General features: G+C 41.2%; 2 protein-coding genes across 2 annotated transcripts in view; one reads left to right on the plus strand and one right to left on the minus strand.

The window, feature by feature from the left end:
- Positions 1-13,608, minus strand: part of LOC124620117 — a 15,930-nt gene extending 2,322 nt beyond the window's left edge. Inside the window, exon 1 of the mRNA XM_047146788.1 lies at positions 13,431-13,608. Within this exon, the coding sequence (XP_047002744.1) occupies positions 13,431-13,608 (178 nt within the window). The remainder of the gene's footprint in view (positions 1-13,430) is intronic.
- A 13,142-nt stretch (positions 13,609-26,750) lies between these two features.
- LOC124619646 (39S ribosomal protein L43, mitochondrial) lies at positions 26,751-50,327 on the plus strand. The gene is made up of 4 exons (XM_047146175.1): positions 26,751-27,058; positions 27,134-27,240; positions 27,323-27,525; positions 49,894-50,327. Exons 1-4 carry the CDS (start codon positions 26,922-26,924, stop codon positions 50,017-50,019), a joined length of 573 nt encoding a protein of 190 aa, XP_047002131.1. The 5' UTR covers positions 26,751-26,921; the 3' UTR covers positions 50,020-50,327.
- Positions 50,328-72,089: the final 21,762 nt, after the last annotated feature.

A 72,089-nucleotide genomic window follows, 5' to 3' on the forward strand; every position in this document is an offset into this window, starting at 1 on the left:
ACAAGTATTATCCCACAGTAATAACCCACTCGAAGCATTTAACAGCGGAGCTGCATCGGATCCCAACAAACTTCTTATTTGATTATTCATTATTTCATAGGTAACTGCTTCATTGTGGGACTGTGCACCTAGCTTGTAATGTTGGTCAATTTCTTGCACAGATTGTACATTTTTTTGGACCTACCTCACTGTTTATTTTATATTTCTGCTGCTCTCATGGGCGAATGACGACACAATTAATCACAGTGTTAGCTGAAGCAATAACGAGGGAATAGTTATTGGTTCACCATTGTGGAACAACATTGGAATGGTGCAAAACAATTTTATTTGTAGAACGAGATTTTCCCTCTGCAGCGGAGTGTGCGCTGATATGAAACTTCCTTACATATTAAAACTGTGTGCCGGACTGAGACTCGAACTTGGGCCCTTTGCCTTTCTGGCAGAACTGAAGCTGTGAGGATGGGTAGTGAGTCGCGCTTGGCAGAGCACTTGCCCGTGAAAGGCAAAGGTCCCAAGTTCGAGTCTCGGTCTGGCACACAGTTTTAATCTGTCAGGAAGTTTCAATTTTATTTGAGTTTAGTGCGCTTTATACGTAGGCATAACAAGGATAATGGAATGTAGTCTAATTAAGTCGGGTGATGCTGAGGGAATTAGATTAGGAAATGAGGCACTTAAAGTAGTAAAGGAGTTTTGCTATTTGGGGAGCAAAATAACTGATGATGGTCGAAGTAGAGAGGATATAAAATGTAGGCTGGCAATGGCAAGGAAAGCGTTTCTGAAGAAGAGAAATTTGTTAACATCTAGTATTGATTTAAGTGTCAGGAAGTCATTTCTGAAAGTATTCGTATGGAGTGTAGCCACGTATGGAAGTGAAACATGGACGATAAATAGTTTGGACAAGAAGAGAATAGAAGCTTTCGAAATGTGGTGCTACAGAAGAATGCTGAAGATTAGATGGGTAGATCACATAACTAATGAGGAAGTATTGAATAGGATTGGGGAGAAGAGAAGTTTGTGGCACAACTTGACCAGAAGAAGGGATCGGTTGGTAGGACATGTTCTGAGGCATCAAGGGATCACCAATTTAGTATTGGAGGGCAGCGTGGAGGGTAAAAATCGTAGAGGGAGACCAAGAGATGAATACACTAAGCAGATTCAGAAGGATGTAGGTTGCAGTAGGTACTGGGAGATGAAAAAGCTTGCACAGGATAGAGTAGCATGGAGAGCTGCATCAAACCAGTCTCAGGACTGAAGACCACAACAACAACAACATACGTAGGCATGTCCACTCAAGAGTTAAAGTACAGCTTGTTGAACTATATCTACCAATTAATGACAATTGTTGATTATTTTTAATTTTGTGTTCTGTCTGAAGTAGTCACCCTTACTTATAACGTCATAATTATGTGTACTACTACATTTATTTACTTTGTTTTATTTTTCATAAAAAATATAATAAATTTATATAAATAAAAGGAATATACTATTAAATATTTATGCTGGATAAACGTGTCACAACAGGACTCTCTGGACCTTAGGCAATGCATTAACCTAATTGCTCTCTTCTGTAACACTAATATACTATTCAGATGGAAGTCTGCCACACAGTTCAATACCATTATTAAGAAATGGATCAATTGTGCCATTGTATACTACTTATAAGGTTTGGCTTCAAATTATTTTTCCCATTTGGCTAACATGTACAAGTGACTGCTGATTTTCTCACATACATTTTTGTCCAGGTGGACACCAAGAAATTTAATATTATGTTTTTACTGATGTAATACCACATATATTGTTTGTTCCAACCTCTTGTGCGACAGTTGTTTTAAATGTTAGTATCTGGGATCTGCTGATGTTATGTGTCTAGGCCTTTGTATAGAAAATATGTGGTTACTTCCATTACACCCTTAGTTGCAATTGACTGTAATGTCTCAAAGTCTCTCTCATAAAATAAGAGGGAAGTGTCACTGGCGTAGCTTATAAGATGTGAGCTGAAGGGTTGTACCATGTCACTGACATGAACCTAGAAGAGGAAGGGACCAAGGGCTGACCCCTGCAACACCCCCTGGATTGCTTTACCTCTGGTAGTCTGGAAATCTATTGACTGATTGATTAACTGAAAGGGGTTATGGGACCAAATGGCGAGGTCATCAGTCCCACAATTCAAAAGTTAGCCACAGAGGAAAGTGGGTCTGCTAATTTGTATGAAAGTTTAGTACACTGCTTGCAATTTGTCAAGTACGTAGACAATAAATGCTTTGATGAGTCTTTGATGTGTACGCCTTCAGTTTCTTTACAAAAGCCTACAGTCGACTGAGTGAAAGGCTTTGGAAAGATCTAAGGATATGCCCGTGCTCTCCATTCCTTCGTCTCGGAGGTTCACACTTTGTGGAGAAATACAGTAATCACAGTCGTTGCACAGTGATCTTTCCTGTGGTTTAACAATTTCTTTCATGCGTTTTTTAACTATGGCACTTGATGTACCATCCCATCCAACTGAGTGTTTGTTCCTTTATGTGCGAATTATTTATTTCATTTTCCTTGACCTTGTCAAATTCAAAATCCACTATTTGAGTAACGTGATTTGTGCATGTTTAGTGCATTGGATTTCCTGTTGGTGATATGAAACGTTTATTAAAAAGGTTACATAGTACTTTTGAGTCTTTTGTAATATTAACATCCTATACATTGCATAAGGGTTTGTTATCCCTAGTTGCAGAGATTTTTCACTACTTACTGATCAGTTTCCAGGAGGCTTTGCTAACATTAGTGGACCCTGGTATTTCATTACCATGGACCAGTTTTCTAAGGTTTGAAATTTCTACTTTAAAGGCTTTCTTATCCATGTTACATTTTTGATTAAAAATATGCTGTCCTATTGATTTGTGCAGGACATCTAGGTCAGGAATATACTGCCCAAGTTTAACATGGTTGGCAGGAAGTCTGAGTTTGTTATTGCTTCCATTCTGAGTGTTTGTTGGCCATCTCTGCATTTCTGTAATTTGGCAGAAAGACTCAAAGTGCCTCAGTAGAATAATGTAAAACTCACCCCATTTGCCATCTGGCCCTTACACATGGTAGATTGTATTCCATTTCTCCTCAGCTAGTTTAGTTTTAAGAGAGTTGGTGCTACTGTTATGCAAAGCTCAGTTCTTTATAAAAAATTTTCGTTGTTCTTTTAGAAGCTGATTTTCTGTATTCTATTTATTGTGAAAGGTAGTCTGAATAATTAAAGTCTATGTTGTTATACTTAATTGATAATTATTGTATAATATGTTCTGGTAGTACTAGAAGCTGGGACCCTGGTGTCCAAGGAAACCATATTTCTAATTTATTTTATGAAGTTAATATGTCAAAAAGTTTCATATTAGCTATGTTGCTCGACTTTGCATCAATAATAAGGTCTCCAAGTACAGAAAGGTCATTGGGACCAGTCTGCCTAATTATGTTACAGAAATTGTAAAGCGAATGGTAGTCTATATTCCTATTACTTTATGTTTTGCTTTTTAGCAATCTCTTCTAGTTGGATTGCAATACCACCCACTTCTAATGTTCACTCTTCGCTGGGTTGCTCAATATGAGCAAGACCCTTACACAGAAATTGTTCAGTGACAAAGATTTTCACACCACCAGTCTCATGCTGTTTTCTACAACAACTGTTTGTCAGTACATAACCATCTAGAGTATAGTAGCTAGCTTTAATGCATTTTAGACCTTTTCGGTTAATAATAACAAATATGACAAGTTCTCATTTACAAATACCTTTAGTATACTGAGTTTATTTCTGACACACTGCACATTCAGACGTATCATCCTAAAGTGGTGTAGGGGGTTTTGTCTCTTTTTATATGTTTGTGGAAGTTGCAGTACCCTGTGCAAGTGGAAGCAAATTATCTTCACTGTTGCACTTATCTTTTATACATGTGATTACATTAGATATCTAGGGTTCACACACACATCTGTACTAGAGTCAGCATAGGTTGATTCCTGACAGTTTCAGAGGGCAAGGTGCAGCAGCTTTTGTTTTTCCCCAGCTTCGAGTCCGGAAGACATACAAACTCCCAAGATGGCTTACGGGCCATTAAATTTATATCTTCATTCTACAGGGTATTCCCAGAGCATCTTCAAAAACATTGAGCCTCAGAGTTGGAATAAATCAGCTAACCAACATATTCTGGGTGTGGTTAAGAAAATTAGCTGCTGCCATAGGAAAGGCCAAATTATTAATCTTTTATGGGTACATTGTCATGTAAGCATAAAATACAATGAAAAAGTGAACATCTTAGCTGAACAAGCAATATCAGCAGGCAAATTCGCAACTACAAACCATTGTATACAGATTATATGCATGGCATCCAGCATCTTGCTCTACTCCAGTGGCAACAGAAGGGGAATGAAACCAAACAGCAGAAAGGTAGTTATTATGCAACGCAGAAACTTCAGATCATTTTCATACCCTGGTTCAAGAGGTCCCATTTGAACCATTTCATGATATCAACCATAATTTGTCTTTTATTCAACAATGCTTCCTTGACACTTCATTTACATAGAATTAACATTAGCAGCTGTGCTGCATGTGAATTTAGCTCCGAGACAATCGGTGATGTAGCTTCTCACCTATTACACTAAAACACAGTCATCTATGCAGAGTAATTGGCAATTTCTTTAAGAAAAGTTATTTCAGTCTGTAGGACATCTACAGATTGTAGTGAATCTACTTCATTATGGACATGATCATTCATCTATGGTATACAAGGAGTTCTCAAGGAGATATGATTTCAATTTATTTTTGAAGCTATTACTGCTGTCTGTCAGACAGCTTATTGCATCTGGTAATTTGTCAAAAAAATTTATAGCAGCATATTTTACCCCCTTCCGTGCCAAAGATAGGTTGAGCAAAGGATAGTGTAAGTCTTTCTTTTTTCTGGTATTATGATCATGAATGTCACTGTTGTTTTTAAACTGGTCCATGTTGTTGAGAAAAAAATTTCATTTGTGAGCAGATGTATTGTGAGGCTGTTGTAAGAATTCCCAATCTTTTAAAAATATGCCTACAAGATGTGCAACTATGAACCCCATATTTTATGCTGTACCAATATTGTTATATTCTTTCCAAAAAATGGATATCTGATGATTAAGTAGAGAAGATTATCTAAAAAGCGAGCTATTGTTTTTACCTGCAGCCATTTGTGCTTTGCAGCTGAAATCTGGCAACAGTGTTGCTAGCTGTCAGGGATCATCTTGCACTGGCTCTTCTATAGTTACCGTGGTTAATTACTGCTGTATTGTTTATTTTCTGTACTAAAGTTTCATGAATATAACCTAGCAGTATTGGTTCCTTCCTATTGCTGAATAGGGCAGAGAGACCTTTCATTCCATTCATTAACCTTAATTTTCCCTTCAGTAGATAGTAGCAAAGGAGTAAATCAAACAACGTCACACAGAGCTACACATCTGTACAACACATCATCTGAGGTGAAACATGGTATTTTGTATTCACACACTTGTGGTGGCCATAATACAAATTCATACATAATCAAAATGTAAATGACAATATTAAAGATTAGCAAAAATCTAGGAATTCTAGACCACAAGTTCCTAGTGCCAGGTCAGTCTCACATGAAATGTGCTCAGATAAATGAAAGTTGAATGTTCTATAATAAGGATACAATGAACCAAACTGCACTAATCAAGCTTATGACTTCTGCGAAGGTATCAACAGATCAACCCACTAAGACCACCTCTGACCTACAAATTTCCATTTCCCATTACAGAGGAGAATCAAAGACCAAGATAATTTGTTATAACTGACACACAACATGTTCCATTCTTTTCAGAAGAAGCTTCCAAATGAACCAGTGGCACCTTACTTCCCATAGACTGCTGGAAATGTCAAAGTCAATGAAGATGTGTAAGCAATCACCAAGTTACAAGTGCCCATTAAAGGAGCAATATGGAACACAATTAGCCCAAACTTCAGTACACTATATTCTCCCTGCTGCAGTTTCATAAGTTATATATAGCTTGTGACCCAGGACATTTGCTGAAATTCATTTTTTTTAGAGCGGGGTTGGGGGGGGGGGGGGTGTAAGACTTTTAAAATTACTGTTTCTTTATATCAATGAATTGGTTAGTTTTGAAATGTGTCATGTCATGCCACAGAAACTATTGGTGACACAAAAAACTTATTTCGGAGAGCAAGTGCTACCTGATGAGACCTTCCCTCAACCTGTCCTTTGCGCGTGCCTATGATTGTGTTATCTATGTAGACACTGTAAAGTGAAATGTATTCCAATTGCTACCAAAGTAATTTCTTGGTTTTGCTTGTTAGAAATTGTATTATATAATTCTGTAGACTAATGTGTTACTATTGCCTGCAAATAATTTTTATAATAAGAAAAAAATCAAGAAATGTTTCATTATTTGTTTAGCGTCCTTGTTTCCAAATGTCATGATATAGGATTTGTCGTACATGATCTTTATAGCTAACAAGACATGAAAGATTTACGATTATATGTTCCCTAACAAAATATTCTTATGTATAATATGAAACCACTCACATTAACAAGTCGTAATATACTAAAAGTCGTAATATACTAACTTAGAGAATTAAATGAATACAATTTTGTTGTGACTCGCCGATGATTCAAAGCACTGCCGCGCAATTACGTGCGTCCTCTATGTGCGGCACTGTCTGCCAGCCATGCAGCAGCTGCGCCACCTAAGTGGCCAGCCGAGCAGCGGCTGCTAGACTGGGACTCAGTGCTCATTCGAATGTTAACGTGTGCACATGTCCTGCTTGTCAACTTACTCTGTGACTTATATGTGTTGTGTTGTTCTGAATATATGTGTTCAACTTGACGTTATAACAATTGGCGATGAGGTAGTGGATTTTTCCTTTTCACCGTTGACCCACAGGTTTCCATGGCTACTGTCGAGCAACTATTGCAAAGTCTCCTTGAACTGCAAATGCTTCTAACGGCGGCGATTTGCGATTTCGTCGGGGCATCAAATGCGGGGCGTTTCTCATCATTGGCTATACCTCCTTTTCCTCCTTACGACGAGATGGCGGAAGACTGGTCTGATTATGAAAAATGTCTTCGACAGCACTTCTTGGCATTTCATGTCACGGATGAACAACCATGTAAGTCTCTGTTCCTTTCCTGGATTTCACCTCAAATGTATCTGTTGTTGTCACAATTGGCTCCTTTGAAGGATCCTGCGTCTTTGTCCTTTGCTGAAATGTGCTCACTTCTGTCTGTCTATTTTCTAAAGCAAACACATGTGGTAGCCTCTCGTGTTGCCTTTTATCGTTGTTGAAAACAGCCGCATCAATCCTATCGCGCTTGGGCTGCTGAACTTCACGGCCTCAGTCGAAAGTGTCAATTTGTTACTGACGTTCACAAAGAATCCTATGCCGATTCCATGCTACGGGATGCTATTATCCGGTCGGTGCCCGACAAAGAAGTTCAGCAACGTGCCCTTCAGTTGGCAAATCCGACTCTAGATGAAGTTCTCTCCATTGCGCAGTCTTTTGAAATTTCTCGCGCCGCTGGGGCGCAAATAGAGGCATAGGGTGATGTCGGGGAGATATAACCTCTGTGCGCTGTTGACGACGTGTGGGGTGCGTCCCCGCCGGCCGACGTGGCCGCAGTGCGCTCCCACGCACAGCCTCGGCCTAACCGTAAACAACCCGCTCAGAAACTGCAGCAAAACCCCCGGCAACTTCCTTCATGTCCGCGGTGTTTTACGAAACATTCACGCGAGGATTGTCCCCAACGTTGGGCTGTGTGTCACTATTGCAAAAAGAAAGGTCATGTGTCTTCTGTTTGCAATTCCAACCGCATACATGATGTTCATGAACATGACGCTGATTCTGTGTTGTCTGTCAATTGCACTTCTTCCCTTTCAGGGAAGTTATTCCTCAATGTCCAAATCCTTGGTCGAGATGTTCACATCCAGGTGGATACTGGTTTTGCTGCCACTATAATTAATTCTCAGACGTATCTTCAATTGGGTTCTCCACTCCTGTCACCTGTCACTCGGCAATTACGGACGTACAATAAGCAGAAGATTTCTCTCTTGGGGCAATTTAATGCTGAGGTATCTTACAAATCCGTCGTTCATACTGTTCCCATATTTGTGGTCGACCAGAGTAACGCAGAGAATCTTTTTGGTTTCGATGCCTTTCGTGTTTTTGGGTTCTCCATAGATGACTCTGTCAATATCGTCTCTAATGCTATTCCTTATGCTCAATTGGATTCCTTGTCGACGACATTTTCATCCCTTTTTTCTCCTGGATTAGGCTGTCCAAACGACTTTGAAGCTCATATCACGGTCAAACCCACTGCTCGGCCTAAGTTTTTTCCGGCTCGGCCCATTCCTGTGGCCCTTTGTGATCAGGTAAAATGGGAGCTGGATCGTCTCACTACTTCAGGGGTCTTGCTTCCTGTCACTTCCAGTGAGTGGTCCTCTCCTGTCGTTGTCGTTGCTAAGCCAAATGCTGATATTCGTCTCTGTGGTGATTTCAAAGCCACTGTAAATGCTCAATGCCTCATTGACGCTTACCCTATGCCCCCACCTGAAGAACTGTTCACTAAACTTGCTGGAGGCCAGTATTTTTCTAAAATTGACCTGTCGAAAGCTTATCATCAACTTCCTCTCGACGCTGCTTCCTGGCACTTTCTGGTCCTTAACACGCCTTTTGGCCTCTATCAATACCAACGCTTGCCTTTCGGGGTTGCTAGCGCCCCTGCTCTCTTTCAGTGATTCTTGGAACAATTATTGCTCCCTGTCCCTGGGAGTATCAATTATATGGATGACATTGTTGTCACTGGCTCCACCACTGAAGAACATCTTCAAAATCTCCGCACACTTTTTCATGTCTTACAGACTGCCGGTCTTAAGTGTAATCTTCAGAAATCACAATTTTTTCAGGTATCTATCACGTACTTGGGGTTTCAACTCTCTCGGGATGGTATTCGTCCGCTTCAGCAAACTGTCGCTGCGATCTATGCCCTTCCTCACCCTACATCTGTTAAGGAACTGCAGGCCTTCTTGGGGAAAATAGCATACTATCACAAGTTTTTACCATCTGCGGCTTCGGTGGCTCAGCCGTTGCATCACCTGTTGCATAAAAACGTGCCTTTTCATTGGTCCGCGTCATGCGATGCAGCTTTCCAGAAATTGAAGACTATGCTGAAACAGGCCCCGTGGCTGGCTACTTATCGATCTGGCCTGTTGTTCTTGCCACAGATGCCTCTCAATACGGGGTCGGTGCAGTCCTTGCGCACCGTTTTTCTGATGGTTCAGAACAACCCATTGCTTATGCCTCCAAAATGCTCACGGATGCCCTACAAAAGTATTCTCAAATTGAAAAAGAAGCTTTGGCCATTATTTATGCTCTTCATAAGTTTGGTGTTTTTCTCTATGGCTCAAAATTTCATCTTGTTACGGATCACAAACCACTTGTTTCCTTGTTTCATCCATCAACGTCACTTCCCGACAAGGCTGCACACCACCTCCAGCGTTGGGCTCTTTACTTGTCTCGTTTCAATTATGAGATTCATTTCCAGTTCAAAAATGGCTCTGAGCACTATGGGACTTAACATCTGTGGTCATCGGTCCCCTAGAACTCAGAACTACTTAAACCTAATTAACCTAAGGACATCACACACATCCATGCCCGAGGCAGGATTCGAACCTGCGACCGTAGCAGTTGCGCGGTTCCGGACTTAGCGCCTAGAACCGCTAGACCACCGCGGCCTTCATTTCCGGCCAACGGCTCAACATGCAAATGCTGATGCTCTGTCTCGCCTTCCCATGGGTCCTGATCTGGCATTCGATAGGGACGAACTTTTGTGTTTCCACCTGGATGTTGCCGAGCAGCGGGTTGTGGACGGGTTCCCCATCACTGGGGACAGGCTTGCCGCTGCTACGGGTTCTGACCCTACCCTCTCCCGGGTTTTATGCTGTATTCAGAAGGGTTGGCCAGATCACCCGTCTGCTAAGACTTCTGATCTGTTGTGGAACTACTACGCTTTGCGCTACCGCCTCATGGCTAGGGATGGTGTTATCCTCCTTTCCACTGACAATGCTTCGCCACGTGTTGTGGTACCTGCATCTTTGCGTGCTTCGGTCTTGCGCCTCCTTCACCAAGGGCACTGGGGTGTGTCTCGCACAAAATCTCTGCCGCGACGTCATGTGTACTGGCCTGGCATCGACTCTGAAATTGCACACATGGTCGCCGCCTGCAGCCCTTGTGCGTCACAGGCCGCTGCCCCGAAGTCATCTTTGTCACTGTGGCTTTCACCTGAGAAGCCCTGCGAGCACATTCATGCTGACTTTGCGGGACCCTTTTTAGGTACTTATTGGCTCCTTGTAATTGACGCCTACTCTAACTTTCCTTTCATTGTACATTGCACGTCACCTACCACCGCGGCAACCACAAGTACTCTCACCCGCATTTTTTCTTTGGAAGGCCTCCCCTCTACTCTTGTTACTGATAATGGTCCGCAATTTGCCTCTTCCGAATTTGCGGATTTTTGTGCTCGTCACGGCGTTATGCATGTCACGGCCCCGCCGTTACAGCCACAATCAAACGGTGAGGATGAACGACTGGTCCGCACATTTAAGGCTCAGATGCGGAAACTTCTGACTTCTTCTGCTGCTGATGAGGCACTTCTCCAGTTCCTGGCGTCTTACCATTTCGCCCCAATGGGTGACCACAGCCCGGCTGAGCTCTTACATGGCCGACAGCCCCGCACGCTACTTCATCTTCTGCGGCCTTCCACCTCATGGCCGCGGGTGCCTTCACTTTGCCGGTTCACCGCCGACGACCCGTCTGGGTACGGGGATATGGCAGGCGGCCAAAATGAAGCCCAGGCCGCATCTTACAACACCGTGGCCGATGCCTGTATGAAATCCAGATGGACATGGGTGTTGCAGTGCATCATTCGGACCAGCTTCGGCCTCGTGTGCCGGCAACGCCTGTTCCGAATGCCGCTACACCACCTTTGGCTCTACCTGATGCTCGGGATCTTGGCATCTCTCAATACTCACAACGCAGCCCTCTCACCATCATCGCGATGCCAGCACAAGAACGGACGCCACCAGGAGACGTGCCCATGCAGGAACCAGATGACCATCCTCTATCAGAGCCAATCTACTCGCCTCCTCCTCCAACGGATGCAGACACATCGCCCATGTCTCCTGTTATATCAACTGGACTTGCTGCAACAGGCAGATTGGTGCATGGGGCCCCAGCAGATTCGACTCCTATGTCTCCTGTCATCTCAACCCATTAGCATCGGGACTTTTCCGTCCGTACGGGAAGCCTCCTCCTCGAGACTTTACGGCGAGTCAAACAACGCCTATGGATGTTAGCCATCTCCAGGACACCTCCATCAGGAGCAGTGCAACAATTTCAAAGGGGGGAAAAGTGTTGTGACTCGCCGATGATTCAAAGCGCCGCCGCGCAATTACACGCGTCCTCTACATGCGGTGCTGTCTGCCAGCCATGCAGCAGCTGCGCCACCTAAGCGGTCAGCCGAGCAGCGGCCGCTAGACTGGGACTCAGTGCTCATTCGAATGCTAACGTGTGCACATGTCTTGCTTGTCAACTTACTCTGTGACTTATATGTGTTGTGTCGTTCTGAATATATGCGTTCAACTTGATGTTATAACAAATTTAGTTTTCAGTTTAGCACTTTGGATACTGCATGACAAAGGAAATACACTGCTCTATTTTGAAAGCTGATAATTTAAGTATTTCTTGACACCATAAAACTTTTTCTAATTAGCACTTCTGAGTTCTTTTCGAATATATGGAATTTTGATATTCTTTTAATTTCCTTTGGTAGTTCACTAAACAGGATTTTAGGCAGATAAAGAAAACCTTTATGATACATGGTTGTTATATAAATTTCTCTATGAAAATTGTTTGTTTCTTGTTTTGTAATTGTAGAGTTGACAGTGCCTTCAGAAAAAATATACTTTTATAAATATAGGTACATGGTAGGGTCATGATTTTTAATTGCCTTTGCAATTAATTTTTGGCTATGGAATTTATGATCAGTTTTAAAAATTTCTAGATTGATACCTATTTTTCCCAAAACTGTTTTATCCATTAATTAATTGATTTAAATTATTTATTAACTTTCATGCATTACCCTTTCAATTGCTTTTGAGAATCCAGATAATGGCAATTGGTAACATTAGATTAGTCACCCTTCTTGTAAATTGGCTAGACAATCAAATATTTTAGTTTTTCTGGGAAGACTCCTGTGCTAAATGACACATTAGTGATGTCAGCGGGTTGGGAATCTATGCATCTTGCACTGTGCTTCATCGCCTTGTCTGAAGTCCCAACACAGCCACAAGACATTTTATTTTTTAAATGTTTACAGCATTATGTACTGCAAATGCAGTAACAGTGTACAGAACATTGGGAGTTGTTTTATTTGAGCATTTTTTTATTGAAGTGGTTTTAAACATACTTCTCGTCTACCTTACATTATTGGTCCAAGTCACAAGCATTTTGGTTAATGGGGTAAAAGTGGAGACACTTTTGGTATAATTTGTATATATTCAACACTGAGTAGTTAGCAGCTTCATATTATATTTTCGTTCGTGAGGAATATTGCGAAGGAAACATTGAAAACAGTTTTTGTGGATTTTTTTATTCGCCCGGCTCTCGAGTGTACATTTTCTAAGAACACATGTAACAAGATTATTCCACAATGGAAAGTCAGAACTCGATAACGGTCAACCTAAGTCCTTCAGTTTGAACTTTCATTATTCCTCCACTCTGCTTGCAAATAGTTGCTGATTTAACTCTGTTTATTTTTAACTTATTTTTACTCTATGTTCTCGTAAGCAGCGTAACTGCATGATCTTCCTTGCATTAAGCCTGCCCACACAACTGACAATATACTTCTAAAAGGTCCTCACTATAAAAGCATGAGTGCAATGAAACTTGGGAAATGAAACAATGGTTTTTGTGTGTGGCATTCCTGAGCAACAGCATTCATCACTTAGTCAACATTTTAGACAGTGTACTCGCATTGGAAGAAATACACGGAATCCCAAGCTTCTCGCCCAACAGTACTTCGGTAGAACATTAAAAGTCCACTGTTGCTTTATGCAATCGAGGCAATGAAAATAGTAATGGCTACCGGTTCTGCTTGACAAAGCACTCCCAGATTCAGAGTTTTGAGCAATATGTCTCATTAATTTTGAATTAAGGTTATTCATTTAAGTATGTAAATGTGATTTACTGTGGAATGGATGTTTGTGAATGCTACCAAATAAATTTTAAATTTGTTCCCCATGTTAATTGTTGGGAAGTTTTCTTTTTAGCCTGGAAAAGAGCAGGCATTTTGATTGGAAATTGGCGTTTTTATTAAACGTAATTCAAATGGTATTACCTGTTATTGCTTTTTGTTCAGTTGTAAGATTATTCCATGCAGGAAACAATGTTTCGTAGACCTCCTCCCATAACACCCTTTTTATAATTGGATCGGTGGATTCCTTGAGCCCAATATTGTATAAAGGAGGCCATTTCTCAATCTCCTTTATACGACGTATGTTGTCAAAAAGTACCATACCCTCTAATTGCGCGTTACATTCAATATCCAAATGAGTGAATGAGCAACTGAACTGTAGCTCAACTGATCGAGATGTTGCCAGACTAGAGAATTGAAAAGTTGCCCAACTATCGCATCACCACTTCACGCAATTCTGTGCAGTTACAGGCGTGGCGTAAGTAAGCGTCCCCCTTCCCGCCCTCCACTTGTCGGAACCTTCTCAATGGCCAATAATGGTGACGTTTTTAGGCTGCGACAGATGAAATGTTTACATTAACGAGGCCGCGCATATTTCGTCCATCAAACTCAAAATGACGCATTATCACGTCTGTAAGTTAGCGTACACAAACAACACGCGCTGTCTATGCTGCGTCGCACATAATTATATACGGCAATTACGTGACATTTTCTGACGCATTATTAAGCTATCTGCAAACACACTCTCAATTTCTGTAGTTTCTAATTTTATTGCATTTCACTGCGATGAATAACTCAAACTCTTTTACCTTTCGGATACCAAGTTCTTATCATAAAATAGGCAAAAATACTGCATTAAGGGTTTCAATATTAGAACAGTAAACCCTCCCTTGTCAAGTATTCTTAGAAGTTCATAATTTTTGTTATTTCCTATCACACAGTGTTTTACATAGTACTAGAATTTGTTTCCCAGGACATAGTCACATTGTTATAAAGTACCTCAGCATAATTACTGATGTCATATTTGGTTTACTGGAATATTTTGTTAGATGTAGAGAGTGTAAGGAAGGTAATGTAAGAGTTCAATGCTGCAAATTACATGGTTTGGCAAACAAAACAGCAATTGCAGAATATATGCATCTTGGAAAATCCAGATCCAAAACCACGGAGAAATATGCCAGTAGAAACTGTCCACACCATTTGGTCACTTTATGAAGCTGGTGACATCAGGAGGGCCATGCCTGGAATAAAGGATTCTATTTCAATGAACGACAGCAATGGTCAGAAAATTAAAGTTTCACAGGGATGTGTTTTTGTAATTTAAAGCAGGCATACAGAAACTGTGTTCTACCAGGCCCTAGTGGTACACACAAGGTGTGTGTATGTGCCATTCACCAAAATTTGAAACTTTTGATTGAAAATGCAAGGTTGAACTCAATAACAAGTGGAGAAATACAGACATACAAACATTGTCTTGCAAAGGTTCTTTGCAATCCACCATCAATAGATTGTCACTTTTGAGACTTTAATTCTTGTCCTGGAAATCAAGAAGTCGAGGTCATACTTCAGAAGGCATTTGAAGAAAAGCTGATAGACAGTGTCATTGTCTGAGTGAGGATTTCTGTGGACAGGTGTAAATTAGAAACGAAGCAAAATCAACAACAGAATTCAACAAAATTAGGAAAAGGTTAGACTGTTACTCAGAATAAAGATGACTCATTGAGCTACAAAAAGGCACAACACAAATACTGTTACACATTATAGCTTCTTCAGAAAAGAAAACCACACATTTTCACACAAGCAAGCACTCCTCATGCACACATGGCCACAACCACTGGCAGCTCATCAATTTATTTTGCAAAACAACTAAGTTCACTTATGGAACATGTTAGAGGAAGCCTACAAGATTTACAGTTTTCTGTGTAAGAAGTAACCATTTTTGATACAGAATGAGTTCCAGAGCTATCATCGGTCTAATGAGCAAGTCACTGTCCATCTAATTGTTGTGTACTATAAAGAAGAAACAGAGCATCTCAGTTATGTCGTTATTTCAGACTGTCTTGAACACAACACTATGAGTGCCCACTGCTTTCAGAAAAAGATCAGGGGCTTCTTGAGAAAGAACTTTGAAGATGAATATGCTGGTGCATTGCAGATGTAAAAGTTGTAGTAGTTGTTGTTGTTGCTGCTGCGAACAACAGAGTGGCTTCCTGGCACAACTAAGCATGTGTTTTGATGTTACAGGTACTTTGAGAGCCGTTATGTTACTGTGTATGAGATGATAGCCTTGGGAGTGGAGCAAAGGTTGTCAGATGGTGAAATTCGTACAAGATTTGATTGCTGATTCCTAAAACCTGGGGTTAGACACTGGACTCGCATTCGGGAGGACGACGGTTCAATCCCGCGTCCGGCCATCCTGATTTAGGTTTTCCGTGATTTCCCTAAATCACTCCAGGCAAATGCCGGGATGGTTCCTCTGAAAGGGCACGGCCGACTTCCTTCCCCATCCTTCCCTAATCCGATGATACCAATGACCACGCTGTCTGGTCTCCTTCCCCAAAACAACCAACCAACCTAAAACCTGGACCTATTGATAAGGCAGTTCAACAGTCAGTGAACAAGTTTAACACAGTGGACAAGGCTGTTCAGCAACCTCTGCTGCCTGAATTAGAGATATTAGAACACCCACTGAACACAGTCCAAAATCGAAGCGGTGATTGTCGGTGGAACTTGACCAATCTTGATTGTACATAATGTGTTTCAACACACTGTTGGGAGGAGAGAGGGGGGGGGGGGGGGGGGGAAGCTGTACAATCTGTGGGTTCTCCGCCAATTACATGACAAGGATTTGGTAGAACACATGATCATGTGCCAGGATTTCCATCAAGCAGGTGCAAATTGCAACATCCTCAGCCAGATCCAATTTAGTAACAAGACACCTTCCAAACTTGTGGATGGGTTAACCAACATAACTCTCATCTGGGCTCACACACCCCCACTGGAGCACCTGGAATTCGCAAAGAAATGTGAGGGTAAAAATATCCACTGACAAAATCTAGGGCCTGTTCTGCTTTACCGAAAACCCCATCAACGTGGCAGTGTACCTGGATATGCTGCAACAGTTTCTTTTACCACAGTTTGTGCAGGATTAATGTATTGTTTATTTCCACCAGGATGGGGTACCGTGCCATTACATTACAGATAAGCGTACAGTTTTGACTGATGTGTTTCCTGGACAACGAATTGGGTGTGCAGGACTCATGATCCCATTGGGATGTTCTCCTTACCTGACACCCATGGACTACTTCGTCTGGGGATTTATCAGGGTACATGAGTTTTGCTGACACCATATCAACTCATTAGCATAACTTTGAGACCAAATTAGAGAACCTGCTGCAGCTATGACACCATAAATGCTCCAGAATGTATTTCATGCCACAGTTGGCAGATGGGAGTTATGTCGTGGTGTGAATGATGTTCACATTGAGTGTAACACGTGATAAACATGAGCCATTATAAATAATAAGAATACAATAATTATTTTTACAAAACTGATATATAATTTCTGGACACAATGTATACTACTTTCCTGATAGTGCTGCTACTCAGTACAGTAATTAAGAAAAACTTTTAAAATCTAGGTTTTCATCAAGCTGATTTTGGCATAGGGGCTGAATGATTTTTTTCAACAACAGCTCATGGCAAAGGGCCTCGTGATGTTGGTAGATAATTTACAACTTGGCATATTTCCAACGGGCAGAGGAAAACATCTCTGGAGCAAATTTTACACTTGTAACTCAGGACAGCTACACAGAGAGAGCCACATTTCTACAACCGCCTCAGCGAAGCATTAACAATTCCAGGAACTCAAACATTTCTTGCATTCACCCCTATTGTTTCAGATAACACAAAAATCTTTCTCAAGATATTTTCGCATGCTCCAAGTTTAATACAACAGTTGAACACCAAACCCCCAAGAAACATTGCCATTACCAGTTGTCGGTGGATACATAACAAAATGTGGCTTGCATACATTTTGGGGAAAGATTAAGAGGAAGATGAACTAAAAGTGACATTTCTTCATCCATGTGGACCAGCTACTTCTTTTCAATTCCCAGAAAAGCCAGCTCTTATATGGACTGGTGCAGTGGATTTCCTATGTAAGATGAACCCTGTGACACCAACAGGCCGAAAACATGCTTTGCCTGAGAAGGACACTGTCAAAATGAACAGAGCCACCACTGTCAATTCCAGTATAATATATTGTGATAGACAAAGTTGTTCATAAATGCCATGTTGTAGATATTAGGTAAATAATTTATAAGAAATTTTATTTAGTGATTTCTTAATGTAAAATGTCTATTAAAATACTTTCTAACACAACATCAGGAACTTGAAAATTTTGCAAAATCTGGTCCCAAAATGAAACTTCTGAATGGAAATTTTGTTTTCAGTATTTTAAAAATGACATTTTTAGAAATTTAAAATTTATTTATAATTATTACAACGTTTAACATTTTAAGTGCCATCATATTGCATATCAAATGGCATAAATAATAAATGACATCATTAAATTTTTAAAGAACGAGAAAATTATGTTTTTCATTCAGAACTATGTAGAAACAATAGGTGCACTAAGTTTCATCAAAATCTAAAGATGTCAGTCTTAATCAGTGTGTTGATTTAATACAGAATTATCCATGTATCAAATCTAAACGAGGCTTAGAGTGAAATTCATTAACTATCAGTGTAACAACATGATGTGATTCACTGAGACACATGGTCTTAAGAAGAGTAAGAAATTTTAATACTGTTGCTTTGTTCCACTATTATTTTGGAAACCTTCACAAATATTAGGCAGTGTATTAAGATGAGGCACTCCAAGGCACTGTGAACTTCTTATGAACTTTTAGGCATGTGGTGAAATTCAATATACACTACTACAGAATATGCTAAAATCGGTGTCATATGTCTACTGATTATGTTCACTCAACTGCTCACATATAAAAGTAATTTTACTTACTCATTTCAGTGTCAATAACATGCTACGCCGTAGTTTAAATGGATTTGATGGTGACCAAGTTTTGACTAAAGCAAACAGATTCAAATGGATGCAGGTTAATAGTAAGTTTGACGAGATGAATAAGTTTGCATGGGAAGACTTGTGTGGAGAGTCGTATCACATCAGTATCTACAGGATGTTACAAAGAGGTATGGCCAAACTTTCAGGAAACATTCCTCACACACAAATAAAGAAAAGATGTTATGTGGACATGTGTCCGGAAATGCTTAATTTCCATGTTAGAGCTCATTTTAGTTTTGTCAGTATGTACTGTACTTCCTCGATTCACTGCCAGTTGGCCCAATTGAAGGAAGGTAATGTTGACTTCGGTGCTTGTGTTGACATGCGACTCATTGCTCTAAAGTACTAGCATCAAGCACATCAGTACGTAGCATCAACAGGTTAGTGTTCATCACGAACGTGGTTTTGCAGTCAGTGCAATGTTTACAAATGCGGAGTTGGCAGATGCCCATTTGATGTATGGATTAGCACGGGGCAATAGCCGTGGCGCGGTACGTTTGTATCGAGACAGATTTCCAGAACGAAGGTGTCCCGACAGGAAGACGTTCGAAGCAATTGATCGGCGTCTTACGGAGCACGGAAAATTCTAGCCTATGAATCGCGACTGGGGAAGACCTAGAACGACAAGGACACCTGCAATGGATGAGGCAATTCTTCGTGCAGTTGACGATAACCTTAATGTCAGCGTTAGAGGAGTTGCTGCTGTACAAGGTAACATTGACCACATCACTGTATGGAGAGTGCTACGAGAGAACCAGTTGTTTCCGTACCGTGTACAGCGTGTGCAGGCACTATCAGCAGCTGATTGGCCTCCACGGGCACACTTCTGCGAATGGTTCATTCAACAATGTGTCAATCCTCATTTCAGAGCAAATGTTCTCTTTACGGATGAGGCTTCATTCCAACGTGATCATACTGTAAATTTTCACAATCAACATGTGTGGGCTGACGAGAATCTGCACGCAATTGTGCAATCACGTCATCAACACAGATTTTCTGTGAACGTTTGGGCAGGCATTGTTGGTGATGTCTTGATTGGGCCCCATGTTCTTCCACCTACACTCAGTGGAGCACGTTATCATGATTTCATATGGGATACTCTACCTGTGCTGCTAGAACATGTGCCTTTACAAGTACGACACAACATGTGGTTCATGCACGATGGAGCTACTGCACATTTCAGTCGAAGTGTTCGTACGCTTCTCAACAACAGATTCGGTGACCGATGGATTGGTAGAGGTGGACCAATTCAATGGCCTCCACGCTCTCCTGACCTCAACCCTCTTGACTTTCATTTATGGGGGCATTTGAAAGCTCTTGTCTACGCAACCCCGGTACCAAATGTAGAGACTCTTCGTGCTCGTATTGTGGACGGCTGTGATACAATACGCCATTCTCCAGGGCTGCATCAGCGCATCAGGGATTCCATGCGACTGAGGGTGTATGCATGTATCCTCGCTAACGGAGGACATTTTGAACATTTCCTGTAACAAAGTGTTTGAAGTCACGCTGGTACGTTCTGTTGCTGTGTGTTTCCATTCCATGATTAATGTGATTTGAAGAGAAGTAATAAAATGAGCTCTAACATGGAAAGTAAGCATTTCCAGACACATGTCCACATAACATATCTTCTTTCTTTGTGTGTGAGGAATGTTTCCTGAAAGTTTGGCCGTACCTTTTTGTAACACCCTGTATATTGAAGAGCACAGCACTACCACCTTGATACAGTATAATGGAATGACGAAGGTACCTTCGATTTTTTTTTTTTAAAATCTGAAAACCGTTTCGGGAGATGATCGTCGTCTTTGGGAAAACAGAACACTTCACTTTAGGCCCATCAGCTTAGTCTCCTTTGCTATACGGCACGGAGCAATTGTGCACCTTCTCGAGTAAATATGCACATCACTATTATTGTGACCTAACAGCCACAAAGGGGTATGCCGGTATCCAGACTTCACTTCTTATGCAAACATTCGCCTGTTGCCTGACATCGGACCGTAGCTTATGGGTCTGAAGAAGGGACTCTAACCCAACGTCTCATTGTCCGGAATTTCTGCAAGAAAAAAATACAAACAGTGTATGCGCATTTTCAAAAATACATCCACATATGTATGTAGGGAGACACATGTATGAACTGTTACTTTCGGTGGCGGTCATCAAGTACCACGAGAAGTAACATGAAAAATCTAAGTTATGCTTTGAAGCTGAGCGTCTGTTGACTATAACTTTATGCATTGAACTTCGTCTGGCGATACTTCATTAATATTGCTTTTATCGCCACTCAGCTGCCTAGTGCCTTGTGATGCGCCCCTTTCCGTCAACGTACGAGCGCTATATCGCTAGTAATCTCGGCAATATCTCCCGCAGTCGGTCGCTCACATCGACCCCACCACATGAACGGACAACTTCTCTACTGCAGTCGGTCGCTTTCTTCGATCCTGCCACGGACGGATAATTTATCTTGCGCAGTCATCCACTTTCTTCCCCGCAGCAACTATCCAGACACTGTAACTGAATCTAGTATTTTGTACACCACTATTTCGTAATGCTATGAAAGTAAATGTGATGTAATGTAATCTGAGAAAACGAACTGCTGTTTTTAATAGATGTGGTAGTATAAGTTCGTAAGTCGAGACACTGGACATCTTGGAGTTGCAATTTAACATTGTTGTTTTCGAACGCTCTTCTTAGGAATTGCATGAGCGCCTGGACCATAAAAATGTGTAAGAGGTGTCTTTCTTATTCAGTTTTTACCTTTTTATGTTCACATTATTGCGAATATTGTAAGACAGCCTATGCACATTGATTAAAATATGTAAAGTATTTTGTTACTGTCTTTGTACAACATGGACCACGGATATATATTATTCACTCAGACTCCATTCTCTTAGATAACACCCATTCTGCTTATAATTCTACTTGCCAACCTTTAAATAAACATCTCCGGCGGTAATTCATTATGAATACCGCCCTTCGATTGTGGCTTTCGTCATTAATCGAAGTGTTCGGGTTTTGCAGGTGCCAGCAGCAGTGGTTCCAGCCAGCAGCAGCAGCAGTAGTGGTTCCAGCCAGCAGCAGCACCGGCAGCGGCGATCCTGCCAGCCAGCCAGCGTTCCTGCCAGCCAGCCAGCCAGAGTTCCTGTCTTGCGGTCGCTCCCCACCAGCGGCAGTAGAGTGGGGCTTCGGCCCCAATCAGCTTTTCATCGGTCCTCGTCTGCCTTCCACTGTTTTTCATCCACCTTATAAGTCCCTTGTTCTCTTCTGTCATTTTTGTCGTGTCCTGTGCCTTTTGCCCTCTCATCATGTCGACTCCCACCACCATTACCACTGCCACCACTACTGCCATAGTCTACATGTCCCCATCCGCTGTTGACCGAGCGGGGTGGCGCAGTGGTTAGACACTGGACTCGCATTCGGGAGGACGACGGTTCAATCCCGCGTTCGGCCATCCTGATTTAGGTTTTCCGTGATTTCCCTAAATCACTCCAGGTAAATGCCAGGATGGTTCCTCTGAAAGGGCACGGCCGACTTCCTTCCCAATCCTTCCCTAATCCGATGAGACCGATGACCACGCTGTCTGGTCTCCTTCCCCAAAACCAACCAACCAACCCCATCCGCTGCCACCACCACCATCACGTGGTGTGCCCAATCTCCCCCCCCCCCCCCCCCCCCTCATTCCATCCCCCTGCTCCTCACTCTCACTCCTCCTTCGCTTTTTGTCGCCCCTTCCCCGGCTCCTTCCTCCCGCGCATCCTCCTCTGACCCCTTCCCTCCACTCCCGCCCTCTGCTCCCTCCATTTCTGCGGCCCCCGCTAGAGTGGTGGACCAGAGGCCCACAGCCCACGCCCCGCTCTCGCCTTCACCATCGTCGTCATCCTCATCATCGCCGTCGCCTTCACCATCGCCATCTCCGGTGCCGGCTCCAGCGTCCACGCCGGGACCTGCCACTTCCCACCATCTTCCCATTGCCCCTGTCCCCTACACATCCTCTCACCCTTCCATCGCCATCAAACGCCCCAGTGGCATCCCTGCCTTCTCTGCTCCTAAAAAGACCCAGCCCCGTCCTCCTTCCCCCCCTCCCCCCCCAGGATGCCATGGATGTCTACCCGCCTGTCCCTGCTCCCTCCTCCTCCTCCTACAGATACCTCCTCTCCAGTCCTGATCCCTCCCTTCTCGAGGACCGGAACCTCAATCTCTTCTTCCGCCAACACTTTCCCGCTGCCCCCATCTCCCTCCTCACTCATCACCTTGACTCCTCCTCATCTCCTACCCCAGCCCTACCCTTCACACTGACATCCTTTCCCACATCCCCATCACCCGCTTTGGCCCCAATGCCTCCCTCACCCCTGCACCTTCCCCGTCACCCTCCCGCCAACCCCAACCCCCGCCCGCCGACCCTCACCACCGTGATCACTCGGCTTAGTCCAACGATCATGGAGGATGAGGTGTTGGCGGAGCTCAGGGTGCATCCCTCATTGGAAGTACGGACGGTCCGCCGCATTTTCAACTCAGCCGGCCCCACCCGCCTTATGTGGGTTATTTTGGAACACACCCCCTCCATAGACCGTCTCCTGAAGGAGGGTGCCCTCCTCTTCAACCAATGCTACAAAGTCGACCCCTCCCGTTCCCCTCCTCAATCCCTCCGCTGCCAGAGGTGTCTGCACTATAACACGCATACAACATCTGAGTGCCGCGAGGCCCCCATCTGCCCGCACTGTAAGCAAGCGCATTTTCTCCGGCAGTGCCCCAACCACCAGTCCCCTCCCTCCTGTAACACCTGTAATCTCCCACATCCCACGTACTCCCAGAAATGAGAGGCCCGACCCCCTCCCACCACTCCTGAACTCACTCTCCCTGTCCGCCCTCTGGACGCCCCCACCCCTCCTGGCAATTCCCTTCATCTCCCCCCCCCCCCACCACCACCACTGAGGACATCATCAGGTTCCTCACCATCATTCTCCAAAATGTCCACCCTTTCCAGCACCCTCACACCCTCCAGCAGATATCCCTCGCCGCCCGTTCCATTTTCCACCTCATAATGTATGCCACCTACTCCCACAACTAGGCCCATTTTACCTTCTCCCATCTTGACACCCTCGTCTAAATGCCTGTCATGGCGCGACAGCACCGTATCCTGTTCAACAACACCCGTTCCCATCCCGCCAACAAGAACCTCTTCATGCACACCCTCACCACCCACCGCATGGATGCCTTCCTCTTCAATGAAACCTTTCTTCAGCCCCACCACACCATACACACTTTGCCCTACCTCCTTCACCGCTCTGATAATCTCTTCCCGATAGCACGTGGCGGAGTTGCCATTGGTGACCACCACCAGATCCCAGTTCGGCTCCAACCTCTCCTTCCCGACCCTACCAAACACCTGATCCTTAGTCTCTTCTTCCCTGGCCTTACCATCACCTGTGCCACCATCTATGTCCGCCCTAACGCCCCTATTCCTTTTGACTTCTTCTCCCACATTGACCGTACCTTCTCCTCCTACATGATCGCCGCCGACCTCAACATCCATAGTCGTTCCGCCACCCAGTTACGGCGGTGGCATCGGTTCCTCTCCTCCCTCCAAGGCGACCTCGTCCCCATTCCCCAGCACACCCACCCTGAATCCAACTCCACTCCTGATGTCATTCTCTCCTCCCCTAACCTCCTTGGCCGCATAGCCAACTTCTGTTTTCCTTCTGTAGTATACAAGCTATGCCTGCAAGTTGCAAACTATTTGAGCCCGATAAATGTCATTTTCGTACAAATGTGGACTCCAGCATCCACATACATAAGCTACTCCTCCTGCATGTGCACTTTGCGCATCAAAGCAATTGAGAATCGCCTTGCGAAGATCACAATTAGAGTCGCGACTCAAATTGACTTGAAATGACGTGACGATCAGTGTGAATTGGCCTTAAATGCCACTACTTGAAATACTCTGTGGGATGTCTTGACATTATGTGACGTGGTATGATGTGACAAGTGTGAATTGGCCTTCACAATTCATTTGTTTTGTATTGAGTTAATGTGCTCTTCAAAATAATGATTCCTGTAATTCCCTCTAATAAATAGTTGTGTTGCAGAACTGTTTTTTCGTCATTGAAAGCCATAAAACCTTAATTACTAAATAAGAATTATGACATGCGAATGTGAACCTATAAATATATTTTGTAGTTGCAAATTTTTAAACTACGTATAAAAGCCAATATACGCTGACCGTCACACCAAAACATTCTGCAATGGTGCAAATGGCGACATCCACATTGGCCGGCCCGTCCCGTCACGTAACTGGCAAGGTTTCTCGGGGAGAAAGTTTTGATGGATGTTGTTACCCCAAGTTCATAACCTCCCAATACATGGCCATGCACAGATCTCCATATTTCGTTTCATCGTGTTTTCCGTTGTTGATATTAGTTGTGTAATGTTCGTTATTTGTTATAAATTATTTAGTTTTGTTATTTCTTTCGTTAAAATTTTTAAGCAGTTACGAAATGTTAGTTGAAACAGTAAGGTAGCAATCATAATTGTACGACATGAGCATAATAAATTACTTGCCCGTTACTAAATGTATGAAGTGGATTATTGTACATACCGGTACCGTATTGAAATGGATTGCAATATGGCTGCAACTTGAAGTCAAAAAAGTACTCTGTGTAGAATTTGATTGATTAGCAGGTAGAATTTATTCTAATGTTGTACTGTATTTGTAGCGTTTCATGAAGAAATGGACAAACTTTTAAGACATTGCACCTTGTTTGTTTAAATATGTTTTTGTAGCAGGCTTATTTTTTGTTAAGCAATTCCCTGGATTGTGTGTGAAGCAGTTTTGCAAGCATTATTTTGTCAATATTTGTGATTTCGCTAGCTAACCACAGCACAAATAATGCACTTCAACTATTAAAAGCCAGATGCGAGGTGTAAAGAAAACCTTTAAATCTTGAAGGGCAAGGTATCGAGGGAAATTTTACTACTGCACAAAAATTACACTGGACAGGCTACTAAACCTTAAAGAGAATCATTGTAACACTGGGTTCCTTTTAGTAATTCTGGATACAATCTAACATAGCAAATAAAAAAGCTGAAGCTCCGACTTTCTAAAATATTAAATTGAAATTTCTCTTCCTCGAGCTCCTTATATGGTGTGTGAAATTACCCTTTTGTATTACGTAATTGCATTTTTCGAATCCACTCTCTTTTTTATGATGTTTTTCACGTTTGTCTTCCTTGTCTATTGTACAAGCTATCCCTGGAATCTGCAAACCATTTGAGTCCAATAAATGCCATTTTCATACAAATATGCACTCCAGATTCCATGTATGTAAGCTACCGCATTACACATGCCCATTTCGCGCATAAAAACAGTTAAACATCATCTACAATGATACTCTGCAAATCACACTTAAGTGCCTGGCAGAGGGTTCATCGAACCACTTTCACAATAATTCTGTTATTCCACTCTCGAACAGCGAAAACCGTAATTCCCACGCAAAAAGAATTTAAAAAAAAAGTTGAGAGAAGCCATTACAATGCGGTGACGGCAAGTGCCAGTTGCCTTAATGCAGGCATACATGTCGACTCAGCAAAGGACTTGGAAGAGCAGTTGAACGGAATGAACAGTGTCTTGAAAGGAGGATAGAAGATGAACATCAACAAAAGCAAACATGGATAATGGAATGTAGTCAAATTAAATCGGGTGATGCTGAGGGAATTAGATTAGGAAATGAGACACTTAAAGTAGTAAAGGAGTTTTGCTATTTAGGGAGTAAAATAACTGATGATGGTCGAAGTAGAGAGGATATAAAATGTAGACTGGCAATGGCAAGGACAGCGTTTCTGAAGAAGAGAAATTTGTTAACATCGAGTGTCAGGAAGTCGTTTCTGAAAGTATTTGTATGCAGTGTAGCCATGTATGGAAGTCAAACATGGACGATAACTAGTTTGGACAAGAAGAGAATAGAAGCTTTCGAAATGTGGTGCTACAGAAGAATGCTGAAGATAGGGTGGGTAGATCACGTAACTAATGAGGAGTTATTGAATAGGATTGGGGAGAAGAGAAGTTTGTGGCACAACTTGACTAGAAGAAGGGATCGGTTGGTAGGACATGTTTTGAGGCATCAAGGGATCACAAATTTAGCATTGGGGGGCAGCGTGGAGGGTAAGAATCGTAGAGGGAGACCAAGGGATGAATACACTAAGCAGATTCAGAAGGATGTAGGTTGCAGTAGGTACGGGGAGATGAAGAAGCTTGCATAGGATAGAGTAGCATGGAGAGCTGCATCAAACCAGTCTCAGGACTGAAAACCACAACAACACCACACACACATGTCGACTGCATGGTCGACACCGTTCGACTTAGAAATTGTCGGACGCCGAAAAATCGATTCGATCATAGCACAACATCCAAGTACAACAAACCCGGTATGGAAAGCGGCATGAAGACTAAGAGGTTGAGTTGTGTTTGTTTACAGCATTCGGTGTGAGGCAGTGTTTGATACGAACAGGTTACAGTACACAGAAGGAAGAATCAGTGTGTGTAAAAGTTGTTTCATATCATGTCGAACTCTCATTTATTTTTGCCTTCGGGTTTTCCCAGAGCACCATTAGGAAATGGTTTGGGCAGATACATTTGTCAGTTGCAACGAATAACTATAAAATTTTGCAAAAACCATGGAGCAAGTAGAGGCGTCAGGTAAGTTATAAGGTAGTACTCTAGAATCCAATGTTTTTATTATGCTTCTTACCATTGCTGTTTGAAATCTTTTAGGGAATTCATTGAATGCGACCTGATTGATTTTGCACGTAAGAACCCTCAAACCGTAGTGTACGTAAAGCCCCGTCGACATCGATCACCTGTCATCAAGGCGGAATACCGTACGTTTTTCATTTTGCAACAAAATACTCTTTGTCTTGTTAAAGTTGTCGTTATTTAAGGATTTAAAGATTTTTGTTTCAGTGAACGGAGAAAATCATCACATGAGTGTTCATAACTTTACATTAGATGAGATTCGCAAGTGGATATCGGTTTTATGCACGCAGAACCAAGGGTCAGTCGTACGTTATCGCAAAATGTGGCACACAGATCATCCTTCCATACAAGGTGTGTGGAACCCTTTCACTCACAGGCAGCCAGAACTGAATAAAGCCACTTTCCCACAGGTGAGATCAAACGCCAAATACAAATTTGCATAATGAGAAAGCTTTTTTGATATAGTTCTAGGTGACGGTAACAGAAATCGTATAATAATGTGTGGCCGCTAGCAACCAGCAGTCATTTGCACAAGCAGTAGTACCGCAAGGAAAATATGAAGTGTGCTGGGACGAAAATTATTAAGTAATTGTCATTAAATCTAACCTAACATTTGTACATGTGTTGCAGGAAGTTTTTTTGCAAAAACTACGGTTTTATTCAGCACTTCTATTTCAGCCTTATGTAGCAAGTCAGGAAAACTTTGAATGTTTAATTTTGTATTTTGTGACAAGTATATATTTTTGTTAGCTACATGAGAATGTTGCACAGGAAACATTGGTGAGACCTATACATGAAGTAGATCATACAGCATATTCCCATGATATAATTCAATGTGTCATTGGTTTTATTTGGTTCTATAAGCTTTCAAACTCACTAAGAACATTAAGAGATTTTATTTTTAGTGACCAATTGAATGCAATACAAAACTGTGCTCATGGGAAAACAGCACTTGTTCATTGTCAAGTGTTATGCAAAGTACAAACCGTGACATGTGTGCAGAACTAAGGGTTAAGACTGTAAGTGTTTTGGAAGAACCTCTGGCAGTGCAAAACTTGTGGCAAAATAGCACAAAAGTTGCTATGTAGAGAATAAAAGCAACAACTATACGAGAAGAGTTGGAATGTCAGAAAACTTTCCTCGAGTAAAGAAAGGCCTGGAACAATGTGGAGTTCTTCCAGTGTTCTCAGAGTGAAATGGAATCTGGCCTTTCGGATCCTCAGTTTTTCATGTTTTCAGATGAGTTGTGTTTTGTCCCACCAGAGCATGCAGAGCATATGTTGTAGTGCAAAAATCTCTGTCAGTACTTTCAAGCGTCATTGCACAGTCTTAAGATTGGTGTTTGGTGCACAATATCTGGTGTCTGCATTGTAGTAAGATTCTTTCTTGAAATCATTAATGTCAACTGGTGTGTCAAGAATCAATTTAATTCATATGTGGATCAACTCACAGAATATGAACAACTGTGTGGACATTTTCAACAAGAGAAAGCAACAGTGCTCAACACTTTGACAACTTAGACACAACTGCATGAGGTGTTTAGTGAGGAGAGGACAATCAGCAGAGGCAGTACAATCTTATGGTCACCTTGATCACATGATCGGCCTCCTGGAGATTTTTACCTATGGGGCCAATTGAAGGGTGAGGTGTACTCAAATAATCTGCACATGCTGGCAGAGCTACAGCAGCACATTGAAAATGTTACTGTTACTATCCCTTGGGCAAAGCTGCTCTTCTTATTACCCAGGTTGATAAATTGAGCACAGTGTTGCATTAGCGTCAACAATGGACTTTCCCAGTGTCTACTGTGATGTTCATAAAGTGTCAGTCCCACATCAGTCTTGTTATAAATATTTTCTGGGCCAACTTTATTTTGGTTTCTTCTACTGTTGGACTCCCTTACAGTGTTAAGGCACTTTTAAACATCATAATCAAGTCGAACAGAGGGAGAAATAAATGAAATATTGGAAAGTATTGATGATTGGTTCTTGACAAGGTTATTAAAAGGAAGGTTGTCCCAAAGCAAAATGAGTCGTGACTGACTGCCCCAGTGATGTCACTATAGGAGTAAAGCAGGGAAGTGGTTGGCACAGATAGCAATTTGTAAACACAAATAACTGCTTATAACTGCAATAAATTTTCAGAAAATTGTTTAAGGCAGTTGATAACCTGTTTAGATGTTTTGTATTGGCTGCAGTGTGTCACTGCTGTAATTATCATTTTTGTGCTGCTGGTTGCATTTGCAATGTCATATTTAGCAAGCGCACATAAATGAAAAGTTTGTTTCTGATTTACAGTTTTATAATTGCTGATGAACAATCGGTATATTTCCTTTGTACAGCAGTGCAGATTATCACTGTGGCTTTTTTATCCCCTCAAAACTTACAAATCATTACATTGAAGTTATTTTATGTAACTAGTCATCTGTCTGAACTGTAAGCCCATTGCAATATAGGACTTTGAACATAAACAAATTTTCCAGACTTACTGTAGCAGTAGTTGTTGTAGTAGGCTGTTAGTGTGTCACTGTAGTTGTTTGCACAATACAATGTGTAGCCAGCCAAGTAGAGGAGCAGTCGGCATCATATTTCACAGTAGATTCCTCTGGTGAAGGTAAAAGAGGAAAGTTAATATCGTGCAGCTCACTTTCACCATGTGTTATTTCCAGTGTTTTTCCCATGTTGGGCAAAATAGCTCCAAATATATGTGGTTTCAAAAATCCTTACCTATTGTCTGCCTCCGCTGAAGTTTAATTTGACAGAGGAATATCATCATCGTTGTGCCCCAAGTGTAGCAGCCATTGTCAATGTTTTGTTTCTGTTGGCGAAGGAATTAAGTGGCAGCGATTGATTCCTCATATCTGTGAGGAAAATATTCTTTTGTATAACAGATTTTGTAACAGTTTTCCCACCTAAAAGTCTTATTCCCTCATCCAGAAAGTTTTTTCTCTTTAATTTAAAGAAATGTATAATGCCTGAAAGTACAGAGATTCATTTGTCTCTGTAGCAGTAAAACCTTTTGTGCGGAGATCTCACATTGCAACAATACTATTTTAGTCAACATCTTGTGTGACATTGTTAATAAAAAATACCGCAGCAGTTTTTCAGATAGTTTATTATGCCACAGCAGATTTTATTCTAAACAAACATCTTCAAGTGACTGACAGTTCACCAACACTTGTAACTAATTCTCACAATTTGTCAGAACCATGCCAGTGTCATGACTTAGATGTACAATTGCCATACATGACGCTAAGAGACAAGCACACTAAAACACATCACGCATACTAATCACTGTGCATATTTCATGTGGTTAGTGAAGTGTTTAATTGTGCCCACCAAGATCCAGAATGTGCCTCTTAGTGATAGCTATGACAATGTGACATTCCTGAACTGGACGTTATTGCAACTATTGCAGTGGACACGTGTTACCTGTTGGTAATGTTCCAAGTATTAAACAGCACAGCTTATTCAATTAGTAATTGCAATGGTTATTGGTTACGTTTGTCATTTGAAGATGTTAATTTGGAATGATGTGTGTTGTGGGATAATAACCATACCTGAAATATTGGTATGGTGGTCTTTTCTAATATTTACATTACTTAGCTGTGGACACACAAAATAATAAATATTATCTTGTATGGAGCAGATAATTGAATTCCACTGTTCAGCATTATCTGTGAATCAAAATTATGGTAGACTGCTTGCTTCCACCCTAAAAACAAACAGCATACCATTACAAATAACACATTAGTATACCTACCTACAACACAATCTTCAACGGAATATTATGTACACTGTTGACTACATTTATTTTGACAGTGAAGATGACTAGCCTTCCATTGGCTGCAAAACATCTGCAAGCACACCAGGAAAGCATGTGAAATAGTGTAAGCTCAATGTTTCCAGTATTGATATTCCTGAAAGTGGGAAACCAACCTTGTTTCTTAACCCTTGAGTGGGCGCACTGTCTTTCACAACGAGTGGGCGTACCATGTACTTTGAATATTTGCAGAGAATCACTTTCTTTATGTTACCAAAGTAAACATTGTAAGAGCAAAATTGCAGTTTACTTAGTATAATTAGACAACAATAAAACAAACTTACGTAATATGAGCTAAAGCACTGTTTAATTAAGCAATAACAAAATAAACTTTCATTATACCACTCTGTTGCCATGGACAGATGTTACCTGTCAGTAATGACCCAAGTATTAAACACTGCAGCTGCATCACATTCCTGCCAATCGCTTATTCAATTGGTAATTATCTTGTAGACAACTGCCTAACTGCGGGATTGTGCTGCTAACTCATAAACTGGTAATTTTCTTTCGGATCGTAAATTTTTTTTCTTACCTAGTTCACTGTTTATTTTATATTAGTGCTACTCACTTGGACATATGACAACACAATTTATCACTGTTAGCTGAAGCGGTAATGAAGGAATTGGTATGGGCTGACAATTGTGGAACAATAATGGAATGGGGCGAAGCAGTTTTATGTGCAGTTGGAGCATTTTATACATAGGTGCACCTGCTCAAGGGTTAAAGACAAATAGCGCTTCCTGGATACAGAACAAAGCCTAACCACTATACAGTTTCTTCTCTGGCCACTTTACTTGTTTCTTTCCACTCAATAAACAGTTTATCTGTGTACAGGAAACTCCTGTTTATCCAAAATCCACTTTATCCGAACAAATTTTTCTGATTTTCGCGGCTTACATTGATGCTGTCTGATGTATCACGCAGCTTCACTTTTGTCTAGCTAGACTGACACTTGAAAAGTTTCAACTTGTCTGCACCTGGAGCCATGATTTCGCTGCTGTTTTTTGGCAGTCACTGCTAATCAGTGCACTAACCCGTGTCAAAAGTATGAGTGTTGTCAATTCGTGCATGTGTTGGTTGAAGTTTTAGCATGTTTATTGTTCGTATTGCTTGATTTCATGCCATTGCCATCTATTGGAACTCCTTGGAAGTACAGTAGGGACATTATTGCTCTAGGCAGTGGGACATAGCCCTGTTGAAACCAACAGTGGGAGTGTGGCGCCAAACACTTTCTGCCTGTTATTGGTACGTCAAATGAAGCCGAGTCTTTAACAATTTGACAGTGAATGTACAACACACTGTTGTGTTGCTGCGTTGGCTTGGGTAGGACAGGGGAGAGGGGTTAGATGTATCGAATCTTTAATTCAATGGCTGCCACAGACTGGTTTCAAAAGTCAAAAGCTTTCCCTAGTGCATCTCAAGGGTTGTCAAGTAGTCCGCCTGTGTGCTTTTGATTCAACGTTTCGTGCTCGTGCTACATGCTTCAAAATGTCCAGAGGTGAAAGTGGCCAAGAACCAAAAAAGAACCAGTCAATTGTCAGTAAAAAAAAAGCTGAATGTGACTACGGGTGTGAAGCGAAAAAAGAATGTGATCTCATTGGAACAAAAGCTTTACGCTTTGCAGAGAATTGATGCTGGTGAGCCACCCACAAAAGTTGCTGCGGATTTGAACATCGGTAGGAGTACGATTACTGATTGGAAGACAAATCATTTGGAAATTGAAAACTTTTGTTCCATCCAAGTGTCAGGCAGTGCAATGAAGTCTCAAAAAACAATGAGAAAAGGTGCACATCCTCAGTTGGAAGAGGCCTTATTTTTGTGGCACGAACAAATAAGAGCCAAAGGTATGCCAGTTTCAGGTCCTCTACTTTGTCAAAAGGTGATGACTTTTTATGAGCTGGTTGAAGGAAAGGAGCAAGGACTCTTTGGAAGTGATGGCTGGCTGGATCGGTTCAAGAAGCGACATGGTATTCGTGAAATTGCCATCAGCAATTATTCATTATCCGTGAATGAAGCCACTATCGCTGATTTTAAGAAGAAACTGCACACAATCATTGACAAAGGAGGTTATCCTGGCGATCAGCGATCAACTTTATAACTGTGATGAAACTGGGTTGCATTACAAAATGTTGGCAACAAAAACCCTTGCCTCTAAACAAGAAAAAATGGCATCTGGATATAAATAAAGCAAAGAAAGGGTTACTGCCCTCACATGCAGTAATGCCACTGGCAATTATAAATTGTGCCTTGCTTTAATTGGCAAATCCAAAAAACCAAGAGCATTTAGATGGCATCCAGCTGATAAACCTTTTCCATTTTGGTACGTGAATCAGTCTTAGGGCATGGATGAATGGTGCCATCTTCAAAGAGTGGTTCCAGGCAGAGTTTGCTCCAGCTGTAGAAAAATACATGGAGGAAAATGGACTTCCTCAAAAAGCGCTATTTCTTATGGACTACGCTCCATCTCACCCAGATGATCTACAAGATGGGATATCAAAGCGTGTTTCTCCCACCAATCGTCACGTCTCTATGTCAACTGATGGACCAAGATGTTCATGAGGCAATGAAAAAAACATTACAGACGCAGGCTGCTGGAATACTTAATCAGTGTGATTGATGCTGAAGAAGCTCATAAAAAAATCGATGTTTTAGGTGTCATTCATTGGATTGATGAAGCTTGGAATCTAACTCTTCCAATTTCTCTCAATAGGTCTTGGAAAAACTCTTAGGTCATAAGGCAGCTCATCAGTGTTGGGAAGAAGAAGGCAACATTGAAGCTCTAGCTGGCATGCCAGAAACAGATGAAAATGACATAATTGTGGTAAATTTACCTGAGAAGCTACTGGGTTGTGAAGAAGCAAACCTCGAAGATGTTGAAGAGTGGATGGAAAACGACTTTTTTGATTTGGCTGAGAAAGAAATCGTCCAAATTGTGACCAATAAGGAAGTGTCAGAAAAATATGTCTCTGATGACAAAGCAGAGAAAAAGATTCCTCACACAGGCGGATACGAAGCGATCCAAACCGCTCTGGTGCACATCAGCCAGCAGGAGGAGGCGACTTTATCGAAATGTTTCCAGCATTGGAGATATATTACTGCAACAAAAGTTTCTCAAGCCAAAAAAACGAAAAAACATTACGAACTTTTTTACCAAAAAATAAATTCGAATGAAGCGTCCTAGAACTTCAAGGACCATACATTAGTATTTTGTTTTTTTACTTTAAAGGTCTTCTAGACAAACTTTTCATTCCATTGAGTAAGCTGTAGATTTGTTTCATAATTTTGTACAGTAGTTTATTTTTTATTCAAAAGAGTAGGTAATAAAATTAAAACTCCTGTTTTTTCCATGCTGCCAAATAAGGTGGATTTTTTCAGCAAGGACACAAAATAAACGAGCTTTGTTGTTCAGCATTTAAAAACTTTTGATTTTTCAATCATACTTTGGTGCCCTTTTAACACATCAACACAATTGTTTTCAGTCAAAAACATTCAGGCTTATTCACAACCATATCAATAACATTCTACCATACCCTACGCACAATTTACGATCATATTTCACCGTTTTGACCCAATTCTGGGTGTTTCACGTGTAACAATTGGGACTTGGTTTATTCGAAATTTTCATTATCTGATACGGCCGCCGTCCTGATCATTTCGCATAAACGGGAGTTTACTATATCTTGAAAATAGTTTGCTTAAAATTTCAATCGCTCTCTCCTGCACTTGCTTCTTTCAACACAATACTTTACTTTAATTTTTATGTACTTTTCACTGTACCTCACAGCTAGTCTGTGATTTCTTTATTCTGATTCTTCTGTACAATTGACAGTCCTCTGTAGCTCATTGCACTTGGTAGAGCACTTGTCCGCGAAAGGCAAAGGTCCCGAGTTCAAGTCTCGGTCCGGCACACAGTTTTAATCTGCCAGGAAGTTTCATATCAGCGCACACTCCAATGTAGAGTGAAAATTTCATTCTAGAAACAACCCCCAGGCTGTGGCAAAGCCATGTCTCTGCAATATCCTTTCTTCCAGGAGTGCTAGTTCTGCAAGGTTTGCAGGAGAGCTTCTGTGAAGTTTGGAAGGTAGGAGGCGAGGTACTGGTGGAATTAAAGCTGTGAGGATGGGGCGTGAGTCATGCTTGGGTAGCTCAGATGGTAGAGCACTTGCCCGCGAAAGGCAAAGGTCCCGAGTTCGAGTCTCGGTCCGGCACACAGTTTTAATCTGCCAGGAAGTTTCATATCAGCACACACTCCGCTGTAGAGTGAAAATTTCATTCTAGAAATAGATTGTCTCTTCTCCCAGTGGGACAAATGTCTTAATGCATTTGGTTATTATTCTTGAATGGAACCATTCCATGATCCCATTTTGGCTGGTGTTATTTTACATTTGACTGCCCCTTGTGCATGGCGATTAAGAGCAGTCCTTTGCACATTCCTGGGGCATGGCTGATGATACCCTTGTTCTGAAGAACAGTTTCCGTCAAGGACAATGTACTGGATTCCATTACCTAAGAAGTCTTCGAGTCACTCATATCTTGGCACTTATTCCATATGCTTGTACCTATGTTAGCAGTCTGCAGTGGGGCACCATGTCAAACACTTCCTGGAAATCTGGAATCTGCCTGTTGCCCTTCATCCATGGTTTGCAGGATGCCATGTGAGACAATGACAAGCTATTTTGCATGAGCAGTGCTTTCTACATCCATGCTAATTTGTGCACAGAAGCTTTTTGTGCCTCAAGGAAATTTATTATATCTAAACTGAGAATATGTTCAAGAATTCTGCAGCAAATGGATGTTAAGGATATTGATCTGTAATTATGCAAATCCATTCTTTTACTCTTCATATATACAGGAGTTACTTAGGCTTATTTACAGTTTCTTTGGACTTTGTGCTAGGTGAGACAAATTCACGTTAAGTAAACAGCCAGTGCCACAGTGTACTCCATTTAAGATCCAACTAATATTCCATCTGCATCTGTTGACTTTTATTTTCAACTCTTTCAGTTGCTTCTCTACTCCTGGAAGAAATTTTACTATGTCGCCTATTTGGCAGTCTGTGCTACAGTCAAGTGATGGTATGTTTGGATGATCCTACTAATTCTTGCCTGTCGACACTGGCACATTCTTTTTTGAACCAAGATTGCAACAATCTCTGCTTCCTCATCATTTTCCGAATTTTATTATTTGAAACCATTGTCGGTCTCTTTATACCATTTTATTTGGCACATATTATCCACGGAATGTTTACAATCATTTTAAAGTTAGTCTAAGTAGGGTGCTAATGACTACTTATCTGCTCTTTATAACATAAAACTCTCCTAGCCTTCTTGATGAATTTATTAACTTTAGTAACCATCATTACTTTGATGACATCTTGATCTGTAATCCCTCTCTCTATACTGACACTGTCATGCCATTTGGATAATTTTGTGAGGTAGTTCCAGAAATAAACATAAAGTATTCATTGCACAGAAATTAGCTGTTACGATACCTTGGGTCCATCCTCAAACTTCATGTAGGCAATTATTTAAAAAATTAGGCCTACCACCAACAGACCACGATACATTTGCTCATTTTTGAAGTTTTTGAGAAGATTATTTCACAGTTTGAAAATAGTAGTATTCATAAATATAATGCTAGAAACAACTCATGATGCTGGGACCGACTGCTCGTCCCCAGTGATCTGCATCAACTGATCTGGGAATCACCCAGTCTGGAGCCGAGACTGCGCTGTTTCTGCTGAAGAACCCAAAATACAGGAGATAAAAGTGACCAAGCAGATCCCCAATGCCAAACCCAAAAAAGAAAATAAGGCGACAAAATCCACTGTCTTTGCTACCTTATATTCTTCCATGGTGCAGAAACCTACTCCCAAGGCGGACGCTTCGACACTGATGATGCATAGTGTGTCTGTATCCACCACAGGCACCTGTTCTTGCACCTGTACATGTGAAGGGAAAAAGAGTAAAGACAAAGCAATCCAGGCAGCTGCAACAGGAAAGAACAACAGCAGTTCTACATCTACATTTATACTCCGCAAGCCACCCAACGGTGTGTGGCAGAGGGCACTTTACGTGCCACTGTCATTACCTCCCTTTCCTGTTCCAGTCGCGTATGGTTCGCGGGAAGAACGACTGCCGGAGAGCCTCCGTGCACGCTCGAATCTCTCTAATTTTACATTCGTGATCTCCTCGGGAGGTATAAGTAGGGGGAAGCAATATATTCGATACCTCATCCAGAAACGCACCCTCTTGAAACCTGGCGAGCAAGCTACACCGTGATGCAGAGCGCCTCTCTTGCAGAGTCTGCCACTTGAGTTTGCTAAACATCTCCGTAACGCTATCACGCTTACCAAATAACCCTGTGACGAAACGCACCACTCTTCTTTGGATCTTCTCTATTGCCTCTGCCAACCCGACCCGGTATGGATCCCACACTGATGAGCAATACTCAAGTATAGGTCGAACGAGTGTTTTGTAAGCCACCTCCTTTGTTGATGGACTACATTTTCTAAGGACTCTCCCAATGAATCTCAACCTGGCACCCGCCTTACCAACAATTAATTTTATATGATCATTCGACTTCAAATATTTCCGCACGCATACTCCCAGATATTTTACAGAAGTAACTGCTACTAGTGTTTGTTCTGCTATCATATAATCATACAATAAAGGATCCTTCTTTCTATGTATTTGCAATACATTACATTTGTCTATGTTAAGGGTCAGTTGCCACTCCCTGCACCGAGTCCCTATCCGCTGCAAATCTTCCTGCATTTTGCTGCAATTTTCTAATGCTGCAACTTCTCTGTATACTACAGCATCATCCGTGAAAAGCCGCGTGGAACTTCCGAGACTATCTACTGGGTCATTTATATATATTGTGAAAAGCAATGGTCCCATAACACTCCCCTGTGGCACACCAGAGGTTACTTTAACGTCTGAAGACGTCTCTCCATTGAGAACAACATGCTGTGTTCTGTTTGTTAAAAACTCTTCAATCCAGCCACATAGCTGGTCTGATATTCTGTAGCCTCTTACTTTGTTTATCAGGCGACAGTGCGGAAATGTATCGAGTGCCTTCCGGAAGTCAAGGAAAATGGCATCTACCTGGAGCCTGTATCTAATATTTTCTGGGTCTCATGAACAAATAAAGCGAGTTGGGTCTCACACGATCGCTGTTTCCGGAATCCATGTTGATTCCTACAGAGTAGATTCTGGGTTTCCAGAAATGACATGATACGCAAGCAAAAAACATGTTCTAAAATTCTACAACATATCAATGTCAGAGATATAGGTCTATAGTTTTGCACATCTGCTCGACGAACCTTCTTGAAGACTGGGACTACCTGTGCTCTTTTCCAATCATCTGGAACCTTCCATTCCTCTAGAGACTTGCGGTACACGGCTGTTAGAAGGGGGGCAAGTTCTTTCGCATACTCTGTGTAGAATTGAATTGGTATCCTGTCAGGTCCAGTGGACTTTCCTCTGTGGAGTGATTTCAGTTGCTTTTCTATTCCTTGGACACTTATTTCGATGTCAGCCATTTTTTCATTTGTGCGAGGATTTAGAGAAGGAACTGCAGTGCGGTCTCCCTCTGTGAAAGAGCTTTGGAAAAAGGTGTTTAGTATTTCAGCTTTACGCGTGTCATCCCCTGTTTCAATGCCATCATCATCCCAGAGTGTCTGGATATGCTGTTTCGAGCCACTTACTGATTTATCATAAGACCAGAACTTCATAGGATTTTCTGTCAAGTCAGTACATAGAATTTTACTTTCGAATTCACTGAATGCTTCACGCATAGCCCTCCTTATGCTAACTTTGACATCGTTTAGCTTCTGTTTGTCTGAGAGGTTTTGGCTGTGTTTAAACTTGCAGTGAACTAACTTTCATGTTGAACCACGGTGGGCTTTTCGCATCCCTCACAGTTTTACTCAGCACATACCTGTCTAAAACGCAACTTACAATTGCCTCGAACTTTTTCCATAAGCACTCAACATTGTCAGTGTCGGAACAGAAATTTTCGTTTTGATCTGTTTGGTAGTCTGAAATCTGCCTTCTATTACTCTTGCTAAACAGATAAACCTTCCTCCCTTTTTTATATTCCTATTTGCTTCCATATTGAGGGATGCTGCAACGGCCTTATGATCACTAATTCCCTCCCTGTTCTGCGCTTACAGAGTTGAAAAGTTCGGGTCTGTTTGTTATCAGTAGGTCCAAGATGTTATCTCCACGAGTCGGTTCTCTGTTTAATTACTCGAGGTAATTTTCGGATAGTGCACTCAGTATAATGTCACTCAATGCTCTGTCCCTACCACCCGTCCTAAACATCTTAGTGTCCCAGTCTATATCTGGTAAATTGAAATCTCCACCTAAAACTATAACATGCTGAGAAAATTTATGTGAAATGTATTCCAGATTTTCTCTCAGTTGTTCTGCCACTAATGCTGCTGAGTAGGCAGGTCGGTAAAAGGAGCCAATTATTAACCTAGCTCGGTTGTTGAGTGTAACCTCCTCCCATAATAATTCACAGGAACTATCCAATTCTACTTCACTACAGGATAAACTACTACTAACAACGACAAACACACCGCCACCGGTTGCATGAAATCTATCCTTTCTAAACTCCGTCTGTGCCTTTGTAAAAATTTTGGCAGAATTTATCTCTGGCTTCAGCCAGCTTTCCGTACCTATAACGATTTCAGCTTCGGTGCTTTCTATCAGCGCTTGAAGTTCCAGTACTTTACCAATGCAGCTTCGATGGTTTACAATTACAATACCGATTGCTGCTTGGTCCCTGCATGTCCTGACTTTGTCCCGCACCCTTTGAGGCTGTTGCCCTTTCTGTACTTGCACGAGGCCATCTAACCTAAAAAACCACCCAGTCCACGCCACACAACCCCTGCTACCCGTGTAGCCACCTGCTGTGTGTAGTGGACTCCTGACCTATCCAGCGGAACCTGAAACCCCACCACCCTATGGTGCAAGTCGAGGAATCTGCAACCCACACGGTCACAGAACCGTATCAGCCTCTGATTCAGACCCTCCACTCGGCTCTGTACCAAAGGTCCGCAATCAGTCCTGTCAACGATGCTGCAGATGGTGAGCTCTGCTTTCATCCCGCTAGAGAGACAGGCAGTCTTCACCAAATCAGATAGCCGCTGGAAGCCAGAGAGGATTTCCTCCAATCCATAGCGACAACACATCATTGGTGCTGACATGAGCAACCACCTACAGATGGGTGCACCCTGTACCCTTCATGGCATCCGGAAGCACTCTTTCCACATCTGGAATGACTCCCCCCGGTAAGCACACGGAGTGCACATTGGTTTTCTTCCCCTCTTGCTGCCATATCCCTAAGGGGCCCCATTACGCCCCTGACATTGGAGCTCCCAACTACCAGCAAGCTCACCATCTGCAACCACCCGGATCTTGCAGACTGAGGGGCAACCTATGGAACAGGACAAGCAGCCATACCCGGCCGAAGATCAGTATCAGCTGGAGACAGAGCCTGAAACCAGTTCGTCAGACAAACTGGAGAGGCCTTCCGTTCAGCCCTCCGGAATGTCCTTCGCCCCCTGCCACACCTCGAGACGACCTCTCACTCTACGGGTAAGGGGTCAGCCTCAATGTGGGCAGTATCCTGGGCAGCCACAGCCGTAGTCCGATCGGGGGATGCGTGGGACGAGCTGGCCGTCCCCGACAAACCCCCATCCAGACCCCCACAGTGATGCCCGTTGGCAACAGCCTCAAGCTGTGTGACCGAAGCCAACACTGCCTGAAGTTGGGAGCGAAGGGATGCCAACTCAGCCCGCATTAAACACAGCAGTCACAGAGCTAAATACTGTTGTGCAAAGAACATCTGAACTAATCCACAGAGAGCACAAACAATTCAACACAAAATTTAAACGGTTATTAAAATACAATATTGCCTAGTAAATGCAGTAATGCTGCTACTTGCGGACTGCTGACGCACTGCTGACACACTGCTTGGCAGCAGAAGGAGACTACGCGATTTTACACTATTCAGGTACTAAAATGCGATGCTACAACTCTCAGATACTATAATACGCCCAAAATTTATGAATTAAACAATGCAAGTACCCAAAAACACGCAAAGAAATTAAGAATTAAACTATGTAACAAATAAGTGAGCTAAGAGTATACGACTTGCTGCTGGCAGCTGCTTATCCAACAGTGGCAGGGAGCATCCAGAAGGTACAAGAAAAGCAGAGTGCCTCTCAACAACCCCCCCCCCCCCTTTTCCCCCCTCATCCTCGAAGGGACAGGGTGCAGGGACAGACTCACGACATTCGGGTCAAAAGCTGTCCCGAGCGCTGTCAGATGTCATTCTTTTCCATTTGATGGTGCAAAGATAGGGGTAAATTAAAACCGCACCGATGACATAGGTATCATACTACAGTGGATCATGAATAGGTTCAGAACTCATGTGGAAGAACTGAAACTCCTACCACGGGCGCGTCCCTTGTGGTTTTGTTTACAAGAAACACATTTTAAAGATACAGATGTCCCTTTGCTACAAGGATGTATGCTATACCGCAAGGATGACCTATCAGGGGGAAAGGGCCAAGGGAGAGGTGTCACAGTGTTTGTCACTAAAACGCACCACTCCTCAGTTCTCCCCTTGGCTACTGACCTGCAAGCAGTTGCAGTTCAAATTCATGTATGTTGAAGGATCACTGTTTGCTCACTGTATTTACCTCCACAAGGTGTACTAAACTCTGTGTTTCTCACGGGTCTTATCGCACAACTCCTGCGACCATTCCTCCTCCTGGGAGGCTTCAATGCCCATCATGTCATGTGGGGCTCAACCAATATTTGCCCTCGGGATCGAGTTTTGGAGGGCCTCATGGTGTCTCACAAGCTGTGCGTCCTCAACATGGATACTCACACACGTTTCTCCACTGCTATTGGGTCATTCTCAGCCAACAACCTCTCTTTCTTTTCTCCCGCCCTCACCATTTCTGTTCAGTGGGAGGTCATTGACGACCTTCATCCCAGTGACTACTTCCCAATCTGCCTTCACCTTTTAAATGGCTCACCACTTGAAGTTAAGCCCCCAAAATGGATGGTCAGCAGGGCTAACTGGACGAGTTTCAGCCAGCTGGCTGTGTTCAAACGCTGCGACAGCGTCCAAGGATGGGTGGACCACATCACACAAATGATCCATCATGCTGCTGACTTCTTCATCCCCCAGTCCTCAGGTCATCTTAGGAGGTGACCAGTACCTTGGTCGACAGATGAGTGCCATTCCGCAATCTGGGAAAGGCATGCGGCTCTTCGACATTTTAAATGCCGACCGACAGCAGACAACCTTAGGGCTTTTCAAGTCGCAAGGGCCTAGGCTCGATGCCTCATTAGGGAGAGTAAGAAAAGGTCATGGCAAGCGTTCCCGGAATCCGTCAATCATTCCACTTCTTCTAGAAAAGTATGGGAAGCCATCCAGAGGATTTCTGGTAAACACAACCGTTTACTGATAGCAGCACTGCTGGAACAGGGGTGCCTCCAAACAACACCCAGAGACATTGCTCAGATGCTGGACGAACAATTTGCACTGCCAATGCAAGCCAGGATGTGGTGTTTCGTCACTATCATGTGGCTGTATTGAGGGAAAAGTTGGACTCCAGGTCCAACAGTTCTGAGGCCTATAACTCCCCTTTCTCCATGTGGGAGCTCGAATCGGCATGAGATTCGTGACACTGCACTCGGTCATGACCAAATCCGGTATGTCATGCTTTGACACTTGCCAGCGGCATCAAAGGAAATCCTCCTCAAATGTTGTAATATAATATGGCAGACAGGCAACTTCCCCAACTCGCGGATGGAGGCAACTCTGATCCTTCTCCTGAAACCAGGAAAGGACTGCACATGTCCCAGTAGTTATCGGAATATCGCCTTAATGAGCTGTGTAGGAAAGACCCTGGAGCGAATGGGTAACCGTCATCTGGTGTGGTTTTTAGAGCCAGGCAACTCCTTAGCCACTCTCAGTGTGGATTCTGAAGATGTCGGTCCGCTGTTGACAATCTGACCCTCCTAGAGGCGGCTATTCACCAGGCTTTCCTCCGTAAGTATCACTGTATCGGCATATTCTTCGATATAAGTAAGGCATACGATACTACTTGGAGACACTCCATCCTTGCACAACTGCATCAATGGGGCTTTTGTTGCCACCTCTCCATCTTTATAGTCTTTCCTGTCTCGGTAGTTTTTTAGGACCCGAGTTGGTGACATACTGTCAGATTGATTTGAGCAGGAGAATGGTGTTCCTCAGGGCAGTGTTTTAAGTGTTAACCTCTTTGCCATAGCCATTCAACAGTATCACATCTACAGTAAGGACTCGTGTACAGTGCTCCTTATTTGTAGATGATTTTGTTGTTTTCTGTTCCTCCTCCAGTGTTGCAACAGCAAGCCGTCAGTTGCAACTTACAGTGCGGCAGTTAGAGGAGTGGTCTGCAAGGAGGGGTTTTCAGTTTTATGTGGATAAGTGTGTGTGTGTGTGTGTGTGTGTGTGTGTGTGTGTGTGTGTGTGTGTGTGTGTTTTCATTTTAATTGCTCTCATCATCTTTTTAATTTACCTGCCTTGAATATGGGGGACACATTTTAGAGATGCAGTGCGGTTTCTGGGCCTCATTTTTTGCTCCCATTTGTCATGGTTACCACACCTGTGAGAGCTGAAAGCCAGTACCCTGAAGGCACTGAACATCATCAAGTACCTTAGCCACAGGTCGGACAGGGCGTGTTTCCTTCAGTTTTATTGGGCTTTTGTGTGTTGCGGCTGGAATATGGTTGCTCGGTGTATGGGTCAGCGAGGCCCTCATACTTGCATATCATCGACGCTGTCCATCATGAGGGGATTCGGCTGGTCACAGGTGCTTATTGGACCAGTCCCATACCTATTATCAGTGCTGAGGCGGTGGAACCACCTCATGGTGCGTCACGCGTGTAAGTTCCTCGCAGCTCCAACTTCACCTGCACACCGTACTGTTGCTGGTCCACCTCTGGAATGCCTTTTTTCCAACCATCCATGAACCACAATGCCATGTGGGATCCGTGTGCAGCGTGTGCTTTAGTCATTCGGTGTGGAGCCAATACGACCCCAAATCCAAGATTTTAACCGGCTGCTGCCCTGGCTACTGGAGAGGCCCAAAGTGATTTGAGATTTGAAGCGGTACAGGAGAGATAGCATTCCTGCTTCTGTTTTTAATGAGATATTCTGTGATACCATGACTGTGTAGCTGTTTTTATGGATGTGTCTAAGCAGGTAGACTCTGTTGATTACTCTGTCGTTTTCGTGGATCATGTCCTTACGATCAGACTGCATCCAGAATTTACCATCTTCGACATAGAATTATATACGATGTTGTGAGCGCTGGAACAGATGAGACATTCTCCCAGTGTTAGATTTCTCGTCTGTTCAAATTCTCTGAGCATCCTTTATTCTCTCCAACATTTGTAGCGTACCCAGCAAATGGTTCAAATGGCTCTGAGCACTATGCGACTTAACTTCTGAGGCCATCAGTCACCTAGAACTTAGAACTAATTAAACCTAACTAACCTAAGGACATCACACACCTCCATGCCCGAGGCAGGATTCAAACCTGCGACCGGAGCGGTCGCTTGGCTCCAGACTGTAGCACCTAGAACCGCACGGCCACTACGGCTGTCCTACCCAGCAGACACAGTAACCCAGAACATCCAGGATGCCCTCCTACAACTACAATGACTGGGGAAGGAGCTGTCTTTCTCCTAGGTACCTGGGCACATTGGAATTGCAGGGAATGAAAGGGCAAATCGAGCAGCCAAGGAGGCATGTAGTGATCCTCTGGTAATTCGGTGTGCTATCCCTCTGCATGCTTTCACCTCGCTGTTGGGGTACAAAGTCGTGTCGATGGGAAGACAAGTGGCTGGCAGAAGCTCCATGTCATCAAGCCCATAACTCAGCCATGGAGTACTTCCGTCCAGTCACATCGGAGGTCCTTCTTACTCGTCTTCGCATAGGCCACAGCTGTACGACATGGATTCTCATTCCGGCGAGAGGACCCTCCAGTGTGTGGTGCTTATGGCGTGCAGATCACGGTGCACCACGTTTTATTGGACTGCATTTTATTTGCTGACCAGCAGACTGCAGCGGATCTGCCATCTATTTTATGTAATGATCAAATGAATGTGGTTAGGGTTGTAAAGTTTTTGTGAATTGTCCAATGCTTTTAACAAGATTTTAGGTAGAAGTTCTTAATGTGTCAAAGGGTGGCCAGCTCACCCTAGATTTTTGTAAGTGATCTGTGTTTTGTTTTCTCTGTGTTTTAATTTCTTGATTAGCTCTCTTCCCTCGTAATTGGTTTTAGTGCATGTGAGAGTGCATATAATACAGAGTGACTGTGTGGTCATTTCGAGTGCATGTGTGTACAACACTTTTAGTTCATCTCCACATTCGTTTGTTTTTATAAGTGTAAGGGCGCTGATGAGTTCCCATCAGATACACACACACACACACACACACACACACACACACACACGAGCGCGCACGTCGTTTCACAGTGGCTCTCCCTTTGATAGCATATGTTTTGCCAGCTACAGGGCTGCTATAGGTGGTGATAGGATAGTGCATAAGGCAAGTCTTGCAGCGGGTACTGGTACAGGGGTAGCTGCCTTAGGGTAAGGAGATGGGTGCAGAAGGAGTGTAGGATCTGACAAGAATACTGTGGAGATAGGTGTGTTGGACAAGATTTCAGACAGAATGGATCTCATTTCAGGGCATGATTTTAGTAAGCCATGGCCCTCTTGAAGTAGCTGATTAATACATTTCAGACCAGGATAATACTGAGTCATCAGTGGTGTGCTCCGAAGTTGTCTTTTGGAGGGATCAGCAGTACCAGGGTTGGATGTGATGATGGCCCAGTAAATCTGGTTTTTAACTTTGTTGGTGGGGTAACTAAGTGCAGTGAAGGCTGAGGTGAGAATGGTGGTGTATTGCTTAAAGAGTCTGCATCCGAACAAGTATGTTTGCCTCAAATGCCAAGGCTGTATGGGAGGGAAAGTTTGACATGGAAAGGATGGCAACTGTAAAAATGTAAGTACTGCTGTTTGTTGGTAGTGGATGGAAGTGTCTAGCTGGCCTTCAGTGAGGAAATTGGGAGAAGGTATTCAGAGATTCCAGGAATTTTAACAGGTCAGTTTCACCTTGAGTCCATATGATAAAGATGTCATCAATGTACCTAAATGAAACCAGGGGCTGAAGATGTATGGATCCCAGGAAAGCCCCCTCCAAGTGACCCATGAAAAGGTTGGCATAGGAAGGAGTCACCCTGGTTCCTCTGATCTGTTTGTAAGTCTACCCCTCAAAGGTGAAGTAGTTGTTGGTAAGGCCAGTATTACACTATCAAATTTCTTTGTCAAAGATTTGATCAAATATTCCGTCAAATATATTTTTACAAAGATCTTTGACATAGCTCTAGAAGGTGTATTACACTGTCATCATATTTTTCGCCGAAGTTCAATAGCAACTTGTTATTAACTACGGCATTTGCATGTACCACAATTGCACTGTGTGCACATGCGGAAGAGAAGCGGGGGGAAAAAAGGAAACATACCTGGGTGAAGCCGTGGGTTTTACGACAACACGATAAAAGCATTCAACAAAACTTGTTACGTAAGCTTATAGTGGAGGACGTCAAGTCGTACATCAATTACTTAAGAATGGATGAGAATACATTTCTGTATGTGCTCAATGAAGTGTATCTTCATATCACAAAGCACAATATTCACTTAAGAACTGCTACATCTGCAGAAGGCAGGCTCACTGTAACACTCCGATTCCTTGCTACAGAAGAGGGTTAAGTTAGGTTAGATTAGGTTAGGTCAGGTCTCCAATCTTCGTAATCTATTTTTGTATTCAGCGTGCCTCACCTTGTAAAGCACCTCATCGGCTTCATACATCTCTATTAATTTTGTAGTTGTCGGCAAACACCAATTGTATTTACTGGCAATGTTTATAAAAACACTAAAGATGACAGAAGGTGGGTAGAAAGGATGTCATAGGTTTGGAATCAGATGGTACTGACTGAGAAAATGTTTAGCAGTAGACAGACCATGTACATGGGGATGTTGGTATATAGGGAGGTGGCATCAATGTTGACAAGCAAGGTGTGTGGTGGTAGTGGAACGGGCACAGATTTCTGACGATCTAAGAAATGGTTGCTATCTTTGACATGGAGGGGAGTCTTGTCTGGGTTGCAGGTGCTGATCAACTAAAGCAGATATATGTTCAGTGGATGCTTTGAAGCCAGCAACTGTAGGATGGCCAGGATGAATGGGTTTCTGGATCTTAGGAAGAAGGTAAAAGGTAGGGGTGTGTGGTTTGTATGGGGTGAGAAGTTCTATGGATTGAGGTCCTTTGTCTGTTGGTAGGTTAATAATGAAGTCATCAGTTTTTAGGGCATATAGAGCCTGCAGTTCGGCAGAAGACAGGTTAGGATAATGTTGTAGGGACCACGGGAATAGTTATGAAGCAATGCTGGATGTGAGGAATTCTTTGAAGGCTTATAAGGGATGATTTTGAGGTAGTGGTGGTGGATCAAGTTGGGATTATGGTCTGAACTGTTCAAGGCAGGGTTCAACGTCAGGTTTGTTGTTGGAAAGGTTTTGCGATTGGGTTGCAAAGTGATATTTCCAGTTGATTTACATGTGAAGGAAAGTAGGTCCTTCACCAAAGCAGCACGATCATATGCAGGTTTAGGGTTGAGAGTGAGACCCTTAGATAATACAGATAATTCAGAAGAGTAGAGTGCTTTATATGAGAGGTTAAGAACACTGTACTGTTGTGACTGGTTCATGTGATTATGGGCTATTCTGGGTCTGGGAGGCAGTGGTGGATGTTGTGGAATGTTAAGGAGGTTGGCCAAGCTTGGTTTGTCCCCCTTCAACCCTTCTGCCTGAAGAAGGAGCCATTGGCTCTGAAAACTTACCTAATTACAACCTTCTTTTGCGTGCGTGTTCTGCCATTGCTTGGCGAGTAGATTTTTTATGTATCCAGTTAATTTATTTTGTCAAAAATTGGTGTTTTTGTTGTTAAATACATTTAATAGATGTATGAAGCACTACAGTATGGAACATATCTTTTGTGAGTATAATTATTGTCACAGTATTGTTTGATGTGCAAAAGCCATCAGTTTGATTACTGTGGAAAACTAAATAAAAAATGTAGTTTTGTTGTGTATTCTGTTATGATAGTTGTTACAGTAGTTTGCAGAAGCTGAAACAAGCATTTAATCAATGCAAGTATATAAAGAAAATTACATTGTTGAGCAGATATTAAAGCAGTCTATCTTAGTGATACATTACTTAAAGATAAATTGCTGATATATCTCTCGTGTTTCATTGTTAACTTTGTGATGTTTGGGGTGATTATATGATTCTGGTGCCTTTTGCACTGCCAGAGTGTTAATAAATATACTTAGGTTGGATGGACCTACAGTAACAAACATCTGTTTGAATTGCACACACTTTGTCATCCTTTCTTACAGTAACAGGTTTTTAAGGCCTACACCAGAAAAACAAAGAAATAGCCACTCTGCAAACAGATGAAAAACACCTTACTTAAAAAAAGTATAAAATAACACACTGCAAAAAGCATAATAAAAAAGGAGATCAGTCAATTACAACAGAGGAGATATCTACTGCAGATAGTAGTCCATTGTTGCCAGTCCGTAGCTTCATCTCCCACTGCTGTTGGCTCCACTTGTTTAAGGATAGTTAATATGTTGTCCTTCCCTCACGCCCTTGGACTTCCCCTTGTATGTTTTTGTTTTCCAGTAGGTTGAGAGTGGAGGACTCGGTACAGGAGGGATCTATCAGCTCAAAGGATGTGGCCAAACCACTGTTGTCTCTTGTGTGCTAATATTCTGCCAATGTGTGACTTTCTAAACCACTGGTACAGCTCTTCTTTCGTTCTTCATTCCCATTTGCCTTCCAGGATATTTAAACAGCTCCGTAGATCTTTTGAAGTACCTTCCTCTTGAAGGCACAGATTGCCTCTTCAGGTGTTGCTGATCCACCTAAGTTTCATAGGTATATAAAATTACCAGCAGTAATAGTGTCATGTATGGCTGGATCTTATTCTTCTGTGATATCAGTCATGACTTGAATAAATTATTCAGACTAAAAAACATGTGATTAGCACTTATTATTTGTTGATGCACTTCTTTCGTCACTTCACTTTTATAGTACTTGAATTCTTGAACTCAAATTTCACACACTTGCAGACATAAATTTAAATCATTTTCCCCTTTTGTTCCTTCCTCCTCCCTCACACACACAATTTTCTTTTGAACACAGCTGGTTAATATTTTACTGTGTTGGTTGCCCTCATTTTGTCACATTCCTTTTGGTTCATTTTCAGATATACTGACAGATACAGCAGTATATCAGATATAAAAATGTTTCACTGCTTCCCACTTCAAACCATCACTTGCTCAGATGCCGGGGATGTATTTTATCGACATTGGAAAGTATTAAGGCCTACAAAAATCCTCTAGTCTTCCCTAAAAATTTGTCATCCTGACAGTTTAAATGTTATAAGTAGCATCTTATTTCTTTTCACCTAATTGTTTACAGCTCTGAATATTTGTCAGCTTATTTTGTGTTAAGATAATGACTTACCTTCAGATAACATTACAGTAAGATTACTGAAAATGTGTATGTTTGGGGTTGTGACTCAGTTCCTTATTTAACTTGGAACATATATTTCTTTTAGTATGACTTAATTTGTTCCATATTTAACATATGTCTTGTTTAGCTGTGCGGCGTCATCTAATTGGTTGGTATCTTAAAAAGATGCATACTAATTCAATGTTTCAATACTGACCGAACAGGTTGTGAAACAAAATTACACTTTCATTGTTAATATACTTATTTTAAAATAATTTTTCTTTTCTGCAGGAAGGATTGTCAAGTCCACAGAATTTACCACCCACTGCTACTGATTTGTTACTGGATATGTTCAAAAAACAGAAGCTGTCAGAGGAAGACTCTAGAGCTGTCTTAGAAGAGAAACGTGCTGAGTGAAGTTGCATCTAGAACGGAAGACTAGTCAGTGTTGTAGTAAAATAGTGCAGAAAGAGAAGATACTGAGAATTTATAAAGTAGCTACTACTGTTGACGTTGTGAGAGGTAGTACCTTAATACTTACTAGCATTTGGTTAGAGAAATCAGCCATGTGTCAGCAATCATTACTTGAATCAGATTTAAAATTATGCAAGATGTGATTTACTTCTGCAATTGATGCTTCTTGATACAAGAAATTGGGTTTCTATGCTACAAAACGCTGTAAAGACATTGTTTTGATCTATTTGCCAATAAAAGTGTTATTTTAGGCTGCTGTTCTTCAATTACCAGTTTAAATAGGTGATGAGAATAACAGTCATGACAATTAAGTCCATGATGAAAGGGGGAGAGGCACTGTAAATGTACTGATCACTAGGAACATAGTTGAGGAATTTCAGTGGCTTGTAAGCACACAAGACTTTAGTGAATTGTCTTCATGTGTGTTGTTATTTCTTGTGTTTACCGCATTCTAGTGCTGCCATTTTCAATTTGTGAGTCTTAGAAATAGTAATGTTCCTGTGTCATTCACTACTGAGCTGCAGCAACACTATCCAGTTTTTATAGAGCATTTAGTTAAGCCATTTTATGACGTGCTTCAGTATGGACATAAACAATAGTTTCTTATATACTAGAGCTTTTTAATTTTTTGAAGTGTTTGCATATTTCCTGAGTGTGTTGCAAGATCCCAAAAGAGCATAGTAGCAGAACAAGCTTGTTGTCTCAGTTGTTTACACAGTTAGATCACAGCTTCAGATCCTCTTAATTTTTTAATGTACCTATTTAGATTCAATTAGGTGTGAAATATGCCTAACAATGCGCTTGTTATGAGTGGATGCGAGGAATATTGGTCATAGTCTGTGAATACCTAGAAGCTGTGTTACCTATGGGTGATAATCCTCAGACTGCTACCCAGGACTTTAGCAGTATGTTGAAAACAAATATGAGGTGGTGCCCATTTTTAAAATTATAAAGGAGCCAGCAATAGTCACTCCATCTTTTTGGTACTAGCATTAATCTTCCTGGTAGATCTAGATTTCCATAGAGGGAGGTGGTGCTCATTATTGGGAGGTCCACTGTTAGCTTTGTGATGATCAAGGACGTTGTGTGTAGATCGAGTAGGAAATTATGTGGAGTTGGTATGCTTGCCAGGAGGTCTTGTCAAAGATGTGGAAGAGGCTTTCTGACACTTATTGGATGCACTAGTTGCTGCCAGCAAGAAGTAGCTCATGTTGACAGTAATACTGAAACCTGTTACTTTGGTTCAAAGGCCACACTGAGTTACTTTTAGTGGTCAACTGAAGGTTGTTAGCCCTCTCTCGGGGTGAATATACATCTTGCAACATGTAGCATTTTCCCCTGGACTAACTGTGACTTTCTGGTTTGGAATCAGGTGGAAAGCTTAAACAAGAGATTACATTGATTCTCAGTTTCCTGAGTCCAGATTTTTTGCTTGTACCATTGGATGGAGAATTGTTAAAAGTCCCCTAACTAAATCAAGTGTGCACTCTCCTCCAGAAGCAGCTTCTTAGGCAGTGTAGTATTATTGGTTTGCTTATGTGAGTTTCATGTTAGAAAAACTTCAGTGCATACTGCATGAGCAGTTGTATTTATTGTTTTGAGGAAAAAATGAGCAAGTCAGATTTAGCTGTTATGAAAGGTAACAAATATCATTGTAGGAAAAGAAAATTTAATCTTAATGTTAGTTTATTGCAGAAGTGATCACGGTGAGGTTTCATAATTACTGCTACATATTAATGGCAACAAAATGCTCATAATATTTTGAACACAAAGTAATTGAAACCAGATGTAGAAAGCAATAAATATTGAAATTGAAATGTAGTATAGTTTGTCCACAAGAGGAAGACTTCTCACAGGTGCTAGCAGTAGCGGAGAAAATTGGAACAAGTTAGGTGTGATATTTACTTGTTCTTAGTGCTGCAGTGTTAGCCGAACACACTGCTTCAGTAGCCTGACAGCGCCCTTTTTTTAAAGAGCTGATATACCCCTTTGTTATTTTACTGTGTGGTGTTCTGCTTTGCAGATTTCTGCTGCATTCTAAAATGAGTGCAAAGGTTCATCAAGGCTTCATGTAGTACATCAAAATGGAAAAGAGAGCTGTATTTTAAGTGCTGCTGCGTGCACAAGTAAAAGCCTGACTAGTTATATGATGTTTAGATTTTTCCCCAATCTCATATGGTCAAATAACCTGAAAGCACTGAACCAAAAAAAATTAGAAAAAGAAGTGGAGGGTGTCTCCCTTATCTAGCGGTAGTGAATAAATAAATTCAGTGTTCTGTAAGTTTTACCTCTATTTACTCTTGCTGCACTGCTCCTCTGCACACTGCAAATGTATGTACTGGGCATGGCAGATCACCATCTGTCCCTTGCAGCTCTCTGTGTGAAGTCTTCCAACCACAGGCAAGCAGCATACTAGCTGTGATAAAAAAATAATGGGAATTTTTGTTTTTCCTATAGAATCTTTATTCATTCATCAACATCAACTTTGACCCCTTCAAGGTAACCCCCTTGGATGAAATACACTCGTGCCAGGACTTTTTCCAATTGTGGAAGCACGTCTGGAACTTCTCCGTCGTTATTGTGTTCAGCAATTCTGATTTTATCCCACCATTGGTCGCAAAATTTTGTCCATTAGTGGTTCTCTTCAGCCTGGAGTATAGAAAGAAGGGGGTGGGGGGGGGGGGGGCATGCCCAGTGAATATGGTGGCTGAGCAACATAATGGTTTTTGTTTTTTGCCAAAAAAAATCTTGAACAAACATTATTGTGATGCAATTTTCATGAGTGATTTTGCCACAATTCTGGTCAGTTTCTTCAGACTGCTTCACCCAGATGACGCATGACTTTCAGGTGGTATTCCTTATAATGCAGGAACACATGATTTACTATTCCATTATAATTGAAGAAAACCATGAGAAAGACCTGCACATGTGGTTGAACTTGTCAAATTCTTTACAGTCTTGGCTTTTCAGGCAGTTTCCATTGGGACAATTTGGCCTTGGTTTCAGCATAATACTCATATTTCGTTACCTGTTGTAAACTGTGGTAGAAGTTTTGGATCTTGGCTTTTCAGGCAGTTTCCATTGGGACAACTGGGCCTTGGTTTCAGCATAATACCCGTATACCCATGTTTTGTTATCTGTTGTAAACTATGGTAGGAGTTTTGGATCTTTGACTACTTCATTCAGCAACTGCTGAGCAGTGTCTATGTGATGCCTTGTTTGATTTAAATAATGAAAACTGCACCTATTGTAGGCCTTCCTGAAACGTATAATATGGTGAAAGAAACTAAAACATCCTTTTTGGTCAAAATTCAACTATTTTGGAACAGACTTTGATGCTACATGTTTCATGCCCAGAACATCCAAAAAAAATTTCTTGGCATGAGCCAAAGAATATACAGACATCATCAGCAACCTCTCTGCTGGTGGTTTGGCAGCTTTCCAGAACCAGTTTGTTTACTTCTTCCACATTGTTGTCAGTAATTGAAATGCTAGGGCATCCAGGGCGGTCGTCGTCTTCTTGATCCTCTTTAAGACATTTATACCACTTGTTAACTCATCTTACTGATAGTAGATTTTCCAAAAGCCGCAGTCAATGTTTTGAATATGGTGATGTACTTTATTCCATTTTTCAAGCAAAATTTAATGCAAGTATACAGTATATGTGCGGATGGATTTGTGTGTGTGTGCGTGCGAGTGTATACCTGTCCCTTTTTCCCCCTAAGGTAAGTCTTTCCGCTCCCGGGATTGGAATGACTCCTTACCCTCTCCCTTAAAACCCACATCCTTTCGTCTTTCCCTCTCCTTCCCTCTTTCCTGACGAAGCAACTGTGGTTTGTGAAAGCTTGAATTTTGTGTGTGTGTGTTTGTTAGTGTCTCTATCAACATACCAACGCTTTCATTTGGTATCCCACATGGAATGTTTCCCTCTATTTTATATATTTAACGGAAAATTCAAGACTGTTGTGAATTCAGCATTTGATTACAACTAATGTAACCAATATCAGAGTTTACAGAATATACTGCTGAACACATCATGCCCAATTTAAATGCTTGCTTCACAATTCATGTCATCTGGATCCTTCTCATCAACACCAGCTTCTCTAAATTATTTTGATGGGGATGGTCGGTGGAACACACCCTTTGGTCCAGTAATCCAGCTGGCCTAAGTCTCCACTAACCCCTGTCCTGCCCCCTATGACTGCCACTTCACTTATCCTCTCCGCAGTTTCTATCTCTTTGTCTGTTTTATCTCCTCCTCCCAGCCCACTCCTATATGTCATTTTACAGTATGCACAACTCCAGCTGCTTGCAACAGAGTGAGCTCACTGTTGCCACATTTATATTCTCTGAGCTTGCTGCCTTGGAGCAATATAAGGAAGTAAAGGAAAACCTGAAACTGGATGGCCAGATGCAGGTTTGAACCATCGTCCTCCAAAATGCAAGTACAGCGCGCTAACCACTGATACAGCTCACTTGGATGGCACAATATTGGCTGGGACAATGTAATTGCACAGGTGTGTGTAGTATGTGTAGTCTCTTGGCTCTGTAGAAGGATTTGACTGAAAGCTCAGCAACATTCTTGTTCTTGTTACCTTTACTTGTTTTATTATGTGACTGAAGGTGAGATGTTTTCAATTAGGCGGTATATTTGTAAGGACCTCTTCTCATTATTTAAACAATTAGTTTTGAGCTAAGAAGTCCTTTTTAGTGTTAGCCCAGTGTTTGGCCCAAGCACATGAAACTGACAATAAATTCACACTACTTGCTACTATTTGTGTTAGTTCAAATATACTATCAGACAATTCAAAATATCATACTTTGTAAACCATCATGAACAGTAGCACATTATGTCAATTCACTGTCATTTTCATGTGTATGGAGTCGTGCTCTTGGTAAATACTTGAACATGGCTTTTTAAGCCACAGCTGTTTGTATAACTAAAAAGAGGTTGTCATAAATATACAGCCTAAGTGACGAAATTAACAATGTAGGAAAAGACAGATTGCTACTTACCATAAAAAAGACACATCAAGTTGCAGACAGGAAGTGGTTGATGTCTTTGACATGGAAGACTAGATTACGGGCAATTGATTGGAGGTGTTGGTCAATGAGAACTGAAATTCTTTCAGTGTTGGCACAATAACCAGCCGCAATGGGGCATCTGGAATGATTGGGTTTGTGGATTTTGGGGAACCTGTAGAAGGTGGGTGTGCAGGAGGTCGTAGCGATGAGGATGCATAAGGATTCAGGGGAGATGTTCTGGGAAGGGCAGGGATTGGAGTTTATGTTGGACTTCTGGGATGAGATCATTCTGGCAGAGATTATAGGTGGAGGAGTCAGAGAACTGGTGGAGGCCTTCTGCTAGAAATACCTGCATTTTGACAGCTGTCATCCCCTTCATACCAAAAAACTTCTCCCGTACAGCCTGGCCATTCAGGGACGGCGTTTCTGCAGAGACAAAAACTCCCTTGCTCGTATGCTGAGGGTCTCACGAAGGCCTTCACGGACAGGCACTATACCCCAGACCTAGCCTACAAACAGATCTCCCGTGTCGTTTTCCCCACCACACCTCCAATTCTCCCACCACTCCCAAGAACCAGCCACAAATGATTGTCCCCTTCATCATCCAGTACCACCCTGGACTGGAACAACTGAACCACATACTTTGCTCGGGCTTTGATTACCTATCACCATGCCCTGAAGTGAGGGACATCCTCCCTGAGATACTTCCCACCACCTCCTAAAATGGTGTTCCATCACCCACCCAACCTCCACAACATCCTAGTCCGTCCCTTTGTCACTCCCAATCCCAACCCCTTACCGCAAGGATCATATCCATATGAAAGGCTCAGATACAAAACCTTCCCAATCCACCCACCCAGCACTTTCTATTCCAATCCTGTCACATGTTTATCCTATCCCATCAGGGGCTGGGCCACTTGTGAAAGCAGTCATGTTATTTGCCAGCTCTGCTGCAATCATTACGCAGCTTTTTATATTGGTATGACTACCAACCAGCTGTCCACTAGGATGAACAACCACCTTGAAACTGTGGCCAAGAATAAAGTAGGCCAACCTGTGGCACAACATGCAGCTGGACATAAAACATTTTATTTCAAGGGCTGCTTCACCACCCAAGCCATCTAGATCCTTTCCTCCACCACCAGCTTTTCTGAACTGCACAGATGGGAGTTATCCTTAAAACACATTGTTCACTCCCGTAATTATCCCAGCCTCAACTTGAAGTAACATACTGTCCACGCAACCTCCACCCAGCAGTTTCCACTCCTGTCCTATCATCTCCTCCCCATTCTTATCTCTCACCCTATTTATGCCAACAGTCTTTCTCGGTATCTCTTCTCCCCCCCCCCCCCCCCCCCCTTCCCACTTTCGTGCGCCGCAACTTCCTGACACTGTGCCTGTTGGCAGTCTAGTCCCTGCACACTCCAGCAGACAGCATTAGTCTCTCTCCTCGCCGTACAATACTGTCCCTTCCCATTCCATGTGATAGTTGCGTTCCAGCCTGAGATGCAGGGGTTGGTAGTCGTGTGTGCATGAGATGTTCCAGTCTGAGATGCTGGGGTTGGTAGTTGTGTGTGCATGAGATGTTCTTGCTTGTGTGTGTGAATGATATGTGTCTCTCTTTTACTGATGAAAGCTGTGGCCGAAAGTGTTATGTAAGTGTCTTGTAATTGTGCCTGTCTGCAACTTGATGTGTCTTCTTTATGGTAAGTAGCAATGTGTCTTTTCCTTCATTGTTGATATTCCTACTTGGAGTTTCCATTGTTTGATTTTTGCCTTCATTCTTAGTTGTATTTAGGATGAAAATAGATCAGACTTCAGAAAAAGTAAACATATTCATATTTTTTGATGAACCTACAAACGTTTTGTGCTATCATTTCAGACTAGCTAATAGCACTTCTTATTCTCTCAATTGGCGTCACAAAAAAAAAAAAGTGTTGTATGGAGAGATACTGATTCTGGTAAGGTATTAAATGTTTGACAAGACTATGCATTTGTTCCATGGATCTATGTTTTTGTCAGTTGGTTTTCAATATTAGTGAGATTGTTTGCTGGTTTGCTTCCATAATGGCTTGTACAGACATCCCTACATAAGCAAATTTGGCATAGTCAAGTCTTCAATTTGTTATTTACATGGTATTTCAAAAACTGCACACACTTTGAACTGACAGAGAGAATGTATTTTCCAGGAGGCATATGTGAAAGTACTTGATACTACCCTAATTTTCAGAACTACTAATTCCTTCCTCTGGGGGAAGAGAGAGATGAATTGAGGACGATCAGAACTCTCAGACCCCAGGTCAAGAGGGATCCACCTGTTGTGATATCTTTGCCTCCCCTCATCCTCAAAAGGTGTGGCTGCCTCTCATCTTGGGGTCTGAGTGGCAGGTCCCGTCTGTTTAGCCTTTCCCAATTTATCTCTCACTTTCCCAGAAGAAGGAACTATTAGTTCCAAAAACTAAGATAATGTCATGTATTTTTATTTCTGCCTATTAGCAGTACTGATATTTTGCCTCCTGAAGGTACGTGTTGACCACCAATTCTGTCTCATAATTTTGGAGTTTTCTCAAGTGAATTTTCCTTTTGATACAAAAGCATTTTCGTACTTACAAAGTTAAGTTTCTGGGAAGCATAAGTTTGTTTCATCAACAGATGTCAGTAGAATCATTGATCAGTCAGTTGCAAGAGACTAGCATCTTATGGTCATGCATTTGAGCTTTGAAGTGCGGAAGCAGGTCATTGAGTGGTACTGGAAGTTTGAGACTTGTATTTCAGAAACAATGGAAACGTGAGTATGGGACTGATCTACCCACAAGGTTAATAATTACACATCTGTGTCACAAATTTCAGGACCACGCGACAGTGTAGGATGTGCAGAAAGGTGGACAGGGGTGGTAATTCCTCAAATATTATGCTTGAACTGTTTCAGCAGGTACTACATAAAAATCTTCAAGGCAAGGGTCAAATGAGATGGTGTAAGTGCTAACAGTGTGCTATGGATTCTGAAGAGAAGCAGGCAGCTTTATTTCATTCAAGATCTGTGCAACATTTAAGTGACATCAACATACAGTGAAGGGTACAATGTAGTGAATGTGTTCAGGCAATGGTTATACATGGACCAGGATTTACTGTTAGCATTGTTTGGTTGGATGGAGCACAATTAGAACATAATGGAAATATCGATTGCCTTTATTTTAAGTTGGTTGGATGGACCACAGTTAAAACATAATGGAAATATCGATTACCTTTATTTTAAGTACTGAGTTGATTATAATCCCCACATCACTACTGCAAAGGCTGTGAATTTGTCGAGTATGAATATGTGTGTTCTTTGCGACTCACATATTTTTCACAATAAAGGATGGCAGCCAAAAACAGTTGCAGGATAGAATTTTTTTTTATTAAAATTCTTGACCAAGGTTTCGGTACATATAAATATACCTTCATCAGAAGTACATTTCCTGAATAGAAAGACACATTCATTAGAAAAGCCATATCAACGAAAGTGAGAAACAGAAGCTTAAATAACGGTGAAATTGCTAAAGTAATACAGGCACACAATCTTTAGTACTTACTAAAATTACATCATGCACTGGAGAATAATGAAACAATTATGCCAAAAGGCGTCGTCAGTAATTAAAATATCATCTCCATTTGTACGACATGTGTAATGGGTACAGGATCAAAGCGAACAGTTTAACAATGTTACTTCACCTATGAACTGTTGAGACACGAGTGTGAAGGCACTAAGGTAGATTGTTTCGCCGAGAGAGGGCACTTGCATGTGCCAGACTCGCGCATATTACAATCCATAAATACATACATAAGCGCATCAAAATTATTAAAGGTTGTGTTAATTCAAACTTTGTCTTAATAAATAAAGCGTATCACGCCAACTAAAGACATTTATGTAAACTATAAATATAGAACCAAATTTATCTGTGTCCTAGTGTCAAACGGATAAAGCTTGCGCTTGGAACATCTAACGAGAGAGGGCACTACTGTAATGTGCGAGAGTCTCGCGTAATGTAGGCAGTGAAATACATACTAGCGAAACAACCAGAATGTTATAATAAAACGAAACCATCTGTCTGTATGAATAAAACATAGTAGTCATTTAACCACATATACACATTGAAATTCATACTTAACAAACATCACAATATGTAGATCACAACAAGATAGGAAAAGCGCATTTCACCGGCATCAACAAGCAAGAAAATAACTCCTAGTCAGCCAGACTATATTACATTAAGGCAATGAGGGGTTTGAAACTGTCTAAAAAATTTTTGTTTCGAAGCTGCACCTGTTCATTAAGAACAAAACCATCTTTTAGAGACAAATGCTTGAAAATCTCTAATTCTTCGAGCAAGTCTAGTTTGTCACCTTTATCAGCTTCATGAAGCAGCTCTACGTCGTCCAGTTCTCTTGGCGTGTGCTGTAAGAGCCATCTACTAAAGCTAAACTGGTGAAACAAATTATGAGTGACAGAATCAGTGACCTTTATAAGAAGAAAGATAAACTAAATGAAGAAGCTTACTCTTTGTATCTCTATATTACTAGAACTTTTAAAGATTATTTTAACTTTCACATAGACAGTGTTTGGCATAGTGTTAATGAGTGGTTACACAATCGTAAGGTTGAAATTCAGTGTAGACATGATTTTAAACTTCATAAACTGGAAAATGTTACCCCAAAATCTAATGTTGTTCATGCAAAAAGAACTGTCAATTGCGAACACCAATTTTTCGACAGTGTACTAAACAAAACTTCTATAAGCTTTACCCCTCAAGAAAGCGCCATGCTAGCGAGAGGTTTTAAATACAATTTCATGCCTGATATTAACGATCCTAAAGTGATAGATAATTTTATTGTTGACCTTAAAGTTGGTCTTGACTCCGTAAAAACTGAAAAATCCCAACAAAATAGGATAGCTCATGAATGTAGCGCAATTATAGAAAGAGAGGTCAAGTCGGTAAAAAACAGTGATTTAAAACAGAGAAGTGGTAACATTATTACTAGTATTAACCGTAAATTAAAAAATAATGAGGCTCTCATCACTAAATCAGACAAAGGAAATTCGCTTGTTGTAGCCTATAAAAGTGAATACATTGCTAAAACTTTGGCTTTTTTCGAAGAAAATGGTATATTTGAAATTGAGCAAGATCATACCCCTACGTTACAAAAGCAAATTAGAGATACGTTAAGGAGAAGTAAACATCTTATGAAAGAGTTTCAAAAGAAAACCTTAATTAACATGAACCCTAGAGCACCTACGCTTAGAAGTCAGTTTAAGGTACACAAAAGTCAACACCCAGTTCGTCCCATTGTTAATGGAATAAAGAGCCCACATCACAAATTAGCGAGATTTTTACACACTAAAATTAAAGAAGCCTTTGTTTTTGAAAACAATTACTCTGTTAAAAATAGTGCTGAGGTAATAAACAAGCTAAAATCAATAGAGATCACTTCTTCCTCTCGTTTGGTTTCTTTTGACGTCGTAAGTTTATACACCAATGTTCCAGTGGATATCACTCTTAAGATTATTGAAGGTAACATTCGACAACATAAAACTTTAAGTGAGCTACAGTTGTCGGAACTTATGTCACTACTGCAGGTTGTACTAGATTACAATTACTTTCAGTTTAATGGTAAAATGTATGAGCAACCATTCGGCTTAGCCATGGGTTGCCCGTTAGCTGGCATCTTTGCTGACATCTTTATGAATGCACTAGAAGAAAATTTCTTCAAAAACAACCCTACGTTAGCCAATAAGATTTCTTTTTATGCTCGTTATGTTGATGATATACTCATACTATTTCACGGTTGTGACCAAGATCTACAACAACTGTTTCATGTTTTCGACAGTTTCCACGAGAAAATGAAATTTACAAAAGAGATACAAAATAACGAGAGAGAACTCAATTTTCTTGATTTGAAACTTAAGTTATCGGGTAACACCATTAGCTTCGACATTTTCCGTAAAGAAACTTTTTCTGATAATATTATTCCAGCAGATTCCTGTCATCCTCAAACTCACAAGATCGCCTTTTTTCATTCTGCAGTTCATCGCGCTGTGAGCACACCTTTAGCACAGAATTGTTTTGAAAATGAAATATTTTTATTAAAATCAATAGCCACTAACAATGGATACGACCCTAAATTAATTGACCAAATTGCTAAGAAAAAAACAGCTGTAAAATTTTCTACTTTAGGAGATAACAGGGCAAAGAACTATGAGAGTAATAACTTTATTTCTATTCCATTTTTAGGGAACGTTTCATATAAGATTAAAAGACTTTTACAGAAACAATACGGTTATAGAGTTGCTTTTTCCGTAAATAATAGCCTCAAACGTAGAGTAATTCATAATATTGGAGCACGAGAAGAACTCAGCACTAAGTCTGGTGTATACAAAATTACTTGTAACGACTGCCCAAACTATTACATAGGGCAGACAGGTAGACCCATTAAAGTTAGGTATAAAGAACACAAGTTAGGTAAAAATGGGGAAAACGTATATAATTCCACTTTTGCTGAACATCTATGGCTCTTACAGCACACGCCAAGAGAACTGGACGACGTAGAGCTGCTTCATGAAGCTGATAAAGGTGACAAACTAGACTTGCTCGAAGAATTAGAGATTTTCAAGCATTTGTCTCTAAAAGATGGTTTTGTTCTTAATGAACAGGTGCAGCTTCGAAACAAAAATTTTTTAGACAGTTTCAAACCCCTCATTGCCTTAATGTAATATAGTCTGGCTGACTAGGAGTTATTTTCTTGCTTGTTGATGCCGGTGAAATGCGCTTTTCCTATCTTGTTGTGATCTACATATTGTGATGTTTGTTAAGTATGAATTTCAATGTGTATATGTGGTTAAATGACTACTATGTTTTATTCATACAGACAGATGGTTTCGTTTTATTATAACATTCTGGTTGTTTCGCTAGTATGTATTTCACTGCCTACATTACGCGAGACTCTCGCACATTACAGTAGTGCCCTCTCTCGTTAGATGTTCCAAGCGCAAGCTTTATCCGTTTGACACTAGGACACAGATAAATTTGGTTCTATATTTATAGTTTACATAAATGTCTTTAGTTGGCGTGATACGCTTTATTTATTAAGACAAAGTTTGAATTAACACAACCTTTAATAATTTTGATGCGCTTATGTATGTATTTATGGATTGTAATATGCGCGAGTCTGGCACATGCAAGTGCCCTCTCTCGGCGAAACAATCTACCTTAGTGCCTTCACACTCGTGTCTCAACAGTTCATAGGTGAAGTAACATTGTTAAACTGTTCGCTTTGATCCTGTACCCATTACACATGTCGTACAAATGGAGATGATATTTTAATTACTGACGACGCCTTTTGGCATAATTGTTTCATTATTCTCCAGTGCATGATGTAATTTTAGTAAGTACTAAAGATTGTGTGCCTGTATTACTTTAGCAATTTCACCGTTATTTAAGCTTCTGTTTCTCACTTTCGTTGATATGGCTTTTCTAATGAATGTGTCTTTCTATTCAGGAAATGTACTTCTGATGAAGGTATATTTATATGTACCGAAACCTTGGTCAAGAATTTTAATAAAAAAAAATTCTATCCTGCAACTGTTTTTGGCTGCCATCCTTTATTGTGAAGAATTTTAACAGTTGCTGCTGCAGCCATGTTTAAAATCTTGTCACATATTTTTGGTTTTGAAATTATTGTGAAGGGAGAAAAATACCTAACAGTACTATCTATTTACTTATGCACTTCCATTTAAGCAATCTGCCTCTGTAGCTGAGGTTGCTAACACAAGCATGTGCTGTGGCACTTGACTTAGAGCTAGACAGTGTGAATGACAAGCTACTGTTTTTGCACTTGCCCATGATCGTTTCATTAATGAAGTTGTGCAATTTGCTGGTGTATTGATGTGGACTGTCCAAACTTCAATGAGGTGTTTCATCTTCAGTGCGTGGAGGAGGGTGCAGTTAAGAGTGGAGGTGGTTCTGTGAATTTAATGTCAGTTTCATGTGCTTGGTGGCAAACACTCAAAAAGGGCTTCTTAAAATAAGAGGGCTACACCAGGCACCACAGCAATATGGGAACGCAAGCAGCTGCCATAAGTTTGGGCTTCTCCCACCACACCATCTTCTAGCACCAGGTCCTCCTTCCCATACATCGTGTGTATCCACCACAATGCTCACTCCAGTAGCAGTAAGACTCCTGCATCAGAGGTCAGCAGATCGAGACTGTGACGGTACAGCCACTCACCCTTCTCACTGGTACGGGTGCCATGGTACCACGCACTGTCAATCACAGGAGCAAGATCCATCACCAGAGACCAACTGTCCCCTGCAAGTATTTCGGCATCTTCTGTGCTGCTGGCACCTCTCGCGATGTGCCGTGCAGTGTCCAACTGGGATGTGCTGCTGAGCAAGCCCATGGTGAAAGCATTCCTGAGAGCAGACATCACAGCCTACTGGTCCACAGTTGACCACACACCATCCTCACCATGTGCTGATACAGACATGACAGCCACACCACGAAGCTGTGAGTTTGGTCATATGGGTTTTAATAAAATATTTGATTTTTTGTTGTCTTTTTTTCTGAGCTGATATTGACCTGCATCCTTGCCACGACACACCACCACAGCACAAACCTGCACAGAAGGGGCCTTCACCCCAGGTCCACTTCACACTTTTCTAGACTCGCTTTTGGCACTATCTTTATCCAGATTATCTCACATTCTATCTCTGTATTTATCTCATTAGACATTAGAAATATGCTACCAATATCTGTGCCAGCCTATCTTTTCTGTATACAGTGTGCGGTCAAAAAGTAATGGAAGTTTTTTAATTTTGTGGGCTTTATACATTGGATTTTCCATTTTTTTTTTATCTTGTTGGCACATACATACGTGATTTTTTTTTTTTTCATTTTCAGTTGTTTTCAATATTTAATTTATTGTTGATAGTTGAATAGGTTTATACGTGTTTCCAAGTGCTCAGTGAATTTTTACTTTCGAAAAAGATTGATCAAAGAATTTGCATTAAATTTTGCTTGAAAAATGAAATAAAGTGCATCAGCACATTCAAAAACATTGACTGTGGCTTTTGGAAAATCTACTATGAATAAGATAAGAGTTAACAAGTGGTATAAATGTTTCAAAGCGGATCGAGAAGACAACCACCACCCTGGATGCCCTAGCATTTAAATTACTGATGACAATGTGGAAGAAGTAAAGAAACTGGTTCTGGCAAATTGCCGAACCACCAGCATGATGTTTAGGAGTACCAGCATGAAGAATTTTAGGAGATTAGTCATAAATATTTATTTGTAGAAGCGAAATGCTTTTTGACCACAATCATTCAAATAAATATATGAATCACATTTATTCATAATAAAAGAAAATAATAATTTGCCCATTATCAGTTACAAAATTACCAGTGTGTCTAAATTGTTGTTGCTATGAGACATACGGAATTGGCAGGCGGATGTAGATGAAAGTGCATTTTAACAAGGTGCAGATCCAGCTGTTATCGGTGCAGAGGGAGGCACACTGCTTATGGCTGACAGCACTGCTGTAGTGGCATGTAGTTGGTGGGAGAGGCGTATTGTAGTGGTGGCTGGAGCTGGGTGTCATGCATTGGCAGCGCAATGGAAGGCATTCAGCAACCAAGTGTCATGTTTCACCCATCGGCAGACTGTCTCCCATTTTCCATCTGGGTGACAAGTGTCTTCTTTCCCAGCACAGTCACCAGTATCCCTCCAAGATAACCTCTTTGCATCCTACAGAGACTTGTCCCTGGGTGTGGCCATACATTTGATTGGCTGGTTCATATTATTCTTCTGGCCAATCATGTTATTGTTCACTATCATTTTTAAACAGTTTTGTATCACCCACAATTTTCCAAATTCTCATGGTAAAAGGGAGGACCACACACACAGACATCATCATAGAACTCCTTCAGTAGGCAAGTTCCATCTCGGCACTTAAGAATAGATGTCCTGTGTCCTATCCATTTGTCACCTACACCTCCTCTTCTATTAAACCTTCCTTTCCACACATCCTCTTGGCAACAGAGCACATGTAGAGGCTAAAAGGCTTCTTGTAACAAGCATTGTTTTCCTTAGCAAACTGCATTTTGACATTTCATAATCCGATTGTCTCCTTGTCTGACACTCTGCAGATGGCTTCTCCAATTTTTCTGTTTCCCTTCCACTCTTCTCAAGAGCACAGAAAAACTATCTGGCGGACAACAACCTGGAACCTGGATGACCCGGAAGGGGCAAGGGGGGGGGGGGGGGGGTGCCTGCCTTCTTCAAGAGTGGTCAGGATCTGGGGGTGAGGGCAGCCAGGTCTTTATCTGCAGGTCCATTTCAGCTGTTTAATTTTTTTAATGTGTAATGGCTCACAAAAGAAAAGTGGGAAATTCACTTATCACCATACTTTAATAACTCTAATAGGGTGGCTGTGGGAGATATACATATCACCATAGTTTTGGTGCTTAGTCACAAAAATAAAATTATCAAAAATATAGCCAGTTTATCACAATTCTAGTATGGCACCAAAAAAAGTTAGCTTTGCCGAGTCACTCCAAAAAATGCCCAAACGAAAGAGTTAAATTGTGAACAGAAAGCATAGAATTATCTTAGTTATTACACATATGTATGATAAAAATTATTTGCCATGAATAATTATAGTTTGCTGTGTAAAAAGATGAATATGTGCAATAGATGTATAGGAAGTACACGTTAAAAGTTCACTGTTTCTAAATAATGGACAATGTGATTGCCTTGAATGTGCAGTGCATATGGAGCTGATGACATTTTATGGAGCTTCAGTACACATGAAGTTTACATGAGCTTCCCGAAAGAAATGCTGCCGATCTTTTTACTAATTTGAAATAACTGGGGCATGCAATTTTCCCTATCAGTTTCACTTAATATTTGTATCACAACAGTATACCAATTAGTCATGTGAAGATTATCTAGTTTGTGGATTATTTATGCACAAAAAAGGAGAAGCAGACGAAGGAATGTGCAATATTTCCCTCTAGCAAACAAACATCAATGAACAACCCATCACGTGATAGTAAGTGCTATTTCCATTGTTTACACAACTGCTGCATGATAACAGAGTACAGTTTCCATTGTTATCGGCCAGCTGATTCTCTCTAAATAAAAAAACAAACTCATTTTTCTTATGTTAATTGACATGGAAGTGTCAACAAAGCAAGTTAAAAGAAAGTTGTAAACAAGATGATGAAGAAACAAAAGAAACATTTTGAGCACAAAAATTAGAATTAATTGAAAGATTTGAGAAAGGGAAAACTGCTACAAAACTAAGTGCTGATTATGGTATTATAATGCAAACTGTTCAGGATATTAAAAAGAATAAGCAGAAAATACAGGATTTTAACAGGAAATGTGATTCCAGTTCTGTACCATCTGCACGAAGAGATCTACATTTGATGAATTAGATGCTGCCCTTTTGCATTTGTTGAGCCAAAAACGAGCAAAAAGTGTCATTGTTTCGGGTGCAATGTGTGCTGAAAAAGCTAAATTTTTTCATGAAGCTCTAGGGTTACAGGGAGAATTTAATGCCTAATCTGGATGGCTAAATACAAGCAGAATGCATTACAATTTTGTGCACTGCTAATGTTTCTGCGAACTACAAAGTGAAACTACTAGTGAGAGGAAAGTAAAGAAAACGGTGAACATTTAAGGACACCACAGCTAAGGATCCACCTTTGCATTATTACAACCAAAAAGAAGCAAGGACAGTGAAATTTTCAAAAACTGGTTCCACACACATTTTGTATCACAAGTTCAGCTATTTCTAGAAGAGAAACGATAGCTACAAAAGGCTGTTCTATTGCTTGATAGTGCCCTTTCACATCCCAATGAGGGGATTATCGTATTTGCTGATGGTATTATTGTAACTAAGTTTTTACCTCCTAACGTGACTGCAGTTATTCAGCCAGTGGACCAAGACATAATTGCATTAGGAAAATGGAGCTGCCAGGCTGGTCTGCTGAGAGAATGCTAGTTGATGAGAATGATTTTGTGGTGTTCTGGAAGAAGTTGACAAGTCTAGACACCTTACACGGGATTTTTGATGCCCGACTGGATGTCAAGCCACATACACTAGTTCGATCATCGAGGAAAAATCTTCCAGATAAAGAAGAATGTGTTTTTCAAAGTTTCAGTAATGAAGAAATAACAACTGCACAAATGATGCATTATGCAATGGGTTTCAATGGTTTTGAAGATGTTGATGAAGTAAACTTGAGTAAGTGGCTGAAGATCAACAATTGTGAAATGGCTGCCAGTTCATGAGTGATGCCAAAATTGTGACTGCTGCTTCACAACAAAACAAAGAAGAGGACAGTGAATGTGAATGTGGGATGTAGGCAGTAACCTTGTCAATCATTTTACCGCACTGCAGTGTATTGGTACTCTTCCAGATTGTATCGGCCAAAGTAGGTTTCTGTATAATGACATTATTGCTGCAAGAAAAATTCGAAATGCCATACAAAAAAAGAAAAAAATCAGTTTCATACAAAAGCAGACGAGCATCACAGACTATTTTCAGAAATAAACAGCCATACAGTACCTATCCACAGAACTAGATAAAGTTTTGTATGAAGAATGCATGTTTGAAAATGTCTTGATTATTCATGCATCTTCTCCCACACATTACCCCGAATAATTGGGAGTATAGTGTAAGGAGGTACATAATTTACTTGACAGGCAGGTGCCTTAACTGTAGTGTACTGCCCCTAATCCCATACTTACTTTCTGGACTGCTAAGAAGTGCTTCACTAAGTCAAAGACTTTGGTGAGTTCATAGATACTTGCCTCTTTCCAGTGAGTGCCCATCTTGTCAAGAAAGTTATTTATCCTGCCTACAGTACTTTTTCTTCCTTGCAAGAAAACACACTGGTTCTTCAAAATCATGTCACTTTTTCAATAAAATTTTGTATCTGGATCATAACTTCATTTTCAGATACTTTTGACAAAACAGAAAGAACAGAAATATGTTGATAATTTCCTAAATCTGCCATTGACTCTTTCTTAAAGAGGGGTTTTTGTTTTTGCACATATCAATACATCTGGAAAAAAAACTATGTTGTGAAGACTAGTTTATTAATGTAGCTAGTGGATGACCTATTATTTTATACAATGATTTAATTGCCGAGCACTTTCAAAATATACCTGTACAGAGACAATCCTTGACCAATTCCTAGGTGCCTGTGGACAGGCAACACCTACAACTGAGCAGTGCTGTAGTGTTTCTCTAGTATCTGCTTGCAGGCATGCAGAATTTGAGGGATGTTAAGAAGTTGCCTGCCTGCAGGAGCCTAGGAATCTGTAAGGGATTGTCTCTTTACAAATGCTTGTGGAAACTGGAAATGTAGTTTAGGTAATTTTAAGTATGTGCTCTTTGGCCTAACGTGCAGATGAGGTGCAAAAGCTGCCAACCCTGGACATCAACAAGCTGCAAGGTCAATTGCACATCTCCAACAAGGTGCAAGGACAATTGTACAACTGCACCTGCTGCGGAGGTTTGCTTGTGCTTTGATGTCACAGCTTGGCAGTGACCTGGATGTCTCAGAGAAAAGGGGATGTTAGCAAGAGTGTGAAGGATGGTACAGTTGAAGATCGGACTTGTGAACTGTCATTCTGACTTGGCTGTTGAATGTCAAAGCATCAAATATGCCTTACAATATATAGTAAACTACAAGTTATGATCAATCTGTGTCACATGCCGTTGGAAATGTAGGTGTTATAACACAGAAGAGCTACTTAAAACCGATTTACATCATTTAGTAGCTTGGACAGATTGAAACTCTTCCAGCACCTACTTCCAATGCAGAAGGTGAGGAAGTCACATGTCACGACCTCATGGCACTGCATAACAGTACCACGAAAGTTATCCACATCAAGAATGGCAACTGGAAATTATTTAAGAGGTAAAGTTGACACACACACACACACACACACACACACATACACACACACACACACACACACACACAGAGAGAGAGAGAGAGAGAGAGAGAGAGAGAGAGAGAGAGAGAGAGACATACACATCTGGGTGACAGATCATACATAACATGCAACCCAACAATACCAGTAACACTCCAACAGCCACGACAGAGGGATTGTCAAAAATTTGAATATAGAATGGGCTGGGAGGTACAATCTTTGTAAAATTTTGTTGTTACATGAGAGAAATATTAAAGAACTGTAGGTCTGCATGAAAACAACAGTGATTCACAAAATTATTAGGCTACATTGCAATTGTCTTTAGTGCAAATAGTGTCTACACGTTTGAACTAAGAGTCGCCTCTTGCTTTGAGGGTTGCTAAGAAAATAAAGAAATAAAATGTTATTGTGATAGGTGCCGCTTAGATTCTTTGTGAGTAAATAGAGGACTGCAGAAAATTAACAGGATATATAGAAAAATCTACCAGTCTGTTATGAACACATTATTTTGTATCACATGTGGTATACAAAGAAATCATTTTAGGAAAAATGGGACATGCCTGAACAAAAGCAGCAAATCTCACACATTCCAAGAATTTATTTAATTTTTTGGAAAGTAGTTAACAAGTAGTGAAATCATCAAAACTATTTTTTTAATGCCACAGGGCTCTTGAGCATAAAACAAGGAATGCACTGACTACTGCTGCAAAACAATTTTGGCTGCAAGCAACAATTGCTGAAATGCTAGTAGTCTATCACATACGAAGTGGTTAGACACCTGAAGAATTTCACTGAAATAATGGAATGAGCTCTACCTCTTGGCCGTGGAGATGCCTAGCCACAACCTACTTCTGTGGATATATCACAGGAAAGATTTTTATTGCCCTGTGTAGTTCATGCTGCTGCAATTGTTATACAAGTTGATAAATGACTTGAGTGCCAATATTTCTCCATTTCTCTTATCCTAAAAATCAATCATGTACTTTGAGGACTTCTTTTTGATTTTCCACAACTCTGTTGCATTTATTTAAATGGGTTTTGTTTCACAAATCAGAAGTGCAATACATTTAAGTACTCTCCTGTAATAAGCAGTTTCCTCTTTACATACACTGTCCAAAACCAAAGATGTTACATATCAGAAGTCACACTTTTCTAATTTTCCCTTTAATTATGACCTACGATGCCAAATTTAAAGTTTCAGCTAGAAGTGGCCTAGAATTCTGAAGTCACAGTCAGATATTTAATTTATGGAACCACCAACTAAAAAAAATTATTTTGTTGAAACTGTCATTTCTACGAAATGTTTTATGAAATATAACAATGTATAAATACCCTTCCACTCCAAGCTGCAGACAACGGTGGTCATGCGTGTGTGAGCTGTGCTAGCTTGCGCACATCTGTGTGAGATATATGACACACACACACACACACACACACACACACACACACACACACACACACACACGCACGCACGCACAGTATAACCTCATTAGGGTGAACTCGTATAAGATGAACTTGCGGTTAACGCAAAAAAATATAGGTCCCACCAGGAATACATTAGTTCTTATGGTATGTTTTATCGGTTAACACGAATTTCCGTTAAGGTGAATTATGAACTCTGTTTCAGTTCCTAGTGTAATCACCTTTCACAGTAAGACAAACTTCTGACCTTAGAGTATTCTAAAGCATATTTTTTTCCGAAATGAATGTAGGAAATGTAGATACAAAGCTAATTATACTTATTGTTGACTCGTTTTTAACGTATTGTAGGTCGGTAGCCGAGATTATCACCTCAACAATCAGCGTATGCTGTACATTGTAAGACATTCAGTAATGTGTGCAGCAACATTTAGGAACATACTCAGTGCCAGATTTGACAGGTGTTCTGTTAGTCGTAGCCGTATCGAGTTGGAATACTGAATAAAAATGACAGTTATAAGCAGTACTGTAGCACGCAAAAATGGTGAAGAGGAAACAGACAGCTCTAAATGTACAGTTAAAGCTTAAGATTCAAGATGAAGTGGACCATGGTACCAAGAAAACAGCAATTGCAGAGCAGTTTGGATTACCAAAATCTACTTTATCTACGATTATTAAGAATCGAGAAAAAATTATTAATGCTGTGGCATCAAGTTCTGGAAACAAATCTAAACGATTTCATACCGTGAAGTATGAAGACATCGAGATGTTACTGCTAGAATGGTTCAATCATATGCGGGTGCATCTAAAATATCTTTAACTGGCCCTGTGATTCAGTCAAAAGCAAATGATATTGCTAAAGATATAGGCATCGAAGACTTCCGTTGTTCTGCTGGTTGGTTGTATCAGTTCCAAAAGAGACATTCAATTTCATCTGAACAAATTTGTGGTGAAGCAAATAAAGTTGATGAAGAAAGTGCGAACAGCTGATTGCATGAATCCAATGGAGTGAGGGAAAAGTATGCCTTGTATGTTGTGTTTAACACAGATGAAACTCGTGTGACTGTTGTACTGTGCTGTAATGCTGACGGCAGTGAGAAGTTTCGTCCCTGGGTTATTGGTAAATCCGAGAAACCTTGTTGTTTTAAAAACATAAATATGGACACTTTACCTTGCATCTACTCTCACCACAAGAAAGCTTGGATCGATGGCACAACATTTCGCAAGTGACTTCTTCGTTTCAACAGTCGAATGGTTGCTCAAAATAAACATGTTCTTCCTACATTGGACAGATGTACTGCCCATAATGTTCATGATCTGAACCTTTCCAACATAAAGGTTCAGTTTTTTCCACCCAACGCCACAAGCCGCCTTCAGCCTTTGGACCAAGGCATAATCTCTCTCATAAAGAGAGCTTATCATAAGCGACTTGTAAGAGCTGCAATTCGTGCTGCTGAAAACAATAGTGCAACCTCAAATTGGAATCTGCTTGACGCAATAAGCCATCGCAGCAGCCTGGAACTCAGTATCACCACATCATATAGGGAAGTGCATTAACAGGGCTTGGAGACAGCAACACT

The sequence above is a fragment of the Schistocerca americana genome, chromosome 6 (genome assembly GCF_021461395.2).
Source record: "Schistocerca americana isolate TAMUIC-IGC-003095 chromosome 6, iqSchAmer2.1, whole genome shotgun sequence".
NCBI lineage: Eukaryota > Metazoa > Arthropoda > Insecta > Orthoptera > Acrididae > Schistocerca > Schistocerca americana.

Coding starts and splice junctions, on each gene's coding strand:
- LOC124619646 (XM_047146175.1), top strand. CDS start 26,922: ATGTCGAACTCTCATTTATTTTTGCCTTCGGGTTTTCCCAGAGCACCA. Junction 27,059..27,133: donor GGAGCAAGTAGAGGCGTCAG/GTAAGTTATAAG, acceptor GAAATCTTTTAG/GGAATTCATTGAATGCGACC. Junction 27,241..27,322: donor TGTCATCAAGGCGGAATACC/GTACGTTTTTCA, acceptor TTTTTGTTTCAG/TGAACGGAGAAAATCATCAC.